Source organism: Prionailurus viverrinus, chromosome D3, assembly GCF_022837055.1.
Source record: "Prionailurus viverrinus isolate Anna chromosome D3, UM_Priviv_1.0, whole genome shotgun sequence".
In the NCBI taxonomy this organism is placed as follows: Eukaryota; Metazoa; Chordata; class Mammalia; order Carnivora; family Felidae; genus Prionailurus; species Prionailurus viverrinus.
The window spans coordinates 80864366-80936454 of record NC_062572.1 but is presented as its reverse complement, the minus strand read 5'-3'; the positions used below and the strand labels follow the sequence as shown (position 1 = coordinate 80936454).

Sequence of the window (72089 nt, the reverse complement as noted above, 5' to 3'; positions counted from 1 at the left end):
GAAAGCAGGGTTTAGGCCTCATGCTCTATTTTACTCCACTTGGGAAGAGGCCTGGAAAGCATCAGGGTTTAAGATACAGGTTTGTGCAGGACTACTGTGTAAAGACTCATCATAAAAATGGCAAACATGGGTGTCTGGGTGACGCGGACTTCAGCTCCAACTTCAGCTCAGGTCATGATCTCACGGTTTGTGGGTTCGAGCCCCGTGTCGGGCTCCGTGCTGACAGCTCAGAGCCTGGAGCCATCTTCAGGCTCTGTGTCTCCCTCTCTCTCTGCCTCTCCTCCTGCTTGTGCTCTCTCTCTAAAAAACAAACAAACATTAAAAAAATTTTTCTTTAAATGCCAAACAGACTGAGGAATGGTAGGAAGTACAGTCAAGGTCACTGTATTATTTTCTAGTGCTGCTGTGACCTATTACTGGATGGCAGAAGATATCAGGAATTTATTCTTTGATAGCTCTTGATGCCAAGAAGTCCAAAAATCAAGGTATCGGCAGGATTGGTAACTTATTGGGGGTTCAGAGAGAGTATCTGTCCATGCTTCTCTCCTAGCATCCGGTGGTTGCCTGCAAACTTGGGCTTATAGCTGCGTCTCTCTAATCTGTGTCCACTGTCACATGGCCACACTGCCTCTGTGCCTGTCCATCTTGGGATGCAGTGCTACTCTATGTCTTTAACATTTATTTATTTATTTATTTTGAGAGAGAGAGAACACACACACACACACACACACACACACATGTGCGCATGCAAGCAGGGGAGGGGCAGAGAGAGAGAGGGAGAGAGAGAGAGAGAGAGAGAGAGAGAGAGAGAGAGAGAGAGAGAATGAATATGAGTGGGAGACGGGCAGAGGAAGAGGGAGACACAGTATCTGAAGCAGGCTCCAGGCTCTGAGCTGTCAGCACAGAGCCCGAGGTGGGGCTCAAACTCAGGAATTGTGAGATCACGACCTGAGCCAAAGTCAGAGGCTTAACCGAGTGAGCCACCCAGGCATCCTGCCCTAGTTTCTCTTCTTAGAGAAGTTAACAATTTTTGTCATTGTATTAGTCAGGATAGGCTAAGTTATACTGCGCTGATAAGTAACTCCCAAATCTCAGTTGCTTAATACTACAAAAGTTGATGTCTCTGTCATAGGACAGCTCTTGTTTCTATCTCAGGCTACAAGCCAGCAGGGGGACCCTACTTAACACAGCCACTCAGAGACCTAAGCAGACAGAGGCTCCACCTTAGAGTAGACTTTAAACATCACTGTAGCTGGGTCAGGGAATGTGGCAATTCCTACATTGACTGGTAAGGCTCCCGCCCATGTTTCATTAACTCAGTGCAGTCACATGGCCAGGTCTAACCATAGAAGGTAGGGAAGCGCAGACCTACTGTGTGCTTGTAAGGAGGAGAAGTGGAATATTTGTGAACAGCCCTAACGTCCACCACATTGAGATGCAGCTTTCTTTCAGCAGTGACTACACATTGACGTCACCATGCTTATTACTTTGGAGAGGCAGAATATACTCTCCTGTGGTGTGGCACTTGGATGAAACCACTAATATGATGCTGAGCAAACTCTTAGAACACGGCCATGGGTAATAATGCCATTTATAAGCAAAGACTTAAAAACAGAAGGACAAAGGATATAGGGTCATCCCATGAATAGTCTTATGATTAGTATTCAATAATTTAGGCTCCCAAGTGTGCTAGTTAATATAGGAGATATAAAAATAACCTACTGACGTAAGCTTGCTATTTATCTCATCCATCCATTTGGGCCTTATTAGAAAACTTGGCCAAGGACAGTCAAGTAATACAATTAATGTGACCCTCATTTAGATGGTCACATTTCTCCTGTGTTGGTGTTTTTGAGCCTAGTCTATGTTTGGTGAGCGGGAGCCCATTGAGACTTCTCCTGTGCTGTGAGTTCCTATTTCTGCAAACTGAAATTTCTTTTTGTATGTGTTTTTTTCTCTTTGAGATAAAATGGGAGAGTCCTATCATTTTCTTTTCCTTCACAAGAAAGTGTTTAGACAGGAGGGCAACAGACCAATTAAAGGGACGCTAAAGGGCGATCCCTTATTTAAAAATGTTTTTATTTAGTTTTTGAGAGAGAGAGAAAGAGAGTACGTGGGGGGGGGGAGGGGGGGGACAGAGGATCCAAAGTGGGCTCTGCACTGATAGGCTGACTGACAGCAGTGAGCCTAACATGGGGCTTGAGCTCACGAACCACAAGATCATGACCTGAGCCGAAGTCGGACGCTCAACCGACTGAGCCACCCAGGCACGGCGGAAGGGTGCTCCCTAATCAAGGTCTGTTTTAATTGAGCCTCAAGTTTACCAGTGAACTCTAACAGTGAGGATGACATGGAAATGAAATGAGGAGAAATAAGCACTCAACTTCCATTTCGAGAAACAAACTCCTTTTTCCCCCCAAATAAAGGGATTGTACTAGAGCAATTTCTGCTTGTGCTGGTGTATGTCTGCAACAAATAACAGCTTTGAATAATGAACGGTCTCCACGGTGGGAAACTGCCACAGAGAGGCCCTCGATAATGGTGTACTTAATAATTAGAAATATGAGCAGGAATTGACCTTCCAAGTTGGATGTATTATTATTCACTTTACCTGTTCGCTGTCACAGTGGGTGCCGTCACTGAGACTATGACTAAAAACCCTGCTAATGACTTCTCTGCCAAGTCCCATAAATAATCTGTTTCCCCAATGTGCCTGAGGTGTACATGGCATATGCTTAGATCCATGTGGAGTCTGGATGGGGTAAGTGGCTTTGAGTTTATAGAGGATTTGTACCCAGTTTGTAGGTACGGGACATGCTGTAGATATGGCGGCATGCCAGCGTCCTCCGGAAATAGCCTCCCACTCCTTTGAGAGGAGATTAACCTGGGTCCTTGATAATGAAGTCCTAGCCAATGACATCTATTTTTAAAAAACTCTTACATCTGTAGTGAAATCACACTTTCAGGAAAGAACCCAAGACTGGAACTTCGAAAGCAGCATTGCTCAGTATTTCTCAGATGACTCACGTCAGGTGTCCTCACCTGGCTTCACCGTCCACTGTGAAGGCCAGCCTCCAACCCTCCAGGGCTCATGGTGCACAAGGGGTGTCAATAACCAATGGTAAAGAATGCGCGCAGAGCCTATTACGTGTTACAATTCCCAGAGGGGCCAATGGCCTCAGCATCCAAGGTAAACGTGCCATACACGGCTCCATCTCCTTTTCTGATTCTGGGTCTGTCTGTCCTTTGCTTATATTTCAAGGTGTGTGAAATACTTGGCATGAAAACACCTGGCACGGTATCTGCATTCAGTAGCTGCTCGATCGCCGGCTGTTTCCTGCTCCCTTCTCTTTTCCTAAAGTCTGCAGCTCATCAGCAGTGATGTCGGGCAGCCCGGAGCATGCCGATGAGGGCCTCTGTCCCCTCTTGTGCCATGAATATTCATCCTCAGGTAGCGGCCCTCATTTGAGAATCTCATCTTGCACTGACCATTACGTAGTCCAACAGTCAGAGTCCCAAGACGTCATCGGCAAACAATGAGGTTTGAGGTTGACGCGGCTAATCGTGGAGGTAAACACCAGGCTGGACAGCCGGTGTCCCTCAGGAGGCTAGTGAAGAATAGCAATTAGGGTGGCTGTCACTACATATGGGCCTGGCAGGGGAACACAGAGGACCGCAGCAGGGGCCTGGGGCGGCCGGGGTGCGGCGTGAGGCACAGACGGAAACCACGCGGCCCGCTCTTTGAAGGTGAATTTTTCTGCTTCGCGGTACAGCTCTTCCCCTACGTGGCACATATGCTCCGTGTGACAGCGGAGTGGGGGACGCCACTCAGACCATCGTCCTTTTACTGTGGTGCCTGAGGACCGGCGGGCACTTAGTGCTGTTTTCGGCCAGCAGCATGCCTCTCTCCGTTGTGTGCAACCTCGCTGCACCGCCCACGTCGGTGGGGTCACACGAATGCAAGTGTCTCTTCCGAGCCATCTGGTGATTCATTCTTCCCTACCCCCCCGCCTGGAACCGTGAGAGCTGCTCACGCACTGCCAAGTCAGCTGACGAGGGCCTCTGCTGCCCGCGGCCTGCCAGACAACGGGGGCACCCTCACAGGCCTTCGCCATACACTCAAAACACGTGCAATGGCTGGGTGGAAATCACAAACATCCCACAAAGCAAACACGCAAATTAGTTAATTAATACAGAAGCTGGTGTGTGTGTGTGTGTGTGTGTGTGTGTGTGTGTGTGTGTGTTGTAGATCCAGCCAAAATGACAGGATCCCGTAAAGGATGCATGCTTAGTTATTTTTTTTTTTACATTAAAATAGATCTTTTATTTATTTATTATGTTTTGTTAATGTTTATTTTTGAGACGGAGAGAGAGCACAAGCGGGGGAGGAGCAGAGAGAGAGGGAGACGCAGAATCCGAAGCGGGCTCCAGCCTCTGAGCTGTCAGCATGGATCCCGATATGGGGCTTGAACCCACAAACCATGAGATTGTGACCTGAGCTGAAGCCCGACACTCAACTGACTGAACCACCCAGGCACCCCCAAAATAGATCTTTTAAAATGTACTGCATGAGGCTAGTATTGGTTTTCTAGGGAAGCCAGAGCTAATTCCTACAAGCTGGGTTGTTTAAAATGGTGGGCATTTATTCTCTCACAGTTCCGGAAGCCAAGAGTGTGAAATCAAGGTGTGGGCAGTGTTGGTTCCTTCTGAAAGTTCGGAGGGAGAATTTGTCCCAAGCTTCCCTCTTAGCTTTTGGTGGTTGAAAGCAATCCTCAATGCTTCTTGGTTTATGGACACATCACTCCAACTATGCCTGTTGTCATATGGTGCTACCCTCTCTGTGTCTCTGTTTCTTTGTCCAACTTTCTCTTCCATAGAGACAGCAGTCATTGGATAAGGGCCCACTCTAATCCAGTATGACCTCATCTCAACTTGATTACATCTGTAATCAAAGACCCTCTTTCCAAATAAGGTCATACTCACAGGTACTGAGGGTTAGGGCTTGAACATATCTTGAACATTGGCAGACACAATTCAACTCACAACAAGGCTCAAACACAGTGTAGTTAAAAAAAAAAATAGCCCTTAGATAGTCCTTTAAAAATGGAGCTGGGGGTGCCTGGGTATCTCTGTTGGTTAAAGATCTGACTTTGGCTCAGGTCATGATCTCATGGGTTCGTGAGTTCGAGCCCCACGCTGCCTCTCTGCTGTCAGCACAGAGCCTGCTTTGGATCCTCTGTCCCCCTCTCTGCCCTTCTCTGGCTCACACACTCTCTCTCTCTCAAAAATAAATAAACATTTAAAAACATGGAGCTATAATAATGGGACAAATGAGCTAGAACAATTGGATATTGATATGTGAAAAAAAGAAAAAAGAGAGTTTCAATTCAAACCTGCTAAACTATAAAAATAAACTCAACATGGATCATAGACATTAAAACCAGAAACCATAAAAGTTCTAGAATAAAGCATGAAAGAAAATCTTTGTGACCTTGGGTAGGCAAAGATTTCTTAGAAATGACACCAAAGCACAATCTATAAGAGAATAATTGATGAATTGGGTTTCATTAAAATAAAAAACTCCTGTCCTTCAAAAGACATTGTTAAAGGAATGAACAGACAAGCCACAGACTGGGAGAAAATCTTTGCAAAGCATATACCCGATAAAGGACTTTATGCAGAAAATATAAGGAAATCTCAAAACTCAACAATAATGAAACAAACAACTCAATTAAAAATGGGCAAATACATCTGGATGCGCCACTAGAGAAGATAAATGGAAGCAAAAAAAAATGCAGAGAAATGTTCAGCATTATGAATCACTAAGCTGTCAGACACAAGAACCACAGTGAGATACTATAATACTTCTATTGTAATGACCAAAATGAAAAGAACTGACCATGCCAAGGGGTGATGAGGGTGTGGAAGAAATAGAGCTCTCATACACTGCTGGTGGGCATGTAAAATGATAAAAAGACTTTGGAAAACAGGTTGGCAGTTAAACAAAACAAAACATAAATTCACCCTATGATTCCAGCCATTCCATTCCTATGTTTTTATACAAGAGGAAAAAAAAATATGTCTGTACAAAGACTCATATGCAAATACTCATAGCAGCTTAACTTGTATTGGCCGAAAGCTGCAAACAACATGGATGTCCATCAACATGTGAATTGCTATGGACTGTGTTTCTCCAAAATTCATATGCTGAAGCCCCAATGCTTAATGTGACTATGCCTGGAGTAAAGAGGTAACTAAAATTGAATGAGGTCATGAGGATGGGACACTAATCTAAGAGCATTAGTGTCTTTGTGGGAAAAAAACACCAGAGAGCTCACTTGCTCTCTCTACTATGTGAGGACACCGTGAGAAAGCAGCCATTTGCAAACTAGAGAGACAGTCATCCTCAGTACCTAACCATGCTGGCACCCATGATTTTGTAATTCCAGATTCCAGAACTGTGAGAATAATTTCTGTTGTGTAAGCCACCCAGTTTACGGTATTTTGTTATGGCAGCCCAAGCAGACTGATGGATGAATGGACCAACAAGTTGTAGTCTGTCTATAATACAATACTGCTTGGCAATACAAAGCAATGGACTACTGACACACACAGTGATCTGGATGAATCTCAAACCAATGCTGAGTGAAAGAATCCAGATCTCCACCTCCACACACGAAAAAGCACACACTATATAATTTCATTTATATAAAACTCTAGAAAATGCAAGCTAGTCTATAGAAAGCACAACAGTGGTTGCTTGGAGTTGGGGGTGATAGGCAGGTGTGGAAAGGGTGTATCATAAAGGGGTGTGAGAAAACCTTTAGGGGTGATAGATATAGTTGATTGTGATTTGGCTTCATGATTGATCGTGGTAATGGCTTCATGGGTCTACATATTCGTCAAAACTTATTACATTGGGGGCATCTGTGTGGTTCAGTTGGTTAAGTGTCTGATCCTTGATTTTTGGCTCAGGTCATGATCTCATGGTCATGCTCTCAAGATTGAGACCTGTTTTGGACTCCATACTGGGCGAGGAGCCTGCTTAAGATTCTCTCTCTCTTCTCTCTCTGCCCCTTCTCCAGTTGTGTGTGTGCATGCATTTGCACACCCTGCCCCTCTCTCTCAAAAAACCCTTATTGTCTACCTTAAATATGTGTAGTTTATTGTATGTTAATTACACCTCAATAAAAATACATGCTTGTCATACATACATATATATGTGTGTGTGTGTGTGTGTGTGTATATATATATATATATATATATATATACACACACACACACACACACATGCTTGCTGGGTATTTTCCTGTTTTCTGGAAATATTAATTTACTTCTGAAAGTACTGTGTGGTAGGGATACACCTGAATTTCAGAGAATAATAATATACCCATAGGACAAGAATGTAGTCTTTGGCGAGAAGGAGGAGTGGAAGAGAGAAAGGAAATGGTGAATGGAACCAAGAATGATTCCTGGAATAGAGGGAGGAGGTAGGCAGAAAAGGGGAGAGATAATGTGGTTGATCATATTGTCCAACAATGGGCACATTGGTTCTTCTTACACTGTAGCTCTAACACTCTTCCCGTTGAGAGGTGGAATCTAGGTTTCCTCATTTTCAATATGGGGAGGCTTGTGACTACTTTGGAAGTAATGTTATGTGACTTCCGAAGTCATAAAAGATGATTCAGCTTCCTTCCGCCTTTTCTTGTGACGTTCACTCCCGGAATCTAGTTCTTGTGATGTGGGGAAGTCCAAGCAGCCACGAGGAGGCAACAAGTTGCCAGTTCTGTCAGGTCTGGATGGCCAGCACCAAGCCCAAGACATATGGAGGAGATGGATGAGTCACCCCCAGACCTTGATCACCCCAGCTAAGGTCCTGACATTGTGGAGCAGAGGGGAGGTATCCTTGATGGATTCTTCCTGAATTCCCAACCCTCAGAATCTGTAAGCATGCTAAAGTCATTGTCCTTTTACACCACTAAGTTTGGAATGTCCTTTTATGCAGCAATGGTCACAAAATAAGTTATTAGGGCGGAAGGGGAAGACATAGAAATAGTACAAGAGAGCTAGGATCCAGCTCTTCTGAAAAATTAGAAAAGTAGTTTTACTGGCTTTTGAGAGTTGCTGCTTTTTAATTTTTTTTTGTTTATTCATTTTTTTTTGAGAGACAGGGAGAGACAGAGTGTGAGAAGTGGAGGGGGAGAGACAGAGAGAGAGAGAGAGAGAGAGAGAGAGAGAGAGAGAGAGAATCTGAAATCAGCTCCAGGATCTGAGCTATCAGTGCAGAGCCCGATGTGGCGCTCAAACTCATTAGCTGTGAGATGATGACCTGAGCCAAGGTCAGCTGCTTAACCAAATGAGTCACCCAGGCACCCCAAGAGTTGATACTCTTGAGAAGTGGTCTAAGGCTTTCTGGGATGGGAAGTAGCCCTTATTATCATGGGTACCAGAAAAGTGGCCACAGTAGCACAAGTATTGGAGTGGAAGAAACTCCTTCATCATCAGCCCCCTGACAATCCTTTCAAAACCAAAAATGTGGCCAAACACATGGGGTAGGATTTGTAAGTCTCTTGTTTCTGAAATAAAGATTTAAGAAAAATTTTGTTTGGGGTTAATGTTGTAGTTAATTGCACATACTATAATTAGTACTCATGATTTTTGCACAACATGAATCACAAGAGACAGATATGTCTCATTAGTAGATCACTTTGAAATTTTTTTCTTTTTTGCATTTATTTATTTTTGAGAGTCAGAGAGAGGCAGAGCACAAGGCGGGTGGGCAGAGAGAGAGGGAGACACAGAATCCGAAGCAGGCTCCAGGCTCCAAGTTGTCAGCACAGAGCCCAATGAGGGGTTTGAACTCACCAACTGCAAGATCATGACCTGAGCCGAAGTTGAATGCCCAACCAACCGAGCCACCCAGGCACCCCATTATTGGATAATTTTAAAAAGGATTCCTTGATGTACTTTTGTCCACTCCCTAGATCAGAACCTTGACCCTTAGAATCAAGCAAAAGCCTCCCAAATCCAGGCACTTATGCATAAAAATATTTAGAGTTCTTTAGCTCCCTTACAAAGATGACAAATGGACTTGAGAATAAGTCCATCTGCAACAAGAGCTACTTGTAAAGTGTATCCTGTGTTAATGTAGTCCCATGACTATAAATAATATATTATGAATTCTGACATCAAGGTCTAGTTCTGCATCACTAGTGAACTAGTAACAACCTGTAATCAGTGTGCCTGCACTGATCTTGTCTTGTCTGAATTTTGTGTTCCGGATTTACAGATTCTTCCTTGTGTGAACCACTCCATCTTTGTCTTTGCCATCTGTTACGTTGGGATTTTCTACTGTTTTTGATTCAGAAAATTCATTGATAATTTTTATCTGCTTGGGCTCTGGATCCAGAATAATTTCAGACAGTCTTATCAATGGATTTCTACGGACGCTCCTGTTTTCCCCCAACGTGTAAATTATAGGCTAGCTCCTTTACGTTTTAACAAAGAAATGGCTGGATATTTTTACAGCTCTTTTGCCTAACCTGATCACATCCTGCATTCTGTCTGGTGGTGATAATGTTTTCTTTTCAGAGGGGCCAGCATTTGTGGCAAACTGTGGCAGTGGAGAGGGAATTTTAAAACCCATTTGGAGGGAAAATCTTTTTCAGCTTAGAGTGTGAACTGAAATGGATCTCTCATTCTGCGCTTCTCTCCCACTTCCTGTATCACACCATTAAACATCCTCCCAGGGACCAGAAGCTCCAGGAGATTGTTTAATCACTTCATGCCCAGTATCATGGGTACCACATTTGCAGGATGTGGGGCATGATAACCTCCTGTGGTTAGGAGAACAGCTGTTCTCAGTTTTTAACACATGCAATACAAAGTGAAATAGTCACACAATTATCCTCATGGCTGGTGACAGAAAGGAAAAATGATATAGGGGTTAATTTGGCCACATTCAAATAACTGGTATGTTGTAGAGCCTAGTTTGAACACAAGTTCATGCTTTCTTTCTTTGCTAACTTTGTTTATTTTTATACCATTGACCCTGATAGAGGATTATGAGAGCTTTGATGGGAAGAAGGGGTTAGTATGCTGAAGGCTGATGATGCGAATTTACTTGGTTATTAGTGTACCATATAATAGACCATAAAGCACATCCTTCTGGCTCCTGGACCCTCATCAGCCCTCTCACACATTTCTGCCAAACTGTTCTTTATACTGGAAAAAAAATTCATACCATTTTATGGATGGGTTGGCTTCCAGAGCAAGTGGGCTGATAATCTAATCTTCTTATGTTTGAGAGAGAGAGGCCATACACCATAGGTTCTGAAAGTGTGATCTCTGGACCAGCAGCATTGGTACCACCTAGAAACTTGTGAGAAATGCAAATTTCCCCAGATCAACTAAATTCCAATCTGGGGCGGGGGTGGGGGGTGCAGGGAGGAGGTAAGGCCCAACAAGCTATTGTTTAACAAGTGTTCGAGGATTCTGATACCCATTAAAATTTGATATCCATTTCTATAAACAAGATCCACAGAAAACACTTTTGTTCACAATCAACTGCGTGGCAAAGAAAGAAGAATAAAAATATGGTCCCAGCCTTCTGTGAACTCATCCAGTGTTGGTGAGCTGTACCTATCTGCACACATTAATTTGTATATGTTGGATCTACCAATAGAACAGCGGTAAAAGTAGCATAGTGGCGTGCCTCCTTGGTGGCTATGTGTAAAACCCTCTCACAAAATGAAAAATACGGGCAAAATTCACCATTGTATCATTGATGTTACCAAATCATCCTTTACTCTTCCCAGAGATGGGGGAATGAAGAGTGTTCATGAAAAGCTTAACGGTAGGAACCACAACGTTCATATGATCAGTGACTGAAAAGGGATGCATAGCGTCATACTTCTTTGCTGCTGCCTTTGCCTTATGAATCAGCTCCAGCCCCAGGAACCTGAGGCTAGGTCAAGATCACAAAGCCTCCTTTGGGCTCAGCAATTAAACAAATGTGCCATAGACTTTCCCTTCTATTTAGCTTTTATTAAAAGAAGCGCTAGGGTACTGAGATGCAGTACATCATATTTATTACCAAAATTATTAACAAATATACAAAACTTATACATGTAATTTTCTTACATCCATTTATTCTCTATAATACTGATTTTTGTTCAAGTAGGTTATCTACAGTATGTAAACATCCCTTGGATTGACCTCACACAGATTAGGAAAGCCCTCTAACCCATGCTTTTATCAGATACTTCTTTTTATTTGGCTTTCATTTGTAGCATCTAATCTTCACATTTGGCACATGGAAGAGACATCTACAGTGCAAAAGAGGCAGATTTTCTGGTTTCGTTCTGAACAATTTTGCAAGGGCACCGTTAAAGAGCCGAGAGAACAGGGCACTCTAACTTGATGGAGTTGGAGCCATCCTAATGCCAACAACTCTTGGTTCAGCCGTTAAACTTGAGCACAAAGTCAATGCCTCTTCCTTCTCCCATCCCCCACCCACCCATCATGCAAGGCCGATTCGCCTTAACCTTGTCTCAAAAGGGTTAAAAGAAATGCCATCCATCCCAGGACAAGTAGGTTAATTTCACCGAGTAACAAGTTTTCAGTGTTCCTTTGTGTGGGTTGGTTTGTGCGGTTTGATGAGCCAGCAAAACTCTTAAATGGAGAATAAAAGAAGATTTTTTTTTTTTTTAAAGGGAGGAAGAAAGACAAAGAAAAGGATAGGAGGAGCCAGACTTTCTTTCACTCGCCACCTCTGTATGTAAGACCAGAAACTCTTAGCGGTGGCCAAGGGACCAAGGCCTTGGCGAGTGGCAGAGAAAAGCCAAGCTCGCCAGAACTTAACCTTGGGCTCCACGCCCTGGCAGACAGTGTCACAAAAAATTGAAACGAAAAAAGGAAAAAGAAAAGAAAGGTAATTGGAGTTACTGCCCCCCTCTTCCTGTGTTTCCTTTTGATTACTTAACTTAAGGTAACCAAGTAAAGCTGATCCAGAGAGAGCTCTCTTCGCCGCTCACCCCCTTCTCGCTCTCCAGCACAGTATTGCTCGTGCGATTGGCGGCGCCCACGGCGAGCGTCCGCCGAGAACGTCTGGGTTTGGACGCGCGCCTGCCTCCCGGCTTCCGTCACCACAGGGGCGCGGGCCCCTCTGACGCCCCGTAGAGCTCCGCCAGCTTCCGGAAGCGGGGCCCCCAGTCCGTCAGGAAGTCGAAGCTCTGCTCCGAGTCCGACGTGGCCGACTGCAGGGAGCTCAGCGACCCGGCCACGGAGCCGTCCCCCTCGAACATGTACGTCTGGAGGGAGTCGAAGGGCGGGGCCCACAGGTCCATGTCGGCCTCGTAGAGCTTGGCCAGCACGTAGCTGTGGACCGTGCTGCTCACGGCGCACGTCTGAGGCACGTAGCGGGAGAGGCTCTCGATCTCGGGCAGCATGTCCTGCCGCGTCTTGGGGGCGCCTCCCCCCTGCGCCTCCCGCGGGTTCCACATGGCCGCGATGTCGAAGGCCTCGGTGTCTTCCTCGCCGCCGCCCTCGTCGTCGTAGCGGACGATGTTCTCGTGGATGTTCTCCTCGTCGTCGATGATGTACGGCTGTTTCCGGTGCCTCCTCATGGACAAAATGAGCAGCACCAGCACTGCCGGAAACAAAGACGACAGGATATTTACCCGGGAGACCTGGCTGTGTGTGCCGTGACTCAAAATATTCACGATTGACCACAGGTACCGGGAGAGTTCTTTGCGCTGTGAGCTCAGGGCCCGCGTTTGGATACGTTAAACCACAGGGTCGGCCTCGTTCTCACCCGTTCTGTAGGGCAGGTTGTGTAGGCACACGAAGCCTTCTATTTTTTCCAAGCGGTCCACTTAGGAGAAGTTGTGTATAAAGTCTCGTTGCATTAGCTTATTGCTTCGAAATTGTGTGGGGGTATGTGTCCAGCCAGCCACCCAAAATACAATCCCGTTAACTAAGCACAGAGCCTTGTGGCCCGCCATAGAACCTATGCCAGGGATCAGGACAGTATACATTTCTCAGATTATAACGGGGAAATCTTATTATGTAGGTGGAATACGGCTTTTTTTTTTTAATTTTTTTTTTTCAACGTTTATTTATTTTTGGGACAGAGAGAGACAGAGCATGAACGGGGGAGGGGCAGAGAGAGAGGGAGACACAGAATCGGAAACAGGCTCCAGGCTCTGAGCCATCAGCCCAGAGCCTGACGCGGGGCTCGAACTCACGGACCGCGAGATCGTGACCTGGCTGAAGTCGGACGCTTAACCGACTGCGCCACCCAGGCGCCCTTTTTTAAAAAAAAAATTTTTTTTTCAACATTTATTTATTTTTGGGACAGAGAGAGACTTTTTTTTTTTTTAACATTAGTATCTAAATAGGATCCTGCTGTGTAAATATCAAACACTAATACGTATGCATGTAGACATAGGCTAAGTATGAATCCAAGTCTTAGTCTTTTTATACCTCTTTCAAAAAACAAGTATAAGTGACGGCTGTTTTCCAGTAAACTCTGATTCTTCAGACAGCCTTCCATTAAGGCGGTGGTGGGGACTCTGGCTCCAGTGATGTTCGTGGAAGGGAGGGAATGAGCAGTGACATTTTATATAATTCATCATGTTCTCAAAGAAGCACCACGCTGTTAGATGTGCCCTTGCAGATTTGGATAAAATTTTATCCCAACAAACGTATTTTTTTCCAGGATGTGTTCCCTGGGGTTTAAAGGGGAGAGAGAGAGAGATAATCCCATTGAACTGTTTATCTCTGTGACTGAAAATGTTTTCCAGGAAGTGTGTTGAGGTTTTAGCCGTAGAACTGCTATTGATTTTTTTTTTCCCCCCGATACGCTTTGTTGCAGCTCGTGAACAGTAACAGCTTGACAACATTGCAAAATAAAACTGCAGTTTACCAAGGGGGACAAAAGTGGAATTTGGTTGTATGCCCAGTAAGATTATGAACTGACAAAAAAATTCACAGTAACGATTTAAAAAATTTGAATGTAGAAGGTGCTTTCCGTAAATTGCATTTAATAATGTTCGTACCTAACATTTTCCCAAATAGCTTGGGTGACAGAATGCACACCCAGGAAACAATGATATATTCTCGTGTGTTTTCTGTGTGTGCCGGAATATAGCTCATGGACTACTGGATTGTGTGATTTCAGAGAAGTGGACTAACAAGGCCCTAAACAAGTAGGGGCTTAAACTGGGTGTGGGAGGCTGGGGCGTGATCTGGATGGATGCAGGCTGGATAAATGGGATTCTGTGTGAACATGCTCTGTTTGTGGGGTTCAGTAAACGGTTACTAAACTCAAATATTGTTTTAGGCACTGTGCAAAGCAAAAGAGAAACAACACTGATGACTTTTGCTCTTAAAACTTGTAATCTAAGGAGGTTGTGGGCACTGATGGTTAATGCAAGTCAGGCAGTGATAAGGCCTATCAAAGGGTTCTAAGTGTTGCAAAGAGAATACGGAAGCAGGGCCAAGTAATTCTTCCTAGGGGACTGGAAAACCTTCACATAGATTACATTGGGATGCTAGTGTGGTAGTTTAGAAAATGCTAGGAAGCAAAATTAGAAAAGTCTTTGAATATCTTCTGGAAAGAATTCTGAAGATAGAGAATTAGGCAGCTTATAGACCTGGTCCATCTTGTATTTGTTGTATAGAAATCTTACATATATCTTACAAAATAAGGTAAAATATCTTATTTTTTAGGTGATCTGATTTAAATAACAAGTATTGGATAATGCCCTGAAAATCAGATTCTGGGAAACATGGTCCTATTCAACTGAAAGGCTTCCCGGACAGAAGAGAGTCCGTTCTAGGGGTGTTTTTTTCTTTAAGTATTATAAGCACAGTCCAAAGGGCCTATGAGATTTTCTAGGAAGTAGATACATACTGGAGACATGAAAAAAATCCTGTAAAGTCAAAATTATATTTATTTAATTGTCCACAAAGTGTATTTTGTTGACAGATCCACTGCAATTGAATCTTACTCAGTTTTATGAATTATATTTAATGTAGGATGTGCATTCTTAGAAATAAGAGTGCCTAAAACTGTGAGGATTGTAAATAAAGTTGCATAGCTCTGCTCAGTTTAGCTCCTGAAAGCTGTCTATTTATTCCGTACAATTCAAAAGGTAAGGCATAATGGGCTTGGGAAGCACAATGTAAATTGCTCCTTGCACACCATTTCTAGCTTGAGAGCCTCTCTGTGCCAGTCTTTTGAAATCAATCTTTCCGTAATGATGGCTTTTTCTACTCTTTGTGGGCAAGGGTGAACTTATAATGCAGACATTTTTCAAACGTAGAAGTAGGGACAGCCAGTTTGGAAATTTCTCCTAGGAGCAAGTTCCTTCAAAGGCCTCTTGTAGTTTATCCTGTTCTGCACTCAAGGACTCCCAATGCCATCTTACGGACAATCAAGGAATTGCAGGAAGGTGTTATTTGTCAATGCAGACAGGGAGCAGAAACCAAACAGTTCTCTCTGATCCAGGGATCTGAGGACTTAGAAAAGTTAGTTATTTATATTACTTCTCCCTTCATATAGCACTGAACTAAAACAACACAATCAAACCACATGTTGTATTTGTAAATGTTTTGTGAGAAGCATATTCCATAGACTGACCTAGAAATTCAAACAGGTGCTGATATTTTGCCGTAGAACCTTCTTTCTCTGGTGTGACTCAGTCTCGTGGTGTATAGGTGAACCTGGGATCAAGGGGTTATGTGGATTTCTGAATGTCTATTCTCACTTAAATCCACAGGGCTGTACTCTTTTTCCTCATAGAACGCTAGGAGTTCTTTCACGTTGAATAATATTACTCTCTTCTGTGTCTGCTTTTTTTCTAAGCAAAACATGTGTGCAATGAAGTAATTCAATCAGAAGAGTTGGGATATATGTACAGATGCTTTTGTGGTTTCCCGAGTTAGTTTAGGTGTTTTGTTGTTTGTTTTTGAGTGTTGAGTTGAAAAAGAATTGCTCCAGTCGCCTGATACGCAAGGGAGGTGGGTAGCAGCCTCACTGTATGATTTGAGAGGAGGAATAAAGGGTTCTGTCTCGCTGGTGCTCTCCCACTAGCCTGTCATTGCATCTTTGTATTTCAGCAGCAGTGGCACACCGGTCCCGTGGGCCCTGTGTAGTCTCTGCTCCCCTTAGATGGCCGTGGTGCCTCGGAGGGGTGCTAATGCCCCCAGAGAGCTTGTTCTCCCAGACGCCCATGGGGTTCACTCTGTCACTTCTTTCAGGTCTCTGCTCAAAGGTCTCCTTTACAGTGAGGCCCGCCCTGACCACCTTGTTTGAAGTTTATTTGTTTTGAGAAGGAGAGAGAGAGAGAGAGAGAGAAAGCATGTGTGTGGGGGGGAGGAGCAGAGAGAGGGAGAGAGAGAATCCCCAGCAGGCTCTGTGCTGTCAGCGCAGAACGCCGTGTGGAACTTGAACCCATGAACCATGAGATCCTGACCTGAGCTGAAATCAAGAGTCTGACGCTTAACAGACTGAGCCATCCAGGGGCCCCTGACCACCTTGTTTAAAATGACACCTACCCTTGTCTCCTGTCCCCTCAGGATACCCTGTCCCTCTTCTCTGTAACACCGCCTCCAGAAGTTGAGAATGAACATTTAGGAGAAGAGCCTTTACGGCCAAGATACAGAGATACACAGTGTAGGGTTGGGCTGCATTTCGCTTCTGGCTCTGCCTCTGATAATTGGCCTTGGGCCCGTCACTATCCTTTTGTGATTTAGCACCTATTTATTTGAAATGAAGGGGTTAGAAGAGGGGTTTCTTGTATCCCGCCCCAAATTGTCATGTTGATTTTGTGGTGTCAAAATGAGCTTGCTTTGTTCTGAAGTAAGCTTTGTGAAGACAGACATGTGTGTTTTATCAATCCCAGCACATGGAAAGGTATCCTGGCCCAGAGTAGATGCCAGAGAAACAGATGTGCTTTGATCCGGCCAAAGAGGCCACGCGTTCCTTGAAGGAAGGGACTATCTTTGGTTTCTTTCTTTTTTCCCGGCCTCCCTCTGTCACCTTTTCACCAAGCCTGGTGTAGAAGACCGGGTCTGAACAGCTGTGTTAGAGTGATGGCGAAATAGGCACTTGCGGGACCCCACAGAATAGAAGGGAGCCGCTTGCTCACCTAGGAGGACGAAGATGCAGGCCAGGATGGCGATGAGGGCGCCCCGGCTCAAACTGACCGGGAGCATGTAGGCCTCGGGGCTGCAGGACAGGACATGGCCGTCGTCGTCACAGCCGCACACCTGGATGGTCAGCGTGCCCGTGCTGCTCAGTACCGGCTGCCCGCTGTCTGCTATCAGGATGGGCAGGTAAAACACACTCTGCTCCTGCTGCCGGAAGCCAGACCTCCTGGTGAGAATCCGGGCAGTGTTATCTGAAGAAGACAGGGATTCCAGGATTGAAAAATGGGGAGAGGGATAATGGGAGGAAAGAAGAAAATGGAAGAACCGAGGAGTGAATTAACTTCTTGGGTTGAGGAAAGCAAGAGCCCAGGGACGGGATGTGGGATGGGCAGAGAGGGACGGTCGCACATTTCCTGGAGGCATTTAGCTGCACCACTCCTGGTTTGTGTGGATCAGCATTTGAATTCAGACACAGTGGATTTTTGCTTGCTTCTAGGCAAAACCCTGAGGCCTAGGAGAGAAACCCTTTTTGAGAGTGTGTTTCACCCTTTGTGACATGAAGTGCCCAGGGCGAACTGTTAGACTTCAGATCTAACTGAAATGTTCCTGTGAAAGCTTGATATAAATGAACAATCATTGGCCACTTGTGGTCCCTGTTTGTTCCCGCTCAGCAGGTTTCCAAGGCCACAGGGCTGCTTCGTGCCTCCAGGAAAAGAACGCTGACGAGCCTTCTTGGCTGTGGCAGATTGCTTATTTTTGCCATTTTGGCTGGAATTCACGTCTTCTGCTATTTTCTTTTATGTCTCTTAAACGCAGTCACCACCTCCTCCTGTGCTTTCTGAAGAACCTGCTCATTTAGCAGAAGCTTACTTGAAATCCCCTAATCACATGATTGATACACCCTGTTATCTCCCCCCTTCTTGGTGGTCTGAGTTTACACAATATGAATGTGGTGAAAATTCGTACCTGGTCAGCAATATTAGTTTTTCTCCTCCAGTTTTGAAGGGGATTAGAAAATTATTTGCTGTGTTTCCACAAAGGTGGTGTGTGTGAGTGTGTGTATTTATATTTATATTTGCCTAATGTAGTGTTTTGGGATCTTTTATTTTTTTAATCTGTGTTTTTACGTTTCCTCGAGTGGGTTTGCATCGTAAGTCATGTCTTGTTTTGCAAAGTTCAGATCATTTTCAGTAGAAGAAAAGTTTGAGAGATGTGGTAGGACATGTAGCCAGTGACTCTCAAAGCTAATATCGACGTGGATGGTCCTCTGGATGTGTTTTACATTTCACCGGGAAGAGTCTAGAACTACACAAAAACTTCTGAGAGCCTGACCAAAGTGAACATTATTAATACCAATATTTCTGGTTCTCTTTCCCTTCTTGGACATAATGAAGGATTATATTTTTCTACCCTCTTAAATTTTGGCACGTCTACAGGATTTGCTTTTGATAACGATAAATGGGCGAAAGTAATTGCTGTCACTTCCAGGCGGAAGCACGTAGCAGGTGGTATGTGTGTCTCTGTGTTCTCTTGCCTTGGCGTGGCGTTATGCAAGAACGTTTAAGGTGGAGATCCAGGCAGCCTGGGACACCGAGCTACGTGGACAGCTGTCCTCGTTGCTCACACCCACGATCCGCCTCATGTGAGCAAGAAATTAACTTTAGTTGTGTTAAGCCACTGAAAGTTTGGTGTCATTTGTTGCTGCAGCATAGGCTAGCCTATTCTGATGAACACATTATCCTTCGTTAGCTCTTTCACTTCCTCCTTGCCTTGCCTTTTCATGATAGCAGTTACGGTTTACTGAGTGCTTATGTGCAAATACTTAGTCTTTATATGCAGTATCTCATTTAATTTTCACATTTGATGAGATAGTGATAATCTGACCCTTTTACAGTGGATGGGTGAAGGCCTAGAGAGATTATATAATTTGTTCAAAGTTACTTAGTAGCAGAGCTGGGATTTGAACTCTGGTCTCTCTGACTCCACATAAACATTTCTTCTATTGTGCTGTGTAACTACTAATTTAGTTTAGTGATACTAACTCTAGAAAATTATCCAGCCAGTGGAAATCCCTTCCTGCTTTCGTACAGGCCCCTTTCCTCTTTTATTTCCTTCTCAGTGGAGGAATATAGCAACTCGTTGCCAACCTGAGGATTAATTAGTATCTCTGTCTACTCTACAGCTCCCCTACTTTTCTGTTTGTCCAGATTTTGTAGCTAAGTATTACTAATTCTTTTTCACAGTGTTAATTTTGTGTTTCCAGAAACCAAGTTTTTTTCAGACAGAATGCTGTTTTGTTTTTTATTTTTCAGTTTAATCAAGGCTAGGTTGTAAGACTTGTAGAAAGCTTGACCAGAGATGAATTTCATAAAAGTATTATATCATGCCTACTTACACAACATGTTTCTTGATCTTAGAATTATTTACAGTTAAATAAAAAAGATCAGAGCATTGTGTTGCTAAGTCTAGTCTTAGAAGGGGTCTGGCATATAGTAGCCACTTGTGAAAATTTTGTTGAACATGATAATTAGGGCTTTAGTAACCCATTTGGAAGCAATATTTGTTTCCAAGGTGACACAAAACATTTTTTTTTTTCTGAAACCGTTCCCAAATTCTAGTTCTACTCTAAATGCTTACTTACTTTATTATTTTGTTTGTAACATAATTTATTGTCAAGTTGGCTGACATATAGTGTATACAGTGTGGTCTTGGTTTTGGGGTAGATTCCCATGATTCATCGCTTACATCAACACTCGGTGCTCATCCCAACAAGGGCCCTCCTCAATGCCCAGCATCGATTTTTCCCTCTTCCCCCATCCCCCCATCAACTCTTAGTTTGTTCTCTGTATTTAAGAGTCTCTCATGGTTTACCTCCCTCTCCCTCTAACTATTTTTTCCCCTTCCCTTCCTCCATGGTCTTCTGTTAAGTTTCTCAAGTTCCACATATGAGTAAAAACATACGATTTCTGTCTTTCTCTGACTCCAGGAAAATACACTTCACACCAGTGAAATACACTTAGCCTACTCGGTTTCTAATCTTGGGCCATTTGCTTTCTTATCTGTCAAATGAGACAGTGAGAATCGGAGGGATTAGTAACTTCCTTGAAACCTTAGAAGATTATTAAAAATATCAAATAAAGCAAAGTATGGGAAAATATGTTTGAAACTGCAAATTGTTATACACACACAGTCCTCTTAATAATGCTTTGGGGATTAAAAAGGCGCTACTTGAGGTAGTGCTTGTTGTGTTTATAAAAGGATATCATGTGTAGGGCACGAGAGTTGGAGTCCTGACAGCGGATCCACCAAATCAGATGTTCAATTTTTCATGAGCCTTAGTAAAAGGTACTCATGGGATAATTGTTATGAGGAAATTAAGAGTTCGTTCTTTCTATTGAAGATGTGCTGACTTTCATTTTGGAAAACCTTCCAAGTAATGAGTCATTTCTTTTATAGTCATCATGTTCTAGTGGCTTTTCTTTTTAAAGTATTGGCTCCATGAATTGGTGTCCAAAGTCATCTTTAAGAAAGTTGCAGCATCTTGCTGCATATTGTTTCCATACTGAATCTGACAAATAGCGTGAAAGAACAGAGTGACATTTCACTGAAAATTTGGAGAAACAGTGTAATGTATCATCCTCCCAACCCCAGGGTTTCTGCTGTAAAACCAGTCCTAAGGGGGCTAAAATCACTTTTTGTAGGAAGGATTTCCCTGTGAAACAGATAAATGAATACTTCAAACTTTGATCCAATAAAAATGTTGGGATGTTTAATTGTAGTACTTCTGTTGTTACGATTTATATTACCCTTCCTTCCAGAATTGTTAGAGTGATTTTATGATAACATGTAGAAGGTTAAAGGAAAGACTTGGAGGAACATTTTCCACGTGAAAGAAAACAGGTTTAATAGTCTTAAGTTTTAATGGCAGAATATGATGGGGGGTGGAATTAATACTTTAAGTCTCAAATAATTGGTGTTTGAGACTAAGACCAGGCAGGCCTAGTCATGACTTTTTGTTACCCCTTGTTTAGATTGTTATCCAGTGACAATTACTATTTTATAATTGGAATAAAAATGAGGCTAGTAGAGCCCAGAGAAGTGACGATCTCTCTCCGCAAGGTCAGACAGAAAGTAGCAGAGTTAGTAACAGAAGGAGTTCACTTGACAGTTTAAAATTTTTTTTTCTGATCTCCTTTGAAAATCATCTGGCTGGAGAGCAGAAGCCCCTCCTTTTCCCACCTGTGCCCAATGAAGAATGTGCTAGGTTTACAAATTTCCTAGCTGATCAGAGTGCTTACTGGAAAAGAAGGGTCTAGAATTCCATTCCAGCTAAGTTGTAGTGGGGAATGGTTTCTAGAATAGGAAACCCCACCTGACTCTTTCTTTTTAAACCATTCTAAAGTAATAAAGTTGTTTCAGTGCTCAGACTACTCTTTGTGATCCTATATTTGTCCTTTGTTATCTTAGGCTTTGTCTCCCTTTTGTTCTGGGAGCTCTTTACTGTCATCCCCTTTGATGCTTGCCCAGACATGTTCCCTCAGGTTTCTCTCTTTGTCTAGTTCAATTTCTATCTTTCTCAGATTTCCCCCATAGTTATAGAACATACACACATGGCTGTTATCTGTGGGAAAGAAGGAAGGCTTTTGCCTGTGTGCCTGGCACAGTGTCTCACACAGAGGCAGCTCTCAAACATTTGTCAACTAACTGAAAGTTTCAGAATCATCAGAGGACATCTTTGATTTTTTTTTTTTTAAATTTTTTTTTAACGTTTATTTTTGAGACAGAGAGAGACAGAGCATGAACAGGGGAGGAGCAGAGAGAGAGGGAGACACAGAATCCGAAACAGGCTCCAGGCTCTGAGCTGTCAGCACAGAGCCCGACGCGGGGCTCGAACTCACGGACCGTGAGATCATGACCTGAGCCGAAGTCGGACGCTTAACCGACCAAGCCACCCAGGCGCCCCTCTTTGATGTTTTGAAACAAAACTTTAAAAGACACTGCAAATGAGCATTAATGTCTTTGCTGCTGCTAAAGAGCAGGTGACCTTTGGCGTGACACTGTTTGCACGGTAGAGTAAACAGAAGTCTCCAGCCCAACCTAGAAGAGCATTGGTGGCCACCTATCCACCTGGTTACCTTGGTTGTCCCGAATGGTGAAGTTGGGGTTGTTAGCAGCCTCGGGAGCCAAGCTGTAGTAGAAGTGCTGACCACTGTGTGGGTCATCTAGGTCCACGGCACTCACTGTCTGGATCAGCTGAGGGGGTGACATGGAATCATGTGAGTCAGAGTCAGAAGAAAAATCGTCAGGACCCCGTGAGATCCCAAGCCCTAAAATCCTATAGTGGATTGTTTTACCTAATGAGAAAGGCATCCTGAAACTTACCTGGAAACTCTCCATGGCATCACACCACTCAAGATTGAATTTTGGTCTTTATTATTGGGCCTGAGTACATATTTGGCACATGGTGAATGTTACCTGAATACTTCAGGGGTTAGGCATCAGCATAACAAATTCTCACACCAATGCCAGTGTTTTTAAGCAGTCTAAAGAGCAGACTGGATAAGAACACTGTGGGATGCCACAAGGCCCTGCTTGTTTCTGTTTTCCATTCTTCTACTTCACCTACTTAACCTCACCATTTGGGTTAATATTTCGGGGTCAAATTGCTATCTTTGAGAAGCCTCTATTGAAAAATGACCAATACCTAGAAGAGAAATAGACATGTCAACATCTACTGTGTCAGGTTAATGGAACACAGCTGGGAGGGGATGGATCACAGGGCAGTTGCTTTTGGTTGGCTGGAAGGGGAGCTAGGAAACGTGGAGAGCCCAAGATCTCGGGTGGGATATGTGGAACAGACTGGCGTCAGAAGCAGGGTTTGGGGGTGAGGAGAACAAAAGAAGGGATGGCTTTCTTTTGAGCTCTTTGGCCTAAACTTTGCCTTTTCCATAGTGCTTTTCAAAGTAGTAGGTTGCTAGGAGGGTTATAAAGGCCATGGTAAAAAAGCTACTAAAGAAAGCAGTGCAGAATATGCGATTGAAAAAGCAGCAGGCTGGGGCGCCTGGGTGGCTCAGTCGGTTGAGCGTCTGACTTCGGCTCAGGTCATGATCTCAGTCTGTGGGTTCGAGCCCCGCGTCGGGCACTGTGCTGATGGCTCAGAGCCTGGAGCCTGTTTCAGATTCTGTGTCTCCCTCTTTCTCTGACCCTCCCCTGTTCATGCTCTCTCTCTGTCTCAAAAATAAATAAACGTTAAAAAAAAAATTAAAAAAAAAAATTAAAAAAAAAAAAAAAAAAAGAAAAAGCAGCAGGCCAACTGGGAGGGATATAGAAAAAGTGTTGCATGGATGGTCACCTTCCTATGTGTTTCCTCTACCAACCAATGCCACAGATACCTCCCACCCGTCTTGGGCCTGAACCTGTAGACTTGACCTTCCTGCTGTTTAAAACTGGTTATGCTTCTCTGCCAGGGTAGAAACCAGAGCATCAAGGGTCAGTTGGCGGGCCCAGGTCGGCTTGCTTATTAGTCTATATTTCTTCCTTTGTAAATTAAGGGATGTAATGCTACCCCTCAGTATACCGAAGGTTAAATAACAAGAGAGGGAGGCTCCTAGCTGGGGGCCTTCTGGTGGACACTGCGTTGTTCAGATCCCCCTTCAGTGAAGGATTTGATGCCCCAGATTTGTCAGTCTCTTTGAGGATTGTCTCATTTGCTGAGAGTCACCTACCCACACTTACCACATCCTTCCAGGGAAGCCCACGGCAAATGACTGTTGTAGTAGTGTAAAAGCCTGACCATCCCATCTAAACTTGGGCAAACTAGTTCTAGAGCTCTTTGAAGTCATGCAAGCCTTGTTAGTGGGTCTGCATCACAGCTGGACTTCTCATTTTGCCTAGTCCTGCAAAGTCGTCCTCTTCTACAGGCATTGGTCCCAAGGGCATTCCTTAATAAACATCTTATACCAGAACTCCACTTTTGGTTACGCCTCCTGCAAACCCAACTGGCAGCTGGCCTCTTTTGAACCTAAAGGTTGAAGGAATGGAGTTGCATAAAGGAGAGAGGTTGATTGAGCACTGAGAGATGAACTTGCCCCATGGCATAGCCTAGTGTCAGTTCTGCTTACATATGAGGGCCACCCTACCACCCTATCCCTACTGAGACAAATCCTGTATTTTCCATCTTTCCCACAGTGCCAAACACATAAAGACAGAATCTCTCTCTCTCTTTTTTTTTAACAAAACGTACCTCTTACTGAATGTTATAAATGGTTGATTATATATAACTTGGCAAACATAGTTGGGTAAATCATTTCAGAATATCTGACCTGTGAAATCATAAATATATTGGTGAGATGAGGGCCCTGAGGTATAGAACTGGTTCATGATAGGGCTTTTAAAGAATGAGTGAGCAAAGACACTGCCTTGCTGGGTTAGTTTCTGGAGGCTAAATTTCTTTGGTGGCAAATTTGGTTATCTGTAGCAATTGGGAACATAGTGGCCTGCTCTCCTGCCCTCCACTATCCTGACAGGTCAGATTTCCTTCTCAGCCCCACTTGCCATGCAATATTCTGCTTAGCTGGTTTCATTCTGCCTTTAGCCAGCATCAGGCATGTTGTCTGATTTCTCTGTGGGCCTCCTTCCTGGCTGCTTGCGAGGAGGAAAGCACATATCCCGCCTCAGCGGACACACAGCTGACGACTACTCGACGCCTCTAACACAAGAAGGCCTGGTTCTTTATACGCCAGACATGCCTACCGAGCTGTGTGCTTTTGAAAAATCTTCAAAACATGTCCCAGAGCCAAAATCAAGGGGTAGGACTTTCAGTGTCTTGGGCTAAAGATGATAAATATGACAGACTTGTGGCTCATGGCCTGAACTTGAAGTCACAACTAAATTGGGTTTCAAAGGACTAACAGGCCATTAAAAGATGTATTTAGAAATGTAGAAATGGGAGATATACGTGTGTGCTCCAAAAATAAGAGAGGTAGTTGAAGTGCTATTGAGCTGTCAGAATACAACTTCTATTCTGAAGACCTTTAAGAAAGTCAGTACATCATTTCCTGGGGGAGAAGAGGTTAATTTGCTGTGCTGCTAGTCACGTTCTTTATAATAGAGATTAGTAATTAGCTTTGTCGTGTATTATACATTTGTCATGGCAAAATTTTATACAATACAATTTTATATATTATACTTCATAGGCTATATATGAAATTTTTATATTATAATATAAAAGAAATTATTTTTCTTTTCTTTTTTTTTTCAACTTTTATTTATTTTTGGGACAGAGAGAGACAGAGAGAGAGAGAGAGAGAGAGCATGAACGGGGGAGGGGCAGAGAGAGAGGGAGACACAGAATCGGAAACAGGCAGAGCCTGACGCGGGGCTCGAACTCACAGACCGTGAGATCGTGACCTGGCTGAAGTCGGACGCTTAACCGACTGTGCCACCCAGGCGCCCCTAAAAGAAATTATTAAAATCAAGGTCCAGACCTTCTCACTCAAAACTCAATTACCACAGCACAGTAACTTGCTGTTTTTGTATCCTGCCTCCATCAGTCTTTGTTCACATGTAGTCATAACTTTATATAACTGCGAGCGAGTGAGCGTATACAGGTAGTTTTGATACTTTCTCTCTTTACTTATAATAACACAGATCATTTGTTACACTGTAAAGTCAGCATTGTAACTTTTATTAGCTGTGTAATGTTTCAAGTCTTCCTAGAAATTCAATATATGTGGAAGTAAAATTATCCTAGACTTGTTGAAAAAAATTTTTAGGAGTGCTATAGACCATTACACTGAGTTTTAAGAAACAATGGATGAGATGATTTAGATCAGAATCATTATAGGGCATTTTTTTCCCTGTGGAGAATGTGAATCACTTTTGAGTGAGAATGGTGGAGATGTGTGGGCTCAATCTTTGGTGAGTACGGACGCCGATAGCAGTTTTGGTTGTACACACTCGTCAGTTTGTGCAGCAAGGTGCCACTTTCCAGGTGTAGAAGTGAAAGCAAAATCTGCTTTTCAGCCAGAAGACCTGAAGTACCAAAGCATGAGTCCTTGCCTTGTAGATATGTGCTTCATAGACTCATAAGTTTCATATTAAAACTATACTGACCCATTTGCCTCACCACCAGAACCCACAGGACCATAGAATATACTTTGGAAGAAGAAATTAGGACTATTAGGGGGTCTGTTGGGTTATAGGTAGACAAGAAAGCATCTTACGGAAGCAGGGACATGGCCTGTGCTCTGAGGTACAGAAGGGTGGGCACAGGGTGGGCAGTAGCCCATTGCACGCATGACTACATGGCTACTCCAAGCAGAGTTCTGGATGTTTCTCAGTTACACCACTTAGAATTTGATCAACCAAATTATTCATTTACATTTAAAAGCATATTTAAAAATTTTTTTTCAACGTTTATTTATTTTTGGGACAGAGAGAGACAGAGCATGAACGGGGGAGGGGCAGAGAGAGAGGGAGACACAGAATCGGAAACAGGCTCCAGGCTCTGAGCCATCAGCCCAGAGCCTGACGCGGGGCTCGAACTCACGGACCGCGAGATCGTGACCTGGCTGAAGTCGGACGCTTAACCGACTGCGCCACCCAGGCGCCCCTAAAAGCATATTTTAAAAGAAGGTACAAATATGTCTCTACAGAGTATAGAACTATGGCTGTCTCAAATTGGTAGAAACTTGTTCCTTCAGGTTCCTTTCCTCTCAAAATTTACGTGACATGAACAACATTAAGAAAATGGTGTTTTAATTGAGGGAGGAGAGAGAGTGTAGGTATTCTAGGTAACAAAGCATTCTGAGAATACGGCAGGCAGTCCCCCAACAAGGTGCCCGTTGTCAGAAGTTAAGAAAGGGAGATGGAAAGATATAAAAATAAACCTTCCCTACTGCAGATATTTTCAGCTGTTAGTGCTCAACTGAGGAAAAGAGGACTCTTCTGGTCTTCATGGTCCCTTGCTCCCAGGACCCAGAGCACATATTCCTGTAGTCGGTACTATACCGTTGAGTCACAAGATGGGTAGATAAGTTCAGGCCAGCCTGTGAATCAGGCTACCATCAAAGCATTGTTTAGGTCATAAAATGCATTGGGGGCTCCACATGCTTTTCCTAACAAACTGTTGCGGCATGATGCACAGAAGTTGGGGACTCTTGTGAACTGCTAGTTTCTGGAGTCTCAATTTCTTTGAGGGCACATTTGGTTATCTGTAATGGTTCTTTTTTTTTTTAATTTTTTTTAACATTTATTTATTTTTGAGACAGAGAGAGACAGAGCATGAACAGGGGAGGGGCAGAGAGAGAGGGAGACACAGAATCTGAAACAGGCTCCAGGCTCTGAGCAGTCAGCACAGAGCCCGACGTGGGGCTCGAACTCACGGACCGTGAGATCATGACCTGAGCCGAAGTCGGACGCTTAACCGACCGAGCCACCCAGGCGCCCCAGTAATGGTTCTTTTTATTTGTTGGAGGTTAACCAACATACACACCACACAGACTGCCTTACCTGCCCTGCTTTGGCATTTTCACATACAAAAGCTTCATAGAATCTGGGGAATTCTGGAGCATTGTCATTCACATCTAAGACTTTGATTGTGACGGAAACACTTCCAACCTGGGAAGGGTTGTCTAAAGAGAACACAAAGAAGACCAAAGGTGAGGGGTCAGCAGTCCAAGAAGGTGGCTCTTTGCTGGAATAGGTTTTCACCTTGTCAGTCCGTCTTTTTAAAGGAATGAGTAAAGAACGTGAAGATGGCAAGATAAATGCAGGGTGTGTGTGCTGCCTAGTAAGAGTGCGGTCAGAACGTAGGCGCCTGGGCAAACAAGGGGTGTGTCTGAGAGAGCGTGTGACGTCAGGAGGTTGAGGAGAAGAGTCTGACTCCGAGGGGGTGGCGGTATCGTAAAACGCGTCTTAAAAAGAGGCTCACACTTCAGGTTCTGGAATTAAGGACAGGTGAGTTCTGTATTCTGGGCTTGAAAACAGCCCATTTCTAATTGGATGTATACTCTGTGGCATTGCTTGGCTTGATTCCTGTGGAGTAATCAGTTCCTATGGAATAATAATCGAATTATATTTCAGAAGGTTTCAAGCTATTCGCGGGAGTCCAGATAACACTGCACATTTATTTCTGCTTAGGGACTAAGGAGATATTACAGGATCAAACACACACCGAATCTGTATCTTTAGCCGGGGCAGGAGAAGTTACTCACAATCACTCACGGGGGAGTGTGTCTTTTTGGTCTGTCTTTTGCTTGGCAATGGCACACAAGGACAATTTCACAGCCCCAGGAATGTCCCTGCTGTCCTTTTTTGTTTTGGCCACATCCCAGGAAGACAAAATAGAAATTATAAGACACATAAATTATTCTTCCTAAATAGTTTTATGAAATCTCAGAATGCCTTATTCTTTTTTTTTTCCTTTCTTTCCCCCAAATACCTATGCTCTGCTATATTTTCCCCTTAAGTATTTCTGTTGCCTATTTACCAAAAGTGCTGACATACTTAAATTTTTTTCCATTATAACCATGGTACTTGTTTATAGAAGGAATCATGAAAATACAAAAAAAAAAAAATCAGGGTAGATATGATCTACAACCCCACCACCGGCTGTATCCATTATATATGTAATGTTACATATGTGTCCGAAAGTGTGGAAACATACACACACATGCATAGACTGCAATTAAGCAAAATTAAAAAGTTGAATTTAGAACTTTTAGGGAAGTATTATCCTGTGTCATTGAAATATGCTTTGAAGACATGTATATTAATATCTGCTGATAATCTCATTTTACTATGTGGTTATAACAATTTACTTAGACTCGTATTATTAGACTTTTAGGTATTTCCCACTTTCCCCCTATGTTAAAATAACACTGCGGTAGACATTTGGTGCATGGGTTTTTGTTGGTATCTATGATTATTTCTTTAAGAGGGTTATTATAAGTAGAATTCTTGAGGAAAAAGACTGTGAATATTTTTGATAATCTTAATTCAAAGCGTAATTGCCCATTTGCCTCTCTGAAAGGCTATACGTAATTCTGCCAGTACCTCAGGGTCTGCATTTCCCTGAACTTTTACCATCACCAAGATGTTAATCTAGTTTTTAGTAGTTTTCCATTTTTACACTTATGTTCATAAATCTGCCTTTTATTACTTTCTTTAATGTTTATTTTTGAGAGTGAGTGAACATGAGTGGGGGAAGGGGAGAGAGAGCATGAGAGAGAGAATCCCAAGCGGGCTCCGTGCTGTTAGCGCAGAGCCTGATGCAGGAATCGAACTCATGAACTGTGAGATCATGACCTGAGCCAAGAGCAAGAGTCAGATGCCTAACTGACTGAGCCACTCAGGCGCCCCATAAATCTGCCTTTTAGTGCAAGATGTCTCAAATCTTTGTATCCATGTTTGTGTGTATGTATGTGCATAGTAAGGGTGATATGTTATAAATGCTGCCTTTCATCCAGTGATAATATTTTATACTTAAGGACAGCAACCCCCTTCCCCCCCCTACCCATGTGCCACTCTTGCATGTGGATTATTTTGAGCTGAAGGACTTGAAGCCCTGTGGGTTCAAAACAGACTTTTGTCCCTCCCTTAACCCACAGAGAAGAATCTAAATTGGGAACTTTTCTCAGAATAAGGGTTATCAACAGATTTTATTTGAGTGACCCATCTGTATGGTCGGGCTAGCCTCTGATTACTAAACATTTGCTCTTCTTATAGTCCTGTAAAGTGCATTCCTTTCCTTTGAAATTCCAAACTCCTACCCCCTTCTCCGTAGTTCAGAATGACAGGTACAGTTCATTGTGCCTGTCTTTGGCATTTTTATGTCTGTGTGGATTCCCTGTATATACACCTGTTAAATTAGATTTTCTCTTGTTAATCTGTCTCATGTCAATTTGATTCTTGGTCCAGCTGTAAGGACCCTTGAAGGGGACAGGAATTCTTGCCCCCGACCATACTATTTGTATGCATTCCAGTCTTATTAAGGATTCAAAGCCTTTTAGGTTTCTCAGGAATTGTCCCTTTCTTCATATAGAAGTCTGGCTCCTTGATTTAAGGATGCTATTTTTGGTATTGCTTTTGTGTAGTGTCTTGCTTTTTATTTTTTATTTATTTAGTTTTTAATCTCTAGCATAGGACTAGGTATATCGGAGATACTCAGTAAGTATTTGAACTAAATGCATTCACTTACTTGTATAAACCATGATTTCCGTCTCTTCCCATAAAGAATGTAATGCTTGTTCCAACAAGCTCTAGAAATGTCTACATTCTACAATGCTTATATTTTGTCACATTATGGAGATCAGTTTATTGTGTTACTTACTCATTTCCATAGCAAGGACAGTGATATTATGCCAAGAAAACTCCTCCCGATCAAGGGGTCTTGCAGTCATTAGGGCACCTGTTGTAATGTCAACATAGAAGAATCTTCCAGGGTCACTGCTTCTGTCAATGGAATATCTGCAAAAACACAGATTAAATACGTTGCTTTATTTGGATAAATATACTACAGCATATTTCATGAGAGAACTGAGTGCATACTGTGTGAAACATGGTGCAGCGAGTTCTGAGTTATGGACACTTGGAAGACTGCATTTGCTGTTTTTATCATGTCCAGATACAATCCCCCACCAACACCCCCCCCCCCAAAAAAAAACCCCATAAAAAACCAACAACAAAGTATTACTGCTTGAATTTTCTCATTCATAAGTTGAAATAAAACAGGGTACCAAGGCTTAGGGCAGTTTTAAGCCAATTAAAGATCCATTTCAGCTTTTTAAATCTTAATACTGCCCTAAGGCTTTTGGGACATTCTGAGTATCAATCTCTGCATGTCTTTGTTCAAAATGAATTTTATTTATTTAAGTTTTTGAAATGCTAGATTGGAACTGGAAAAGTTATAGTTAGTGTTTCCAGTCCCTATAATTAGTATCACCTATCGAGAAGGAAGGATTTTGCATTAGGTCCTTTGTAAACATGCTAATGACTGATCTGCTGACATACACAGTAATAGTATTTAATAGCTAGAGAGCCCTTATTCATGCAGTATTTTTAGTAGAGCGAACGAGGTTTGACTAGGTTGCATATCATGTAAATAAACTTGGAATTTATGAATTTATGGGGCACAACTTGTTAGAAAATATCATGTGAGTTATATAATTAATGGTATATACAAAGCAGATGTTCCATAACCCAAATGGTCCATTCTTGTTCAGGCAGTGCACTTCATTGCTTTTATCTTTCATGTTCAGTGTGGACCAAAATTCATCCTTACACAGGAAAAGAAGGATATTTACCTGACGGTTTCAGACCTAAGGACAGAATGCTTGCCTCATAGTTTGCTATTGTCTGTATCCTTTGAATTATTATTTACCTGGGTACTCCATAATTCCTGTTGAACCTGATTTGGCAGTCTGACCCTTTGTGTTCTTTCATGTGGTCTCCATTTTGGGAGGTTCAGTTAGTGTGGAGGGAGATTCAGACATCTGTACGTTTAAAACCCTCCATAATATGTCGCTGTGATTGAGAACCATTCTTGAGAATCTGTGTAGTCCTTGGTAATGGTGAGTAATTATAATAGCTGCCATTTGTGGAATACCAGATATTTTATAGCTTCTTTTATAATTCTTATGAAATCTCTAGGAGGTAGGTATTCTCTCAATTAGCAGAAAAGAAAACTAAGAGAAGTTAAGTCACTTTCATACAGTTAAACAGCTAATAATTTGCAAAGGTAGCACATATATGTTTATATATGTACATATAAAACTACTGTAATATATTGGGTTCAGAATTCTATTTAGAGTTCTCAGCGATTACAGTGTATATCTTAAAGTTGTGGAAACTGGGGAACTGCCATTTTGATGGGAGTGATAAGTTTCTCTGGTGCATTGTTTTTCAGACTAGCGTTGAAAGAAAATGAAATAGAACATATGCATGCCAGACTGCTATGAGGGTAAATATTGATGGTAAAACTGTTTCAAATATGTACAAGGGTGTAGATATGTATATATGCACACACACATACACATGTATGTATGTATTATGTCATGTATATGTATTATTTGGTAAAATGTTTTCTTCCAAAGACGTATTTTTTTTCTGTAGGAATTCAGAATGGCTGTTCAGAGATTATGAATTAAAGGGAAAGGTGACCACTAAGGGCTGGAGAAGTTGGAAACATTTCAGTTATAATTCTCCAAGAGTTGGGAAATTTAAGGAAGTACATGAATGCCTTTCTCTGCTTCTGACCCTATTTAATGAACACTTACTGTAGCCAGGCACTGCTTTATACACCTTACATATATTGGCTCATTTAATACTTACAGTATCCCTAAGAGGTAGGTACAGTGTCTTGATTTTATAGGTAGGGAAACTGAGGCTTGGATTGGTTAAGTCACTTGCTCAAGATTGAAATCAAACCTGGGCAGTTTGGTTTCCGGTTCCTGCTAACCACCACACCATTCCGCCTTACTGCACATGGAACGTAGGAAATTCTTTAAGGGAACACGGCCTTCTCTCTTCTTGAAGATAGATTAAGCCATGATAGCAAACTATTGGCTACTTAATAAAGAACAACAATGCCTAAAAATTTCACTTAAAATTAATTGGAGCGTTTCTTTTCTAGGTGTAATTTGTGATGTAGTTTTAAAGTTCACTATTTTAAGAGTTGAATTTGTCTTTGGAAAAAAGTACTGGTTGGCTCATGACAGTCTTTCTTCAGTCAGCCATTCAGCCCACAGAGCCATAACCCTGGTGGCGGCTCTCCAAGCGGTAGGCACAGTGCGGAGGCAGCCCCCGGCCTCTATGGTGCGCCAGCTTTCTACACTCAGACTTACAGCGCCACAGCAAATGTCACAGACAGTGTAGGAGATGGAGCGATAGAAGTAACTGACAGAACCCTGACGGTACTACTGCCTGGTGACACACTGAGCAGAAGCACCACAAGCTCGCCTCAGAGAAGCCTCCCTCAGCAGGTGGAACCCCCCTCCGATTTCCCAAAGCAGAAGCTACTGAATTGCGGCAGCAGTAGCATTCCCTGCTCTGGATGGGACGCCGGGCCAGTTTTCAGGAGGCAGGAGAACAAATTAAAGGTGTCGGTACAGATGGAAAATGGGGACATTGGGACACACTAGTGAATTATGTAGGTGGTTTTCCTTTCTCTAACCATAATATTCTCACCTATTATGGGCAGAATAGGCATAATATACACAGACAAAACAGCCTTCAGTGAACAATAACTAGTGTTTGTTGGGCTCCCTGCTTAATGGCTTGGCTGAGGGCACACTCGGAATTTGGGAGTGATTTGAAGGTAGGGCATCAATGGGCAGGCTTGCTAAATCCACACACACACACACACACACACACACACACACACAGCCCCCCCCCCCCCCCCCCCCCCCCCCCGCCCCGTAGGAGAGGACAGGAGGGTAGGCTGTTTCCATACCAGCAGAAGTCTATTTCAGTTGCCAAATGGTTCAGTTTCCTGTTTGCCAGAAGTGCCTGTAGCATTTATTAAAAAATTTAGGAGATCCTAAATTGTTTAGGAGATACTAAACATTATGTTTTTCATGTATACGTAACTAAATATTGAGATTTAGTTTTGGGATTTACTAGTAAATCACCACCAGTTTATATGCCTGAACGTGCCATAGACTTTCTAGAAAGGAGATTATAGAAGTCCTAACAATCTTCTTAAAAAATTAAATGGCCTTTTATCTATAACATTTTAACTTCAGGTGATATATTGATTTTAGGGCAATTTAATATGTTTTTTCTTTTTAGGAATATAAATCTCATTAATTTTAATAAAAATGTAGAAGATGAATTAGCCAAGGTGCATATAACATGCAAATTATTTTAAAAGAAAATAACTTCTATAGGAAAAAATAAGGATAAAATGAACAATTTGGGGAAAGATAACAGGACAGTAATTTCCAAGTGGGTTTATTAAATTATCTCCAGAGATTTGATTTTAAGTGTTTTTCCTTCTGAGAATCCAGGACCCCTGATGTTCTACTTGGGTTTAGGGACCATTCTTTACTGCTGTGAGGCTGTACAAAGAGTCAGGGACCCTAAAGCTAGCAATATGAATTCTCCTTTGCACCCAAAATGCAGAGGGAGAATTACCCCCAGTTCTGATAAGTGGAATCCCTTGCCCCCTCTGCCTGAATGCTTATCTGTTGTCTCCAGGCCTGTGGCCGTCAGGCTGTTCTTGCCAGTTTCTCTCTCAGGACCTAGAGTGCTGCCCCAGAATACGCCCAGTGGACCCTGCTCTCTGCCTCTGGCCTATTCATTCACTCGTGGATTCCTCCTGACTGGGATCTATTGGAATAGAAAGCCTCTCCATTATCTACCTTCCTGATGCTGACCCACTGATGGTTTTCTTTCTCTTTTTCTTTTCTTTTTTTTCTTTTAATGTTTATTTATTATTGAGAGACAGAGAGAGACAGAGCATGAGCAGAGGAGGGGCAGAGAGCGAAGGAGACACAGAATTTGAAACAGGCTCCAGGCTCTGAGCTGTTAGCACAGAGCCTGACACGGGGCTTGAACCCACAAACCGCGAGATCATGACCTGAGCCGAAGTCGGATGCTTAACCGACTGAGCCACACAGGCACCCCTACTGATGGTTTTCAAAGGCCAGTCATCTGAAGCAGCATTTTCTGTTAGCCAGACAGGGTTTCTTAATTGTGTATGCCTCACTGCTCCATCGCAGTAGTGGATGTAGGCCTGTTGGTATCTTGCTTTCATTCTACATATGTCTGAAGATCATGACTTCAGTCTTGAATACTGCACATACACTCTAGGGTGTGTGTTTTCTGACTCCATTCAGTCCCTTTTGCTTGTCATTTAGCAGTGTGACTTGTCTAACAGTCATATTTCCAGTGCTAACCATGTGGAAGTCCAGAGTTAGAATCCAAAAAGAAGATGCGGAAGTATCCACTGGGTCTTCTGATTGACTATTTTAGAAATGGGCTCTGATATTTTCAAGCTTGTGTTTGTTTTACTTCTCTCTTCCCCCCATAAAGTTTTATTCTCTGAAGCTTTCCTCACAGTATCTTCCCTAACGTGAGTAGGTTAACTAATTGGTTAGAAGATATATATATTATATCTATGATATATTATTTTATCTCTAATATATGATAGATATAATATATATGTGTGTTTTCTTGCCTTCTGAAAATATGAATTTACAGAATTTGTTTCATTTATGTTATGGTTATTATGTATCATTTTTGTTGGGGATAATATAGTTTCACTAACTTTTTCCATCCTATCATACATTTAAAAAGTTTAAGGTTGAAATATCACTTCTATAAAGTTGGTATAATTTATACTAGAAAGATTAGTTGGCTTCTAACAATCAGAGATCAGAATTCAAGCAAAATCATTTTAGCCATTTCTGTAATGCCTGGAAATGTGAAATGTTTACTAATTGGTTAGACAAAGCAGATTTCCCCCACTATAGTTATTCTCAGGAGAGAACTGTCCTCGTTGAACTGAAAAAGCACATTTTAAATACAAAATAGCACTAGGTGAAGGAAGTACCCATGATAGAAAAGGCATTTGATAAATTGGGTGCATTTAAAATGTGTTGTCTGCATGCACCAAAGCCCCAGATCCGTTTTACCATGTGGCTTCCACAATGAATGTGACAGATGGCCTCAAACAGCCTTGGGATCCTGATCTTTTGTGTTGAGCTTCAGAGGCTTGGCAGTTGCTCTGGAAGGTTGAGGTGTCAACCTGTCCACCAGCTGTTTGCACTTTGGTTCCAGAATTGATGGGAGGAAATGGCCATGGCTATAGGAGCTGCTCTCCTCTGCCCCTTGATGGGGAAGCATCTTGATTGGAATCTTTAAGTTCAGAACACACTTTGGAGAGACTGATCTGAAGGCTTGAAATAGAAAGCCCTGTCTGGCCATTCTACATGGGATTGAAGCCTTGGACAGGAGTAGTTTCTATGTTTTTTCTATAGTGTGTGGAAATATATATAGTATACTTTTTTTCTAATCTTTTTAAAGTAGAAAAATGTTCCTAAAAATTGAAAGAGTGTGCGATGATCACTTTTGTATTCCTCACTAAGATTTGACAATTAAAGAACTGTTTTTTAATGTTTATTTTTGAGAGAGAGAGAGAGAGAGAGAGAGAATGAGCAGGGAGGGCAAAGAGAGAGCGAGACACAGAATCTGAAACAGGCCCTAGGCTCTGAGTTGTCTGCATAGAGCCTGATGTGGGGCTCAAACTCACGAGCTGTGGGATTATGACCTGAGCTGAAGTCAGATCTTCACCAGCTGAGCCACTCAGGTGCCCTAAGATTTGACAGGTTTGTTTGTTTTTTTTAATGTTTTGGTAATCTCTGTGTCTGTCTGTGCTTTATGTGATTTGGTAGTTCTCACTGAGGATGCTTTTGACCTCCCCACCCCTTCCTCCTGGGACATTGGTAAACGTGGGGACATTTTAGGTTGTTGCAACTCAGGGGTGCTACTGGCATTTAGTGGGTAGAGGCCAGAGATGTTGCTAAACATTGTACCATGCACAGAACAGCCCATGACAACAAAGAATCCATCTCAAAATGTCACTAGGGCCATGATTGAAAACTAAGGCGTGTGTGTGTGTGCGCACACGTGTGCTTTTTGCTAAACCAATTGACAGTGAGTTGCCAACATAATACTTCTAAATAACGTGAAAAGGCCGTGTTATTTAAACAGGAAGAACTAAGGAGAGTCTTCAGAAGAAGCAAAGGGAAAAAGTGCTAGAAAATGTAGGAAAGGTGAAATCTGTGGAAAAACCTGATTGAGTTGTTGGTCACATCTGGGTCCTTGGCAGAAATGATCTGTATGGTTGTTCCAATTGCCACATCCTCAGGAACCTCCACAAAATAAAAGCCAGGTTCAAATATGGGGGGCTCATCCACATCTTCCACACTGATGTGCACTGTTGTTGTGTCCTGAAATGGGCCTAGGTTCAGAAAACGCATCTCTAGGTGAGGATTGGCTCCTTCCACTTTCAAGGTGTAACTTTTCTTGCTTTCAAAACTCAGGGGCTGAAAAGTAACAGTAACAGGAAAATTGATTAGCCGTGAGCATGTATGTCAAGGTTCTAAAGGATGGCCAAGATTGACGGCTAGGGGTGGGTTTCCATCTTCATTAAAATGGTGGGAAAGAGGCAAAGGGAAAAACAAGGGAATTTTTCCTTTGTTCTGTATTTCTTGTTCTTAAGGTCCTTTTCCACAAATCGGGTAAAGAAGGTAAGGAAGATGCTAGACACCTCAGAGAGTGAAGGCAGCCAGTGTCCTGCTCAGGACATCCACTGTACTCTGGGCAGGCTCAACTTTAATGTGCCTCCTCTTTAATCAGCCTAGTTCCCTTATCTTTAGAGATACTCCTTTGTCTGAAAAGATGTGATAATTAAGAGAGATTTTGAGGCCAGTTTCAGAGTATACATATAACTGAGGCCTAAGTCTTTTCCATTGTCTTCTTAAAAAAATTCTTAAGTACAGAGGCAATAGTGAATTCTACCCCCAAGGAACTACCATAAGCACCTTACAAGGGTTCTCCGAGCACTGTGTTAGATCAGTGTTTGTGTATTAAGTTTACCGTAGCTGTTCTCCTGTAAAAATCTCTTTTAAGAACCTAATCCGGGGCCTCTTTTTACAGTTGGAGAGACTGAGACACAGGAAGCTCAGAATACTGGGCTAAGCAGACATGGTTACGTAGTGTCAGAGTAGAAATGCTGGTCTAGATTTTTTTTGAATGTTTATTTATTTTTGAGAGAGAGAGACAGAGCACAAGTGGGGTGGGGCAGAGAGGGTGAGGGAGACACATAATCCGAAGCAGGTTCCAGGCTTTGAGCTGTCAGCACAGGGCCTGATGCGAGGCTCGAACTCATGAACCGTGAGATCATGACCTGAGATAAATTCTTGGATACTTAACACACTGAGCCACCCAGGTGCCCTGCTGGTCTAGATTTTTAAATTCCTCATTCAGAGGCCACCCACAAAACTTTAACTTCGTCTGGTAACATTCCATGTCATACATATAATTTTTTTTGATGGTTCCTTTTTTTTTAAAATCTACTCATACCATAAGAATATTTTCTGTCAAAAAAAATACAACATTTTAGGGTAGAAAGTGAACTTGAATGGTATCCCTTAAGAACGATCCATTTATTTTTACGTTAAAAAAAAGAATGACCCATTTATTTTTTTAAAAAAAATATCAAAATGTTTTGAGCAACAATTACCTCAAAACATCACCAATAATAAAAAAAAAAATCATGGCAAGTCCAACCTTTAAAATAATTACAGTGGGTAGCGAAGCAGTAACTAGAGCTTAAAAGTCACCTGTCCACTTGGCAGTGACTTAAATTTTTCTAACTAAATATTCACTGGCACTTTTTTTCATAAAATATGCTGCATGTCAGCACATTCGATGTTAGAAAGAGGCACGTGTCCATTTAATTAAGTGCTTAGCTTTTGAGAAACAGCAGAAGTGGCTTTAATTAAATTGGGTATTTTCAAATTCTAACAAAACATTGTTTTGTTGTGGTTCCCTTACTACTTGTGTTGCATTTACTTACAACCTACATTGTATTCCTTGTGTCCTGCTGTCAGCCATTCCCATTTAAACCCAGGCACCATTTCCACCAGCTTGCCTGTCTCCTTAGTTCTTAGTCAAAAGGCAAGGCTTCAGGGGTGCCTGGCTGGCTCAGTCAGTAGAGCATGCAACTCTTAATCTTGGGGTTTTGAGTTTGAGCCCCATGTTGGGTTTAGAGATAACTTAGTGAATAAGTAAATAAATAAAAAATGGTTTTAAACAAGGCAAAGTTTCATTAACAGGGAAATCTACCACTCAGATTATATGACAGGAAGGAGTAGTTTTACTTGAAGGAATAGTTTTACCAATTATTTATCTGTGTATTTAAAGTTTATTGATTTATCTTGAGAGGTACAGGGACAGCGTGACTGGGGCAGGGGCAGAGAGAGAGACCAAAAACCCCAAGCAGGCTGTGCACTGTCAGTGCAGAGCCCAACGAGGGGCTTGAATACAAGGAAGTGTGTGATCATGACCTAAGCCAGATGCTTAACTCACTGAGCCACCCAAGTGCCCTACGAATTCATTTTATTTATACTTACTCTCAAAATTTAGATATTCATCTATTCCTGTTAGATTACATTATGTTCTCTTAGAATTCTTGCTTTTTGGTAACCCAAAGTAGGCACTGTTGTTTATGGTAGGTTTGAGCTAGGTAAAGTTTGTTTTCCTTAATTTTAAGTCATTTTGTAATTTGGTATAAATTTGTATTATTATTTTTTTAATGTTTTTTTTTTTTTTTTTTTTTTTTTTTTTTTTTTCCAACGTTTATTTATTTTTGGGACAGAGAGAGACAGAGCATGAACGGGGGAGGGGCAGAGAGAGAGGGAGACACAGAATCGGAAACAGGCTCCAGGCTCCGAGCCATCAGCCCAGAGCCCGACGCGGGGCTCGAACTCACGGACCGTGAGATCGTGACCTGGCTGAAGTCGGACGCTTAACCGACTGCGCCACCCAGGCGCCCCAATGTTTATTTTTGACAGAGAGACAGTGTGAGCGGGAGAAGGGCAGAGAGGGAGACAAGAGAATCCAAAACAGGCTCCAGGCTCCAAGATGGCTGCACAGAGCCCAATGCAGGGCTCGAGCTCACAAACTGTGAGATCATGACCTGAGCTGAAGTTGGATGCTCAATTGACTGAGCCACTCAGGCACCCCATTTTGTATTTTCTTTTTTTTTTTTTTTTTTTTTAAAATTTTTTTTTTTTCAACGTTTATCTATCTTTGGGACAGAGAGAGACAGAGCATGAACGGGGGAGGGGCAGAGAGAGAGGGAGACACAGAATCGGAAGCAGGCTCCAGGCTCCGAGCCATCAGCCCAGAGCCCGACGCGGGGCTCGAACTCACGGACCGCGAGATCGTGACCTGGCTGAAGTCGGACGCTTAACCGACTGTGCCACCCAGGCGCCCCTGTATTTTCTTTTTAATTAAGGTCTAATTTATATACATTCAAATTCGTCTTTTTTTAGTATAAAGTTTTGTAAGTTTTAACACATAGTTATGTTTCCACCGTGATAAGATATGGAACAGTTCCATCACTGTCATTACTCCACCATTGCTCCTTGTCCAGTGGCTCCTTTGTGGTCAGTCCCTCCTACTGGCAACCACTGATCTACGTTCTGTCTCTATTATAAGAACGTAGTAGGGGCACCTGGGTGGTTGAGCATCCAACTTTGGCTCACGTCATGACCTTGTGGTTTACGAGTTCAAGCCCCGGGTCGCGCTCTGTGCTGTCAGCTCAGAGCCTGGAGCCTGCTTCAGATTGTGTCTCCCTCTCTCTCTGCCCCTCCCCCACTCACCATCTGTCTCTTTCTCTCTGTCTCTCACTCTCTCTCAAAAATAAAAATTAAAAAAAACATAAAAATTAAAAAATGTATAAATGGAGCTGTTCAGGAAATACCTTTTTGAATCTGTTCTTTCACTAGGCATGATGCGTTTGAAATTCATCCATGTTATTTTGTGAATGAATAGTCTGTCCCTTTTTATTACTATTTACTGTATGGATATGGGTGTAGCAGTTTATCTCTTCTCTACTCGAGGTGCATTTGGGTTGTTTCCAGTTTCTGATGGTTATGAATAAAGCTGCCATGAACATTTGCATACAGGTTTTTGTGTGAACATAGATTTTTATTTAATTTGGGTAAAAACCTAGGAGTTGGATTGTAGGATTATATGGTTAAATGTATTTTTAACTTTATAAGAAACTTCCAGACCAATTTTTATTTATATATTTTTGTAAGTTTTTTTTGTTTGTTTTTGTTTTTTTTTTTTCGTCTTTGTGAGAGAGAGTGTGAGTGGGGGAGTGGCAGAGAGAGAGAGGGAGACAGAGGATCCGAAGCACCCAGGTGGCTTTGCACTGACCACAGCAAGCCTGATGTGGGGCTCGAACCCACAAATTGTGAGATCATGACCTGAGCTGAAGTCGGATACTTAACTGACTGAGCCACCCTGGCACCCCTCCACACCAGTTTTTAAGTTTTTTTTTTTTACATTTATTTATTTTTGAGAAATAGAGTGAGAGACACAGCGTGAGCGGGGAGGGGCAGAGAGGGAAGGAGACACAGAATCTGAAGCAGGCTCCAGGCTCTGAGTAAACGGTCAGCATAGAGCCTGATGCAGGGCTCCAACCCATGAACTGTGAGATCATGACCTGAGCTGAAGTCAGACGCTCAACCGACTGAGCAACCCAGGTGCCCCTCCACACCAGTTTTTAAAGTGACTGTATCATTTTGAATTCCCTCCAGGAATGCATGAAAGTTCTAGCTGCTCAACATCCTTGTCATTACTTGATTTTATCAGTTTTTCTGATTTTAGCCATCCTAGTGGATATGAAATATCTCATTGTGGTTTTGATTTCTATTTCCCTAATGCCTAATGTTTAGCAGTTTTTTAAATCTTCTTGAAGAGTTCTTTATATACTCTGTATTCAAGTCCTTTATCTGACATGTGTTGGCAAATATTTATTCCCAACCTGTGATTAGTTGTTAACAGTGCTTTTGAAGAGAAGAAACTTTTTTTTTTTTAAGAGAGAAAGAGAGAGCATGTATGGGTGCTTGTGGAGGAGGGGCTGAGTGAGAGAAAAAGAGAATTTTAAACAGGCTCCATGACCAGCACAGAGCTCGATGTGGGGCTCAATCTCATGACCATGAGATCAAACCTGAGCCAAAATCATGAGTTGGACACTTAACTGACTGAGCCACCCAGGTGCCCTGAAGAAAAGAAACTCTTAATTTTAATAAAGTCTTGTTTATCACTTCTTTATTGGGAATTTGGTGTCATATCTAAGAAATCTTTGCCTAATAAGGGTCAGAAAGATTTTCTTCCATGTTTCCTTTTAGAAATTTTATAGTTTTAGTTTATTACGTTTAGGTAAGTATATGATCCATTTTGAATTTGTTTTTGTGAGGTAGTAAAGTGGTTTCTCTTGCATATGGATATCCAGTTGTTCCAATACTATCTGTTGAAAGGACTAAAGTGAGTTTTTAGTTATTGCTAAAATTTTTTTGGAAATAAATTACCCAGTGATGATTACATTAAGATTGTCTCCTCACTTAAATAATTTTATGATTTAAAATTGAAAGAAAGCATTGCCCCAAATACCCTAAGCTTTAATTTGCTCACAATTGATATAGGAGTTTGACTTTTGTCTTGAAAAGTTTTTGTACTTATTTTTTAACATCAAAGAATTGTTAATTTCCATAGTCATAATAGTAAATCAAAGAAGAATAATCTTAGAACCCAAGTTCCAAATTCAAGAAATTTCCTAGACTTAGAGCACATAAGAAGAGCCATTATATTCTTGAAAATTGAACCACAAAAATTGGGCACAAAATAGTAATGTACTTTCCTTCAGCAGAATTAATTATTCCTTCCTCTGTTCCTATAGTACTTTGTCATGTTTTGTGGTTCTTTTATTATGGTTCTTCTTTCTTTGTTTTACAAATGTGACCGTGTTGGTTCTTTTCACCAAACTCAAGGGCAAAGGCTAAGAATTAGATTTTTATTCCCCAGTGCCTAGCAAGGGCCTAAAACCTGAAAGGCAGCAAAAAATGTTACATTGAATAGTGCAAAAAAGTTTTTCAGTTCAAGTATTGACGAGTATTGACAAGTACCAGTTGGGTTATAATATACACAGATTTTATGTTACAATATTTCAGTGATTTTAAGGTGTGCATCTTTTCATATTTTGACATTTTGGAAATAGAGTTGTTTCTCCAATTGATGGCATCTTACAGTTGCTTTAGGCCCAGCAGGAGATAGCATGCATGTATTTCAGCTGAGTTCTGCACATTGTTGGGACTACATGTGTTGAACTTTATTACCTTCTAAAATGTCTCCAGAAAGATTATACTATGATTTGACAATGAAACAAAAATTGTTGTGTGGGCAGAATGGCCTGGAAACAACAGCAGGGAGTAACTCTGATATTAGTGAAGCACATGTATCTGTGTCAATAAGAGCTTTTTACCAAAAAAACCATAAGGAAGAAGAAAGCATTGTATCATTTGAATTGCAAGAGTTTTTTTTTTTCTTTTATAAAACAATGATGTGATTTACATTTCATGAGCACCTTAGATTTGATGAAATATGTTTTGCTTTTTGTGGCCTGCCTAAGAGGAAAATGGACTCCAAACAATTGCTTGTTGTATGCTGGCAGATAGAAGACATGCTGAAGACCGGAGTAGGGCATAACGGCATGCTCGTCTAGAATAAAGAGCAATCTGAAAAATACGTGTTTCAAGTTATCTTTCAAGCATTTGAGTTAAGAGACTGGAAATCAATTGATTGATTACTTAAAAGCCAAAAAGACCCAAGATACTGGGTAGTAATCAGTGTGGTTTTATGAAGACCCAATTCTATCAATTCAACTTAATTTTTCTTTTTGAAAAAGTATGTGCTTTTTAGACAAATAATAGGGCTTATGGAAATAAATCAAAAGCAGAACTTCTGTTTCACTTTTATATGACATTATTAATGACAAAGTAGGAAGATGGGTGTGGGTCAGGCATCTGAGTGAATGTTGTTCCAAAAGTACAGACTGAGCAGTCAATAGCCTCTAAAGTATTTATTATATTTGACTTGTCCACCTACCCAACTTATTGACCTCTTTTTTCAACGTTTATTTATTTTTGGGACAGAGAGTATTGACCTCTTTTTTAATTCTATTTTCTATCACCTCCTAAGTTCAGAAGAGAAATCCAAATGACCTTGGCAAAACTGATGCCTATTTTCATTAAATATGGATATAGTTTTAGTAATGACAGTGAAAGATAGTGGTCTATCTTCTAAGGTTTAATCTTTTCTCCACATAAGGGAGCTGGAGAAACAATATTGTGGGGTTCCCTTCAGATACAAAATTGTAATAGTTAGTATTTTTTTAAATAAATGGCCTATAATAAGGTCTAAGCCATATTCTAATAATTTAAAATACACTGATATATTATTATTTAGAATTATCTTATATATTATTTTAAGGTACAAAATGAAATTTAAAATATATGGGGAATGCCAAAAGCTCTTTTTCTGATTGTTTAATTTTTTAAAGAAAATTTTTGCATTAAAGAAACAATAATTCTCCAGATCTTTGAGCATTTACCTTGTGTACAGTTACCAGTCATGGTAGGCAGTGTATTATTAACTCTTTACTTGAGGCATACCACATCATAGGGGAGTGTTCTTAATCTTATGTCATATACCAAATTGGTATTACCATTTTTAGTCGTCTTTATAATTCTAATGTGTTATTAAGTCAAAGGATGAGAATAACATAAGAAATTGTAATATTTAAATTACATCCAGGTTTATTTGATTATTCTGAAGTTAATATCAGCACTTTACACTGTTTTGAGGTCATCGTGTGCTGGTTTATAAAGATTTCTGGTTGGTGGAATGCTGAATACATCTGTTCTTTTGCTGTATTTGTATATTGCTTATGTAAATACAGGACAAACATGTGAACTTTTCCCTTCTAAATCAGTGTTAATTCAACTCTGTGGAATAGCGTGTAGTAAAGTTGTCGTTAAAGACATTATTAACTTGTGCTCCATTCTAAGTTACGACTTTGTTGCTTTTGTCAAGGTCATCGATGATCTCCCTGTTCCTAAAGTCTGTGGTCGGCTTTCAGTGTTCTTACATGATCTTCAACAGCATTTGTCTTTCCCTTCTCCTGGAAACAGTTTTTAATACCTTCCAGGGTACCACACTCCCTGTTTCCTCCTGTTTCCCTGATCTCTCCTTCTAAGTCTCCTTGCTTATCCTTGCCCTTCTCTCTGACCTCTTCATGCTGGGGTGCTATAGGGCTCATTTCACTGTCTTCTCCGCATGTGCCCAGTCCCTTGGAATGTCATTCTGTTGGATTTGCTTTAAGCAGCATTGATATGCTTGTGACTCCCAAATGTATATTTCCAGCCCAGAACTCGTCTCTAGACTCCATATTCCTGTAACCAGTAGCTACGACACATCTCCATCTGGGTAAGATGTCCACACTTAATCCCAGTATTTGTCACCACCTGCCTGCCACCTTCTCTACCTGCAGACTCTCCCATCTCAGTTAGAGGCAGCTCTGCTCTTGTTGCTCAGTTGGTTCTTCTCTTTCTTTCTTATCCTCATTCAGTCTGTTAGGAAATCCCGTTGGCTCTACTTTCAGAATATATCCAGATTCTGACCGCATCTCACCACCTCCATTCCTACTACCCTAGGCCAAGCCACCATCATCTCCTACCTGGATTATTGCTTCCCTGTTATGGTCTTTTTTCCACACAGCCTACAGAGTAATTATCTTATAATGAAAGTCCAGTTATGTCATACATGTTTTGAAGTCCTCCAGGTGTTCCTTGCTTTACTCAGAGGAAGAAGTACTTAGAGTAGCCTGTAAGATCCTATAGGATAAGGAGTATAGGATCCTATAAAGAGTATAGGATCTCTTTACTATCCTATACTCTTTATAGGATCCTATAAGTCAGACTGTATAGGTCTGACTTTTTTCGTCTACTAGTCTTCCCCTGTACTCAGCCTTATCAACCCCTTTGTTGCTTTTGAAACAGACTAGACAGAGCCCATCTCTGGGCCTTGGCACTGGTTTTGCCTGGAACAACATTTCCATGCCCATTCCCTGTCTGCAGGGCTCTGTGTATAGTTCTCACTGAAGTCATTTGTAGGGCACCTCCCAGGGGTGTGCGTTGTCAACCTGCCCAGCTCTGTGCTGTAACTCTACCCACTTTAAATCTTTGTATAAATGTCGCTTGTCTGTGAAGCCAGTCCCAAACACCCAATTTAAATTTAAAGTCATGTTGGCTTTTCTGATCTCACTTTTGTTCTGTTTTACCCCTCCCCACCGTGGCATTTGTCACTTCCTAGTACTATATTACTTTGTTGATTTATTTGGTATTTCAACTATCTTCTTCCCCTTTTTAGAATGTAAGCACCACAAAGGCAGATATTTTCAGTTATTTTACTTACTGTCTACATCATGCGTGTAGAGTGATACCTGGCACATAGGTAGATGCTCGACAAATATTTGTTGAATAAATAAGATATCTTAGATGTATTTAAAGTAGAGGAGATGGAAGATTAAATCAATGAGTTTTTGAATTTATCACATATAGAGCTACTAGGACGATAAAATTTCAATTTTTTAAGGTTTTATTTTCCACCCAGATATATCCATATGTGCTTTATGTCACAGAAAAAATTGGTTTTCAGAAAACTGATATTCAGAAAACTTGGTAATTTGTGAAGCAAAGGAATTTCAAGTGATAATACCACTCAGTAGCTATGTTTGATAAAACTTTTCCAAGCCTAATTAGCATCTGTGGATCTTCGAGTAGCAATTAAAAAATCTCTGCATGTTATTTATTGACTCATAAATAATATTATAGCTTGCTTTATTATTTATGGTGTAAAATAGTGAAATCTGAGTGTTATTCAACTGTAAATATTGATCAAGTCATTAACATCATTAGTGAATTAAGCTACCACAGTTTTTTTAAGTGATTAAGTAATGACTTAGGAGAAATGACATAATTATATTTTTATCATCACATGGTACCCTCTCTATAAAATGATGACACAGCCAGTGTTTACATGTAAGCGAAAGGAGGTTTTTTTTTTTTTTAACAAGTGGAAAGAACATTTGTCCGAGGATTTAAAACATTACATACCTCTAGTGTAACAGCCCTTACTGATCTCATATATATTCCCAGCCTCCATTAACATGATTTGAAAAGAGGGGTTGCCTTACCTTCTTCACAGTTATGATGCCAACTTGGAAATTGGGATCTGTGTTAATGTCAAAGGCATCTGCACCGTCTCCATCCACGATGGTGTATTTCATCTCTGCATTGATTCCCTCATCCAAGTCCTTGGCAAATACTCTACCCACAGTGGAGCTAACTGGAGCTGATTCCAACACACTCATCTGATAATGTTCTGTGAAGAAAGGTCAGAACATGCATTCGTGTAATCTGTTGCTATAAAAAATGCCTCAGTAGTGTCAAATCATATCAGACATGCTGGGCAAAATGCCTTCCTCCTGGTTTAAGAATTAAAACTTGAGTTTTACAGAGGAAAAACTGAAATCCAGACAGGCTGAGCAAACATTATGAGGTCATAGTCTATACTGGATGTTTGATAAGGAGGGACCAAAATAGCTTGACCTAATCCTAAGAATAGGACAGGATGAAGGGTGCCTGGGCAGCTCAGTTGGTTGAGAGTTCAACTTCAGCTCAGGTCATGATCTCATGGTTCATGAGTTCAAGCCCCACATCAGGCTTGCTGCTGTCTGAGCAGAGCCTGCTTCAGATCCTCTGTCCCCCCCCTCTCTGTGTCCCTACCCCACTCATGCTGTCTCTTAAAAATAAATGAACATTAAAAAAAAAGAATAGGACAAGATGAAAACAAAAATATTTCTTCTCCACCCCCTTGTTAACGTTTCTATATTTTTGAGAGCGGGGGAAGGTTAGAGAGAGGGACAGAGAATCCCATGCAGGCATCACACTGTCAGTGTAGAGTCCAACACGGGGCCTGAACCCATGAACTGGGATTATGATCTGAGCCAAAATCACGAGTCAGACGCTTAACCGACCGAGCCACCCAGGTGTCCCCAAAATATTTCTTCTCTCAGTGACTCTACCTTCAGAGTGGAAGGAATTATCTTGCTTTCCAGTCTTTCGGTCCCTCCTAATGAACTATTTCCCCAAATGTTAATTCCTTCTGACAAAGGAAAAAATATGATTGCAAAGTATGTATTTATTCTGTTCACACTTGAAATGCCCACGTTTTCCTTCGTGGCCTGGCCAGCATATGGAATTTCTAGCTCTGTCCACTTGCCCATATTTAGTGGGGATCAGTGAGCTCTAAATGAGGAACAGCCACAAAGAGCAGCTCCAGCTACTCTACGACCAGCTTCCCGCTCCGTGTGTTGTCCATCAGTGCAGTGCGTCCTTGCCCTCAGCCCTGCCCACTGCAGACCTCTGTTGTGTCTTGTTCTCTTGTTCCAGGTTAGACTATCCCAAAAGTCGTCACATCTGTGAGAATCTCAGAGTTGGAAATGTTCTCCTTTTCAACTTGATATTTTGAATTCACAATTAAATTTAGTTCATTTTCATTTTCAAAGAGTTGTGTCTTCACTAACTTACCTTCTCTGGGGCTCAACTTTTTGACGTTCTTCATTATTTTGTCAATCAAAATGTGACTGACTAAATAACAAAGAAAATCACACAATCACATTTTCAGTATGTTCATGGTCTCATTCTAATATGTATTGGCAAGCTACAGGGAAGCCTGGGATGTAAGGGCTTGAGTTTCACAAAGATTTGGGGAGGTTGATAGCACCCAACCAGCTCACAGCACCCTCCCTTGTACAGGAAAAGAAATAAAGCCTGTTCTTTGCAAATATGAGCCAGGAAATTGCTAAGTTCTGTACTAAGCTGGCAGGCACTTGGATTTCATGATCTCTTTCCATTCTCTTCCCAAGTTGTTGAGGATTATTGCAGAACTTTTGGGAAAAACTAACAAGTATTTTTCCCACACCAGGAAAGCTGCATGTTCTGTGTTTAAACAAGCATATACGTAAGATTTCTACACATGATGGATTGTATTAGAAATAACTAGCCTAAGATCTTGATATTCCTTTGTATTTGGTTCAGTTAAAGGTAACTGAGCTTGCTCAATATAAAATAATAGTTGTGTCATTTGGTCAACATCCCATGATCAAATTATGGTAATATTTATAAGAAAGAAGGAAAATTGAATTTTTAAAATGAGCAGTCAAGGGGTACCTGGGTGGCTCAGTCGGGTGAGCATCCAGCTCTTGATTTCATTCCAGGTCATGATCTTGGGGTCGTGGGATCAAGCCCTATATCAGACTCCATGCTCAGTGTGGAGGGAGAGAGGGAGAGAAAATCCCAAGCAGGCCCTGTGCTGACGGTGCAGAGCCTGACACGGGGCTCAAACCCGGGAACTGTGAGATCATGACTTGAGCTGAGATCAAGAGTTGGATGCTTAACTGACTAGGCCACCCAGGCGCCCTAATGACGATTACTTTTATGTATTTACATTTCATCTTCTGTGCAACATGGTCCATGCTTTTACTCTACGCTGGATTCTCCATTATTTTGAAAAAGTGACAACTCGAAATGTTTGCTTTAGAATGGGTGTTAAGATGTTGGCTTGCGGGGCAGGACTAAAACCCTGGTTCTCGTTGTGTTGTGTGATGCCATTGTGAAGTTGGCAGGTTTGGGGTGATAGGAGTTTCCTGTGGTTTGTCCAAATTCACACACTTAGGAGCTACATAATAACGTGGTTTTTTGCCCTGTTTTCATTGGAGATACCCTCTAGTGTTAAATTTAAAAAGCCAAATAGGGTAGTTTAAGGATGTTCAAGAATCTATAATATATATATAGTATATATATAGTATAAATAGTATCTATAGTGTACATATATATATATATAGTGTATATAATCTATAGTGTGCAATATGAGCCATTCGTGAAGTAATAAAGATAGAACCCACAGAATCAGGAAAGCAGTAAGAAACCAATCCATATGGCATTTCACAAACTGTTCCACGGTGCACTGCTCTTCAGTATGGTAGAGCCAGGCAGCTTCTCAGCCTACTTGCTTGTGCCATTCGTGAAATTCTTACCTAGTGTTCTGCCTGTTTCATAAAATCTCATGGGGGTCTTTGTGTACACCAGTTGTATGTGTGTATTTGAACTTCTATCTTTCAGAGATAAAGGAGCTGGCTCACTTGGTCTGTCTGATTCAGAATATAGCTACTCAGCTACTAGTCTGGCTTGACTCTGGTTTTAGTTTAGTTTAGTTTTTTTTTTTTTTAAACCTGATTTCCCTGGTCAAGTCTTTCACCTGGAATTGTGGGTGCTTTCACCTGGAGTTCTCATTTCTCCAACGGCTCCCTTTAGGCATCTGATTCTCAAATTCCCTTCTCCATTGCTGGGCTCCATTCCACAGTTACAGCTCCGTATTTCCACCTTCCTTAAGGACATTCAATCAGATTGTCCTGCTGTCACTTCATATTCAAATCCGTATTTGTCTTCCTCCTTCCCTGCCACTGGTTCCATTATGCATCCTCTATTTCCATCAGTACTACGATTCTTCTCCGTGTCACCCAGACTTAAAACATCGTAGTCATCTTTGACTCCACCCTCTGCCATGTTTCTTCAGCCAGGAAATCAGGAGACAGAAATCCATGTTTTCTTGTTAGTCCCACTCCAGTCCTTCTGCTGTTTCTTTAAGTCCCTATTAGGTCAAATCTCGACCATTGTAAAAGCCCCCTGACAGGTTCCCCAGCTTCTAGCCTCCACTTTTGCCAACCCCTCCTGTACCTGGCTGTCAGATTAGCCTTCTTTTATGTCTCTGTCTTGCTCAAAAACTTTTCAGTGACTTCCTTTAGAAATATAACACATTTGAAACATTGAAGAGCACGTCTCCACTTTTAGGCGGTCTTTGAACATAAAATTCCGTTCCCTACTTTATTTCCAGGTCTTTCTGTTGTACATATATATACATATATATATATATATATACACACACACACACATATATATATAATGTGTATATATGTACATATATATGTATATATATGTACATTATATATATGTATAAATATATATGTATATATATTTTCCCTTACATTTCGATTCTACTTGAATGAGCTGTAGGAAAGCAGAGATTTAGTTTGTTTTGTAAACTGCCCAATGTCCCATACCTAGATGGTGCCCAAAACAAATATTTTTTTGAATGACTGAATGGCTTCCGCCTTCTGGAATGTCCTCCTTTCTTTCTATTTAAATCTTTTATATGTTTCAGTCCCCTGTTGAGGTATCATCCTTCTGTGAAGGCTTCTTAGTTCATTGTGAAAGTTTCATTCTGCACTATTCAACTGGCATGGCAAATCTACTTGTTGGTTAACTTCTGATGAGTTTAGAATATGTACTCCCCAGCTGAATTTTAAGCTTCATGGGGGCAGCAACGGGATCTCAGGTATCTTGTATCCCTCATGGCCGGTGCCATTGCAAAGCAGGTACTTGGTACTCTTGTGAGTTGACTGGTTAAGTAGTTAGGCTGCTATGTGTTCACCCACAGTTTTGGCTTAGTTTCTCTGTGTGCATTCTCAACAGGGCAGTATTGTCTCCTAGGGGACAAACATTGGTTCGGGGAAGGGGGAGATCTGAAAAAAAAAATCTTAGATGCTACAGTGGTTTGTAGCTTTCTAAAGTTCACCCCTATCCAACAAAATCTTATTCCTTATTATTTAATTTTATGGGGCAGGGTGCAGGGCATGACGATCAAGGAAAAAAAAAAGTTTAGAAGAACTCCAGAGAGAGGTGATAATGAAAAAAGTGAGAAACACTGGTATAGTGCCATGGGATGTTGGGACCTAGAAGGGAAATGTTTATGTGAGAATTGCACAATAAATGTATGAAGGGAACCCATGGATAATTGAACTTAAGGAGGAACTCAGACTGCCCTTTTTCTTTCATTTCTGTAATAGGTGCATCCCTCTGGCCTGAGATCTATACTCTCATTGGTTAGGTACTCACTCTGGGGAAAGCGGGGTGGGTTATCATTGACATCTGAGAGGGTGATGTTGACCGTTGTGGTCCCAGCTAACCCTCCAAGCTGCCCTCCCATGTCCTTGGCTTGGATAATCACTTCATAGTATTCTTTGGCTTCTCGGTCCATGTTCATGAGAGCTGTCCTAATGACACCTGCAGGGCAGAAAAGATTTTGTTTTCATTTTTATTTTTTTTTTAAAGTTTTGTTTATTTATTTTTTGAGAGAGAGAGAGAGAGCTCTTGTGCGCGTGCACACACGAGTGGGGGCGGGGGCAGAGAGAGAGAGGGAGAGAGAGAATCCTAAGCAGGCTCTGCACTGTCAACGGGAACAGGCTCAGTCCCACGAACCGAACTGTGAGATCATGACCTGAGGTGAAACCGAGTCAGATACTTAACCGACTGAGCCACCCAGTTGCCCTAAGATTTTGTTTTTAAAAATAAAACCACAAATGCAGTGTTTAAGATGGGCTTCTAGGTTTCTCCCTTGTGCATTGTTAATATCTAGAGTCGAGATGCAAATCATCTGTGTTTTATTAAACTTGAGGTCAGGAGTCTAGCTTCAAAAAAATGCTGTGCTTAATTAAACAATTGGTGAGTAGGCCCTGTTCCCTCAGGAAGAGCTCAGAGCCCATTTCCTTTGGCAGCGGTACCGGGAGAGAACAGGAGGTGGCAGCAGTGTTCTCCAACAGAGTTAGGGACTTGCAGTCTGGGCAGATTTCAAGGGTCTGTCTTACCAGAGAAAACTGGGGCTTTGCGTCTGGAAAACAAAGCCTCATATGTCTGCAAATCTGTGATTTTAGATTTTCCTCTTTCAGCTTGCTCTTTCTTCAGCCCCTAGAGCCTTTGTAGTGTGAATGACTTTTCTTTAGGCAGCTCACTCCTAGTCTGCTTTTCCCTGCCTCCCCTATACCTGTAAGCAGGTTTGGAATTCTGATACGCTTTCTTTTCTTATATATCCATTCGGTTTTGTTACATTCTGCTTACCTACCTCTGTGCTTCACTGATTTCCGTGAGCTGGGACATGAAAGATGCTCTGTTGGGTTGTTCATTTTTAACATGCGTAAGGGACGAACTTCCCCAGACAGTGAGGAGCAGCATCACATTGTGATGATACAGTGCCATTTAAGAAGAGGGGTCTAAATCAAAATCCAGTGAAATGTGTTGTTTTGATCCTGCGGAGGATGTGCTGTAATGTTTTATCTCCCTTTTAGCCCTGCTACTTAGAAAAGTTGACTTCTCTAGCACTCTAGGCAAAGATTAAAGGCTTGTTTACTGCAAGTTTACAGCATGACCCTGGGCTAAATAGACCTTTTGCATGCAAACAGAAGACATTGGGAACCACAAACCTGTCTCCAGTTTACTCCTGTAGTGTATATATTGCATTATAGTAACAACATTCTTAAGTGAAATATGCAGCATTTTCCTTTTTTAAAATGCCCAATGGGTACAGCAATAACTATCTTTTCATGTATTTTTGACCTTAACACTAAAGATACCCCCTGGGAGCTGTCAAAATAATGTAAGGTTCCTCTTAGGATATAAAGGACACATTACCCTCTTCTTCTGTATTTTTCTTCCCTGTGGGCATCTCCTCACTACCCCCCCCCCCCCCATTTGTAGAATTGTTAAAGTTACTGTTTTATAGAAGTCCCTCACTGCAACCTTTTTTCTTTCCTCCTACTAATTTATACTCCTTCACTTTCTACTTTTATGATATAATTTTCTGAATGCCTGGTTCCCCTTAGGACTTCTGGAAAAAAACATTCTATCAGGTTGCTAATGGAAATGTATTTTTTCTCTTTCAAATGGAGAGGTGACTTTGAGTGTTCACCATCTACTCTACCTCTGTGACTGTAAGTTTCTTCACTCAAGTTCCTTGTTAATTACTCTTAGGTCTTCCATTTTCTGGTATGTAAAATGGGAATAATGGCGCACTCATGTGTTTCATGAGTTCACGAGAATAATGGGAGGCTCAAATATGGTAATGTCTGTGAAAGTGTTTTAAAAGGAAGAAAGATTGGCACAAGTGCAAGATAATGATAAAACAAATTCTGTAGTCAAAACTCTCAGAACTGAAACAAAACAGAAAAACAAAACCAAACTTCTGTCTTTTCTGCCACATTCCTCCTTACCCATCCAATTCTTTATGCTGTCCCCCCCGCTAGAGCTTCCCACTCAGTACCTGCCTTTTGGGGGGCCACATCTCATGCTCTGTGCTCTTTCCCCCGCCTCAACAAAACCTGTGCGTCCCAGCATCCATTTATTCTGGCCGTGTTTTCTGCTTAGTGCTGGGTGGCTCAGTGGGAAGAACATCAAACCACGTGTCAGGGGACATATCTATAAATAGAAGTACTTTGTTAGGTCTCAGTTCTCAATTTCCTTATCTGTTAAGTGACCAGTGATGGACTGGATGATTCCCCTAAGGCTCTTCATAGTTTCAAAATCAATGATCCTAGTTCTCTAGCAAGCCCGGGTTAATGTGTCAATCCTCTCAGGTCTTTCTGGAGAGATAAAAGATATTCCCTGGGGATAAATTCAGCTGTAGGAGTTATTGAAGGCTAGTGAGGCTATACCTTTGTGTAGGCAGGCTTTCTGGCCTCTCCAGTCACATTTGGTACATTGTCTATACGTAGCCCTGCTCTTACCCACCGGGGCAGTGCTGGTTTCCTGTCTTAATCCTAAAGCTTGTAACAATCTCCTTTGTTTTATATGGTCCCTAGAGAGTCCTTGAAAAGGAGAGTTGAGTTTGCCGTAAGCAGCAGTTATAAATTAATAGGGAATAAAGCAACCACCTCCCACAACCTGCATCAGATACCTGTTTTGGAGTCCACAGAAAAATATGGCTGGCCCTGGAGAATGCTGTATACTACCCGGGCACTGTTGCCGTAGGTTGGATCATCAGCATCTGTGGCTGTCACCTGGATGACAGAGGTCCCTGAGGAAGAGAGATGATGGAAACCTGTTCAAGTTGAATTGCTAAAGGCCGGATGCAGTCCGGAATGGGCATTTGGAATTGTTACGTTTGTTTCCTTGGGAGCATCCCTTTTGAGGTCAGGTTTCCATAACTCCTATCTGGTGCCTCTCTAGTGGGACAAGAGTTATTTGTGTTTTAAATTCTTAGTAACCAGCAAGAGGAACACAGCCTTTGGGTTCTTCATTGCTCTTTTGATAATACCAAAATGTTTCTTCCTCGTGAACCAAACATGTATCCGTCTATCATCTGTCTTTTAAGAATCAGAACCAAATAACCATGCTAGGCTTATTATTACTATTATTATTATTTTTTTTCTTTTTTTTTTTTTTCTTTTTTTTTAAATTTTTTTTTTCAACGTTTATTTATTTTTGGGACAGAGAGAGACAGAGCATGAACGGGGGAGGGGCAGAGAGAGAGGGAGACACAGAATCGGAAACAGGCTCCAGGCTCTGAGCCATCAGCCCAGAGCCTGACGCGGGGCTCGAACTCCCGGACCGCGAGATCGTGACCTGGCTGAAGTCGGACGCTTAACCGACTGCGCCACCCAGGCGCCCCACTATTATTTTTTAATATGACTGATTTCAGTGTCTGTGTAGTTTCCTGCCTAAGGACTTGGTTATCATTTTTGGTACTTTGTGAGCTGTTCTGAACATTCTCTCTTTCTGGGTATAAAGAGGGCGATCTTCTGTAGAACTGCTTTTTGTGAGAATCAGTGACTCTCCACCTTACCCACTGGTGACATTTCTGGCACAGTGGCGACATAAGGTCCATCCAGGAACTTGGGCTCATTGTCATTGATGTCTTGGATTTTGATGATGAACTCAGACTCCGGCTCCATAGGCCTGCCTGTTCTCCTGTCTAGGGCTTGAGCCCTTAAAGTGTACTGGGCCCTTTCCTCTCGATCAAGCCTCTGAATGGCGTGGATGTCTCCAGTGGTATCGTCGATGGTAAACACGATGCCTGCACCTTCTCCTGAGAGGATGTATTTGATGGATCCATCCCCTCTGTCCATGTCTGAATGGAGCTGGGGAAACAAACAGAGAAACTTGAAATCTCATTATGGATATGAACAGGTGTTGGAAATAAATGGATTGTCAGTTTGGTCCAAACTTATGACCTCCTTTCAAACAGTAGTAATTTTTTTTTCACTCAAGTGTTTAAAATGTTGATCTACAGAGAATTACCATACGTTGAACATGATTGTATCAAGGAGCAAATACAGACTGATGAGTAAGTAAAGTTTTTCCATATCACATTCAGTACCCTAGACTTACCACTATATCTTTAGGTTCTTTTCCCTGAGAAGTCTAGAAAACAGGAGTTCTGGAAGTATAGGCCCCCAGCATGAGAATAGAAGCAAGTATCATAAGGAGGAACCTAGCTTTTCCACTTAAGAAAAAAATGAACAAGCCTAATATTTAAAAGTAAAGTTTTTGACATAAATTAAGTTTTTAAGTTTCAAAAACCTGCTGATGATTCAAGTTGCCTGAAAAACTGATGAACTGATTTAAAAATAGGCTGTGGCCACTGTACTGGAAATTGTAAGTGACTTCCAGGGACTCTTGAAACTCTCTGATGCTGTGGTCCTAATCCAGTAATTGCATTCGGTAGGACTATGAGTGCTTGCGTTTCAGGTGTCAACATGGGTTTACTGGAGGTTGTTATTATTTGCATGAGTGTATCTCTCTTTGGTTGGACCGTTTCCTGGGCTTGTCATTGAACCACTCAAATCTGTATGTGGATGGGGACATGCTTTTATCTGCCCATCCAACTGTGTTTTCTACTGGATTACTCTGTCTGTAATGACTGATGCACTCTTAAAAGGAGTCCGGGGGCCCTATATTCATAGTAGGCCTAGAAAGACGTTTCTTCTGCATCTGTAATTATAGATATAGTTCTATGGCAAGAATCCTGGAATTTTGTGTTATCATATAATAAGAGTTTCTCTCTAAAGGGGGCCACCACTAGGTCTGTGGTTGCCTGGGTTTTAGCACTTTGCACAGTTCAGAGATTTAGTTTATAAATCAGGCAACCCGGTGTTACGCTTAAGCTAGTGGGGCAGATAAATGGGGTCTAAAACACGAAGGCGGTTATAAATTGAGGGCCCTTGACAAAGTACTGGATGTTTGTTAGTCTCAAATTTCTGATATTATAAATGTGGAGAACATCATTAATACTTACTTTGAAGGGTTGTTGGGATCATTAGAAATTAATGGATGTAAAGCACCTGGCACACTGTCTTTCCCATAATAGGAGCGCTACAAATGGGGCCGATTATGATGATGATAGTAATGGTGATGTGCATAGAGAAAAGGGTCTTAACAGCCCCAAATCTTCTCTGCTTCTTTCAAATCTTCAAGAGTTTAGCAGAGACGGCTGAAACCACCTGTTGGCTTTTTTATTATGCACAGTCTAACAGTAAAAGCTGCAGAAGGCTGCCTGAAGCATTGCTGGGACAGTGTTACTCTGAGGATTAGGTGGCACAGATACCAGGAGAACACCTGAAAAATGTATTCACGGCATCCTAAGACAAGGGTGGGTTTGGAGGTTGTGGCTGGCTCTGAGGTGATCTCAGATTGACTCACGGCCAAATCATGCAGGCAACTGTTTTGCCGCCTAGAGGAATTCAGCTGTGTCTTATCTAGAGAAGAGAAATAGAATAAAATTGACTGAAAAAATAGCTGTTGATTTTTTTTCTACTTCAAGAATTCGATTTAGAATATGCAATTCTCACGTTTCCTCATACCATATACGGTATTATTATTTTTTGCAATCCAAATCTTCTAATAATGCAGTTAAAAAAAAAAGAGGTGGCCAGCTCTTATTGTGTAGAATAGAAAGCCATTTTGTTGGGACCTGGCCACAAAGAAATGAAAATCCATTCCATTGGGAGCTGTGTTTCCAGGCAAAGGGATGGAATTGGGCGAAGGAGGACAAGGACCTCAGGATGTTTTTTAACTTAAAAAAAGTTGCTGAGTATTTATATATGTTGTAAGACATGTAATCTTAAGGCATGTGACATAGAACATTTACTTAGAATGAGATAGGTTCATTTAGGGCATGGCAGATTATTTAGGGGGAAAAGAAAAGAATATCTGACATGAAGTACACAGGACTGTTTTGAGGTGTTTTGCGTATTATCTAAAAAGTTTTATCTTATGGTCCTTAAAAAAACTAAGCATGCTCTCTATCATTATAGGCCAAACATAAGTGTTCTGCCTGTGGGGAGAGCTTAATAAATAACAGAAGACTAACATCATTGCTGCTGCAGGGGGTTCTAGTTCCTTAGGAGCCATCCGGCTGGCTGAGGTCAGTATAATCTGGGCTGAACCTCAGATCTGTTCTCTGTTTTTGTCAGTGCTGGGAGAAGAATTTGAGGAACTCTGTATGGTAGGTTCCTTGAAGGCGGGAACCATGTGGCTTTCATCGCAGTGTGGGTTCTCACATGCAGCAAATGCTCAGTACAAGTGTATCGAATGGGGCATGTAGCGTACAGGGTTAGGTTTAAAGCATTTTGTGGGATCTTGTTCCCTTTGTCTCAGAAGAGCTAGCAAGCATCTTGCAGGTAGCTTCTGTGTGTGTGTGTGAGCCCGTGTGCAAGAGAGAGAGGAGAGAGGGAGGGAGGAAGGAACAAGAGGCATGATGAGCCTCTCGTGAACAGGAAGAGATGGGGACCAGCTATGAAAGGGACCAGAATCTGCTTACACAGAACTGTTTTCTGAGGAATATCATTGTATCAGTTCAGGATCCAGTCAGGGAACAAAACCTAAACGAGTTATGTTCACAGAGTGAATTTAATATGGAGGATTGAAAAGGCAAAAAGGGAACATGGAAGTATTGGAGAGAGAGAGAGAGAAATTCCAGGAAACAGCTAGCGTCCCTCTGGCTGGGGGAACAGAGGGCAGCAGTTGGCGCTTCTGGAATCTAGATGTTTGGAGGAGGCTGGGCCTGAGGCATCCGAGGAGGGAGCACGGCCGCCTGGGGCTGGGGCTTCAGGAGCTCAGTGGATGTGCCCCTATCACGCACTTCTCTCAGACTTCAGACTCCGATTTCTGAGAAGGGTGTACCATCCAGTCGTGCTGCTATTGTTGAGGGGGTGTGGCGAGGCTGGTGCTGTGCTGGGGGTGGGGGAAGCATCCAGGAACTGGAGCCATTTGCTGGCTTCCAGGAACAAGTCCCTTCTCCCTCTTCCTGCCTCTGGTTCTCCCTCTAGTACATTGTACCGTCAGAACCCAAGGGGGAGCTGGTCGGGAAAAGTCTGTGTCTTGACATCACCGTGTGGAGTATGGTAAGGTGAACACAGAGCCAAGAGACCCCAGCTTCCGGAGCAGCTTGGTAGTGCGCATTTAATATTAGGGTTTACCAGCCGTAGAAGACACGTTTGGTTGCGACCGTTGCAAACATGAGACGTTGACGGCTTTCCCCGAAGTCACTCAGCAGATTGGCCGTGTACTAAAAATGTGTTTTCCGTTTCACCGTATCTAATTCACCTAACACTGTCTGAGTGCCAGCTCTTCTGAAGAAGGTAAGGAGCTTCTGGAATGGAGTTGGCAGCACATGCTCATGCACATCTTGGGAGAACATTCTTCTCCCCCAAATCCAGGCAGAATAAGACAGGTGGATATCCTGCTTACCCTCGTAATGCTTCAGTTCAGCTAAAGGAGTAGTGAATGATGGGCAGTCCATGTAGATTGTGACAAATCTTGGTTGATTTAGGATTTTAAAATCAAGGGTGATTTTCACTCTGTTTTGGTCATCTTTCATAGTGCCTCGTACAATTCCAGGAATGCAGTAGTGCTTCCACTTTGTGGTCAGACAGCTGCCGTGGAGCTGTGGACCTCAGCATGCCTTGGAACCGCAGCGTCGTGCCCAGGCACAGGCTCTCTGCATCCCCCTCTTTGCATATGTCAATATAATCTAGCTTTAACTCGACACTGCCTTGTCCCTGGAAAGCCCAGTGTGGGTTTTATAAGGCCATACCAATTACAGCCGGTAATTGTTGCCATACTCCTTCTGAAATAGGCAAATACTCAGGCAGGCTCTCTAAACAGACATCTTCCAGAGCTCAAGGTGACAGACTGAATGCCCCTGGGGGGGAGAGGGAGTGAAAGTGGGTGAATTCTCTTTCATAACAAAGTGAGGGCGGAGGGAAGTGCCTGGGTCAGTGAATATAAAATGTGGAGGTCACACCCCACTTCAGTGGCTGCGCAGTGTTGGTTGAACAAGGTGGCTGAAGAGATGCACGCAGGGTGTTCTGTGTCCTGGGTTGGGGTAGTTAGGAAAGGGTGGGCACTAATCATGAATACTCGAGGGTGCTACACAGCCAAGTATTCCCAACGTCAGGAAGCAGTCAGGCTTGCTTGGATTCCTGGTGTCACCCTAACGCCATCGACTCTTGTGTGTATTTCTTAGGGCCAAATCTCAGGGCAGTGAAAAGGAAAACCCGTGGCTTCAGTGTCAGATTTCCTGTTACCTTCTTTGTAACTGGGGGCAGTAAGCATAACGTCTCTGAGCCGTGTTCGGTCGGCTGAGTATCGGAAAGTGGTGAATCATACTCGCCTCACAGCATTGTTCTGATGGTTAAGTGACCTGCTCTGTGTGACTGTGCCTGGCACGTGGTCCTGTGGAAGCCCGGTAAAACGTTAGGTGCCCTCGTCTTTCTGTAGTTTTATATGTCCAGCTCTGTGCTGGGTGCTCAGGGTTGGAGAAGCGTAGGGAAGGCTACAGATGGCATCTCAGTTTCCACCCACGGGAGAAGGGAAGGGGGCTCTAGACTGTACATGCACACAAAGCAACTACTGAATACAAATGTATTTTCCGAAACTTACTTTAGCAGTAGCCATGTATGTATAGTTGGAAGAAATATTTTACAAATAATGAGTAGCTAGAAGCCTTTGGAATTCTGAATAGATAGAAGATGTGTTCATGATGGCAGTGGCTTTTAAGCTAGGGCCCTGAGAAATCTGAACATGATTCAGCAGAGAGCTGGTGATTGTGTGTCCTGGGCAGGGAAGTAGCCTGAGTACACGTCTGAGGTAGGGACAGATGCCCTAGGTGTGTGTGTCAGGGTCAGTAAGGAGACCAGCGTGACTGGGATCGGGACTAGATTTGAGAAATCATGGGGGAGGGCCGGGTAAGGGAGAAGGACTCATTTTCTGCAAGCCCTTGAACTATATGCCAAGAGCTCTGATAAGCACTGGAGCCACAACGCTTTCTTAATCAGAGGAGTGACATGATGGAAAGGGTGCTTCAAGGAGATGAATGTCCTGAGTCCTGGGGGGAGGAATGGGAAGATCCTCTCTACAGGGAGATGGGCAGTGGCTGCTTAGTTAATCTAATCATGAGGAGCAGAGGGACCACAGTAATGACAGAGCCTGGAGAGGATGAGGTGACTCTGAGAGAAACTGGCAAGGAGATGCTGACAGGATGTGGTGACTGGTTGTGCATGAGGGATGGAGAGAAAGAAAGTCAAAGCCACAGATTTTGAGGCTAAGAGATTTGCAGCTGCACTAGGTGTATGCATCCTGAGCTACTGAGTTCCTGTGACGAAATCCCTGCCTACCGCTGTTACCACCACTATCCTTACCACTACTGCTACAGAGTCATGGTTGTGAAGATCTTACTCTGGACCAAGTACTGTGCTAAGCACTTTACATGTATTAGCTTATTTAACCCTTACTGTGCCATGAGGTATTCACTTATTAAATGTCTTTTTGAATACCTTCTATGTGACAGGTGCTGTGTTAGGCCTTGGGGATAAAATGGGAGCAATGTCCTTGCCCTTATTAGAGTCTAATCCAAAGGCTTCAGACAATGCTCCTGTCAATAAACACATGGGTGAGATATTGTGGGTTGTGATTAGAGTTCTGAAAAAAATAATGGTAGTGAGAGAGCCTGACCAAGGGGCCTACCTTAGAGAATGGTCAAGAAAGACCTAGATTCAAAATGAGCCCTAAAGAGCGAGGAGAAGCCAACCACCAAAGAAGCCAGAGGAAGAATTTTTATTATGGAACAATAAGGCAAAGCTTGGCAAGTTGTAGGAAGTACCAGGAAGCTATGTCTCTGGAACATGAGACCAAGGGAAAGAAAGAGTGGCCTGCAGTGTGGCAGGAGGCCAGGAGGCAGGCTGGGTCAGAGAGGAATAGCCATGGCAGCCATGGGGAAGAGTCTGGATGATTCAGAGTACAATGGGAGGACATTGAAGGATGGAAGAAGAGGGACATGGTCTGACTCTCATGTGGGGAGATTGGATTGGAAGAAAGTGTGGGTGGAGGTGCGGAAACTGGTTGGGAGTCTAGGCGTTTGCAAAGGTGAGAGGCGACAGGGGAAGTGGAGGGAGGAGGAATGAAGGATTTGGGGATATGTTTTGGCTAGGGGCTGACAGATTGCTGGTGGAGAGCATGTGGGGGGCAAGAGAAAGATTTTACAAACTGAGTGATGGCAGTGCGAACATAGGGAAGATGCCAGGGGTGGGCAGACTCGATTTGGGAAGAAAACCAAGAATTCCTTAGCGGATATGCCACGTTTGGGAGGGCTTTGAGCCATAAATGGAGAGCTGTCACGTGTGCAGTGGGGTTTATGAGTCTGAAGCCCAGACGAGCGGTCTGAGCCAGAGATAGAGGTTTTGGATTCGTTGGTCTAGAGGTGGTGTTGAAAATCATAGGGCGTGGCAGATCCATCCAGAGCATGAATGTGGGTAGAGAAGAGACCCCAGGCAAAGCTGACGAGATGGACCACTAATGGAGGGTGTCAGGTGAAGGGAGAAGACCAGCAAAGAGGCTGAGGAGGAAGGAAGGAAAATGGGATTGTGACGATCATGAGGCAGAGAGAGAAAAGTGAGTCAAGAAGGAAGGACTAGTGGGCAGCGTCTGAGGCTGTGTCGGGCAGTTCCATAATATGAAACCACAGGATTTGGTAGTAGGGAGGTCCTTGGGGGCACTGAAGACACAACTTTAATGCAGCAGACAGAAGTCAGATCTGAATCCACAAGTGGGTGGGAGTTGAGGAAAGAGACAACTCTTGGGAAGTAGTAGTTCTTTTATTATCCCCATTTGATGTTTGAGGAAACAGAGGCTAATGGGGCTTTGTGTCCTGTCCAGAGTCACTCCGGAAGCAGTTGGTAAAGCTGGGTTTTGAACCCACATGTGTTTGACTCTGAAGCCCACCCACATTCTTAGCCTCTGTGCTAAACAAGTGTTTAAGTTATCATTTGAATGAATTATTTATTTTCTAATTAGGTCCTTGTTTCCCCTTTTCTCTCACTTGGTTGCTTTCACAAAATGGTCTCTGATTAGCATCCAAATAAAGTAAACACAGGAGAAAGCCTGGATTAAAAATGAAATGATGATAGATAAATCAAGGGAATTCGAGTGTAAAGTTTATAAATATATTCATTGATTGTCTCCAACTATTCTAAAGCGCATGCTAGGATCTTCTGAAATGAAGAATGTTTTATTCTTTTTTTTTTTCCATTAAATTTAGGCCCCAGGCAATACCTGTGGAAATGCTTTGAAAAAAAAAAAAAAAACACCAAAACAAAGCAAAGTAAAAAAAAACCCTCCCTCCACTCCTCCCTTTTCATTTCCCAGTTTCTTCCCCATCCTGTTATTCCCCAGGCTGCTGCTGCCTCTTTTGGGACTCGAATGTTTCTCGCAGGGTCCCAGGCTTTTCCTCCAAAATCCAATTCCTTGTTTTTTCCCACTTAGAACAGACATATGAACAAGGCGAGAAATCTTTCCTTTCCTGACTGGTATCTGACAAAGCAAAAATTAGATTTCAGCTAGCTGTCAAGTAACATACCGCTAGGTAAAATTGTTCTCAGGACCCAAACATGGGCTCGGTGACCTTTTCATATTCAGTTCATATTCATACTCTCTTTCAATATTCAGAACCCTGATAATGTGTCTGTGTGGCCATTCTTACCTTGCCGACATACAAAGGGTCAGTTCCAGTGTACTCTTCCAGAACAAAAAACTGATTCCAAACCCAGCTCCTCTTTGTCCGCGAGTGTGACTGTGGCTTATCTGACAGGAGCGCTTCTAATTTGCCTGGTGGTGTTGGCGTGCCGGAGAGAACGGTGGTCGTAAGGTCCATCAGTCCCCAGAAGTACAAGGACATGCCAAGTCCCAGCCAGCTCTTTGCATTGCTCATTCTACCAGAAGTCCACATGGGATTGCCAGGTTTTCAGAAAGTAAAGTACAGGATGATGAAGCCACTGGAACTTGAGGGTTTTCCAAATAAAAAATAACTACTACAGTTTACCGGACACTTAGGCTTCTCAAATGAGATCCCGATTCAAGTCAATCTGCTTGAAGTTGACTTCCTGTCAAGTGAAGGAGAACACACTGTGATGATGTCAGTTCTTTCCTGTGGGCTTATAGCAAGTTTTCAAGAAATGTCAGTAAATATTCCGTTCTCTACTCCATGAATTAAAGAGTCATCACATGTTATTGCTTTAGAAATGTTTGAGTAACAAATAATATTTTAATAAAAAGAAGACAACCTATCTAGCTATAATCAATCGCAAGCCTTTGGATATGGATTTCAGCGGGAATAAAACTGGTGAATAAATTTCTTCTCATTGATATCATAGTTGGAGGGTTATGCTGTATTATTGATTGGCTTGAATTAATAGTGCGCTCTTTGAAATATTTATGATCAGGCAGCCTCCTAAACTCTTAAAAATAGCGTTCGCTTCCAAAATTTACAGCTAATAACTAATATTTTCATTAGCCCAACTGCTTTTCTTGGCTCATTAAAAAACCAAAAGCAAATCTAACTATCATTTTTGCCACCCACAATTATCTTGTGTCTACCCCATATTATCGATAATATTAGGAATCTTGGACTTCATTTACAGGCAGCTACAGATCCCTTTCTGACTCTAATCATTCTCTGACCTCCTGGTGGAATCTGAGTTTCACACTCTACTGCTTTGGCTCTGAAGCACTGAGAGGGGCTGCTAATGTGACCTTTCTAGGATTTGAACGGCCAGTTAATCATTATATCACTCACACCAGACTTTAAAAGTGCCATTAGTCACATGCCTCTGTGGGCATGTGAAGAGAGGCTAGCCAACACATTTTTTTCCTGATCTGAAAGAGTCATTTAGACAAAAGGATGTTGACTTCTGCCCTGGGGACACCTTTTCATCAGTCAAACTTCTTTGGTTGCTATGAAGTCAGATTAGCTGGTGACCTCACTCCTGGGCTATGACCTCATCAACCTTTTCTTCCTTGACTTTGGCTGGGTGTCATGAAATGGCATAGCCCTTCCACCACTCTGTCAGCACAACCAAAGTAACTTCTGAGGGCTTAATATTTTCACTGTTGATGTGGAGAACTGCTGTCATCATCTCAGAACAAATGTGTGTATTTGGGGATTTCCGACCCATGTAGCTAAACAATGCTCCATTTCTGCAAGTGGTTTAAAATGAACGCATTGATGCCATCTCAATTACCACCTTCTACCAGTCATCAGAACTCATTTTAGTGACCTCTCAAATACTCACTGTTGAAATGAACAAAAGAATTAAAAAGATATCTTATAATCATTTCACATAATATGCCATTTCATTTCTGTGTAAGAAATCACTTCAGAGAGAACTGGTAAAGAGGACAAGCTGGGGGAGACCAGGGAATTTCTGTAATAGAATGGGAGGCTATGCCTCAAGTTCTAGCTTGAAAGGCAGATTGACTGTTAAGTAAAAGCAAGCTAGGTGTACCTTATTTAAGGTGACGTGTTTGTTAATAAAGAACAATGGTGTGTTAGAAGGTTGCTCACCAAGTATTAGTGGTTTCCTCTTTGGACAGAGAGGCAGAAACCCAGTTCCAGGGAAGAAGGAGTCTTGTTCTGGAAGAAGGAGTCTTAACCCGAGGAGATGGATTAATGAACAAAGACTGGTGAGAAACAGCTATGCTGTTTTAGGGACTTAAAAGATGGACCGAAGGGCATGACCCCAAAAAGCTATCGCCAGAATACTGTGATGCGTCATCACGAGGGGATTATTCCATGTGTTGTGAAGCACAAACCCAAGTGTAACTTCCCCAGAGAGCATTAGATTAAGCGTCCGATACTTCAGCCCCTGGTGGTATTTTCATTACCTCTGACTTATTCACTCTGTAAACTTCCGTTCCTCCTATTAAGTAGGGAGGCATAATTGTACCTACTCCACAGGACTACCCTGAGGATCTATCAGCTGAGAGAATGTAGGCGAACGTACTCTGTAAATGGCTGGGGAGCCAGCTGACATTTGAACGACCATGTGTGTAAAAACGACGAAACTGAGCCTGAACCGTATTTCATGGGCACTTTTTGGACCATAATTTTGAAAGGACTTAATGTATATATATTATTTCAGATTTCTATATCTGGGATAAGTACTATGGGGTAGTAGATTCTGACCCAGCCTAATTCTCTAATAAACAACATTATTTTTTTTTCCATATAAGGGAGCTTAATGAAGGACCAGCTAGCTATTTGAAAATTCTGTAGAACAGAGAAAAATTCTTTTCTGGGATTGCATTTATCAAAGTTAGACTAAACTCAATACACACACACACACACACACACACATATACACACACACACACACACACACACTTTATTTAATGTATTTCCTTTGGTATCTGTGTTTCACATGTATACATTTTGCCTAAGCATTATTTTTGACGATTTTGTATTTTCTCTGGCTAGTTTTAACATCTTGCTTTTGAATTCTAAGTGCCCAAGTGCATACGCGTTTTTGTGTGGGGTTTGTAGATGCCCCCTTGCCTGCTTGGATTGGCTGAATTTTCTGGACAGAATGAGATTTGAGGAAATTTTGAGGGATTTTAAATACTGTCCCTTGTATTTTCTCATCTCTTACAGACTACGCATGCATACATTCTTGCCAGTTAACCCCCCCTGTCTTTCCCTCCGTGTGCTCTGAAGAGCTCAAGGAGAAAAAAAAAAAAGGTGTTCTTTGGAATCTTTGTGATGAATATTTTGTAGGCGGTTCAGCTGCCTCAGCTTTCATCTGTCTCTCCTGCCCACTTTGGCCTCCTACACACGAGTGCAAAGGCCTCACGTTCTTCCCTTTTGCCGAACACAGCCGAGGGTGGATGTTGAGGACCTGTGGAGCCCCTCGGTGGTCCTGTGAAAGCTCCGGTGGTCCGGGTGCCCCTCTCACGCTCCCCGTCACAGACATGAAATATCAAAGCCCGCTGTGCCTGTAAACTCTTTTGTGTTAAACAACTCGATAGCTGCAGTTGATGGAAAGCACTTTATTCCTGCTTCCTCGGGGGCAGAATACATGAAAAATACTCCCTGCCTAACTTTTCAGAAAGTACAGTCTGGGTTATACAAAAGTTCCATTATCTTTTCATAATTAGGGCTGTTTATACACGTGAAGGGAAATCGGTTCTATCAGAAATACTAACCCATTTTCACTTTTTATAAAAAATACGGTTCTCCTGTTCATGTTTTTCCTATGGGATAATAATAGCAATGACATGTTTGAAGGTGGGCTGATTTCTGTTGTTCGTATAAAGGAAGAGACTAATATATGTATATTTGTATGTATGGATTTGCTTTGGAAGACCACATATGCCACACCGAGAATACATTAGTGGAAATTGACTTCTGTGTTAAATGAGTCTTTTAAAAGTTTTTCCCCCATCCTGCCTGAAGAAAGCAAACAGCTTGGTAATGAACACAGTAGGAAGAAATTAAAGTTGTAGATAAAGTGTGCTCTTGGTGAATTGTTTATTTCATTACTTAAATTCGTTGTGATATTTAAGATGGAGGGGGAAGGGATGGTTACTGCTTTCTCCTTGAAGTGAACTGGGCTTTTATGGTCTCCCTCTGATTTCTTTCTTCATTATTCCAGTTTTCCTGAGCCTTTCATGGTTAATGGAAGTACTACTCAGTAAAGCTCAAATGACATCTCTGTAGAAGCAGAAAGTCACTTGCCTCTGCCACAGACTCTTTCTATAAAGGGAAGGTGTTTTAATTTTCTAACATAGCCTCATGCCTTTAAGAGGTAAACATAGATGATGATATTGTGGTTTTGGGGAACTAAACTTCTTAAGCTATCGCTTTTAAGGAAAGAGCCTTAAAAATGTACTTAGAAAAAAAAGAAACCTGTGAAGATCCTAAATATTACAGTGAGCTGTGACAGCGTACTATGACGTGCATCGACATTGAATCGAAATGCATCTCAGTGTCACAGTGCCATCCTGCCTCAATCAAGTGTCTCGCTTGAGAAATATGAGCAAAAATACTGTACTTTATAGGAGTCACAATTCTTCAGAATAGGATATAGAACCCAGAGAGAACAGAGCAGGTGGTTGTGAGTATAAATTGGAGTGAAAAATTCACATGACGATGATATCTTTGAATATGTACAGTTCACAAACAGCAAGATTCCCATTGTGGAATTCTGTAAAGAAATTACTTCCATTGCTTGTGTCAATGAACTTGTAGCATTCCTGAATCTGGGTGGGTGTGTGTGTGTGTGTGTGTGTGTGTGTGCTACAGACCAAAGTCTACCACTGGGGACATGTTTTGGAGAAGGTGTGTACTGTGGTTTTGTGTGCTGAAAGATGAGACACTTCTCCGACCAGAAGTCTTTTTTATTTGCTACAGACGTGCCATCTTGTTTCTTCCTGGGCTGTCATGAATGATAGAAGCTTCATCCCTCTCTTGTGGGCATCAGCATACCAGCTTCCACAAAGCTACCCATCTCCGGAGGCGATCGACCCTCAGCAGAGCCAGAAGAGGTTGTCCAGGTACTAGATTTCCTGGATTTGGGTTGTTTTCTTCTATTCTGCTACCCCATGCCTGACTTTCCTTGTGACACTGTCCCCATCCCCAAAGTTAGCATTTCTGAAACAGATACGGCTTAGTGTCAGTGTGTACATTTAATGTGGTCATATTTCCTTCCTTTACCGCTCCAAGAGGCTGTTAATAGATTGATGGTGTGTCTAGAATTGAGGAATTTTGGTAGACCTTTGTTTTTTTAATAGGCCAGAAGTAGAAAAACAAAGAATACTTTAATTTCCATGGATACTTCTTAGAGAAGGTGGTTATCACTCTTGCTTGTTCTAACTTTGCTGACGTGTATCTTGATGAATTCCCATTTCTCCAAGTTCCTCAGAAACTGGAAATCCCGAACCTAACGGTTCAGCAGTTACAGTGTTCACTCAAGCTGTTATCGCCTCTGACATCTTCCTTTTCTCACCGCTCGTTCTTTCTACTCTCATTTTCTTCCCCACAACCAGACTGGTTTATGAGAGGGAGTGCTTTTAAGAAGTTCAAAAATGGAAGCATGGGGCTGACGTGGCTGAGGGGGAGGCACAGGGTAGCTGAACCAAAGAGTTTAGGAACAGTATCTGGTTTTATATGAGGGTGTGTGTGTGTGTGTGTGTGTGTGTGTGTGTGTGTGTGTGTCCATGTGTGGGTGAGAAGAGTAGAACAAAAAATGGGAGAAAGCATGAATTATGTAATTAGAAACTGGCTTTGAAAAACCTGATGAGGCCCATAATAAATCCCGCTGTGTGCATCCCGGGTATCTGCTGATGCCCCTAGCTGTAAACTCCCTAGCTCGGGTCACAAAAAAGGCATATACACTTTAGAAGTCCTTTCACAAGAGTTCCTGCCCAATTCCTCCTTGCTTTCGTTCCCATTAGAGTCAGTTTTCCATGTGAGGTTGCCCTGTCTTTTCTTTCTGTATCTTCCAAGAATGGCAAATGGATTCTTGCGAGTTCCTTTCACGCATACTTAGTATCTAGTCCATGTTTTAATCCTAAAGGAGTCAGGAAGTTTTTGACCTACTTTACGCTTCCTCCAGTTTTCACTTTTAATCAAGCTAATGAAAGTACAGTTCAGTCCACGGGCAATTTTTTTGACTACTGTTAGACAAGAATGATCAATTTTGATTTTTCAGAGTTGTCTCACATGCTCACTAATTTGTAGCCTTATGTGGCCTTTATAATTGCTTTAATTTGTGCTTGTTCATTTTAAAGAAAGCATGTGTTTGAAATGTAATTCTTCGGCTAAAGTTCTTTGAAAGAAGTTGCAGATAATTGCTGCTTAGTATTTTCTCTTATAACTTCACCTTTGTACAGAACTTTAGGAAAACAGGACAGTTCTTTCCTGGACCACAGTCTTTCCTGAACTCTAAAGATTAATCCATAGGAAGAAGAGTTTTTGGCTGAAGTCGGTGTGCCAAAGTTAAGACTTAATTTCTCAGTTTGGTAAATATTGGAGCCTCAAACATGCTTAGTCGATAGTGGTTTGTGAAGCCAGACAGAACGGAGTTTCAGTTTTAGCCCTACTACTTCTGATCTGTGTGGTCTTGAGTAAGTGGCTTAAACTTTTTCAGTCTGTCTGTCATCTACAAACTGGAGATCATTGTAGACTCTTAACAGGGTGATTGGCAGCATTAAGCGAGAAAATACATGCGAAGCTCTTAGCACAGTATTTGGCAGATGGTCAAAGCCTTGTGTTTGAAAAACAGTAGGTGCTTAATAAATGTTCTTTTTCCCTCCTTCAAGGAGTTTACAGTTTAGTAGGGGAGATACTGCCGTTAATGCTGGTGGTAGAAATAGTGGTAGGAGTGGGCATAGGCGTAGGCGTGACAGCATCGCTAGTGACAGGGATGACAGTGTTGTAGCAGCAGGAATAACAGAAGCAGGAACAGCAGAAGTATTAGCGTGGAGTGTTCACTTTATGCCAGCCTGTGTTAAGTCCTTTACCTTTACTTTACCATTTGGTCTTTGCGAGAATTCCACGAAAAGGTATTCTTTTCCTGTTTTACACAGAGACAGAGCATTGTGCTGGGATGGCTCGTAGGCTCCCACCTGCTCTCACAAGAGCTGGTTTGCACATCCCTTTGCAGCTCCTTAAACTGGTCACGGCGAGAGTGTTGACACCGCAGCTCTTGGCAAGTGCGACGGAGAGTGTGAGCGGATGCACCTGGGTTCTTCTCAGGAGCGGCTGTCGCACGCGCTTTGTGCATGACTGACTGTGACACAGATCTGTTTGTGAGAAGGCCCGCCAGAGCCCTGGAAACAGCTCTAGGCCAGGTCAGGGGAGGGGGAAATGATGTGCGTCAGTGAGGAAAAGTTTAAGGTAGCACGTGAACTAGACCTTGAAGGAAAGAGAGGAGGGCATTCCAAGTGAAAGAAAATGCAAGTGGCAAGGTGTAGACGCAGGGTGCGGAGGCCCGGCAGGAGAAGAACACTTGAATTTGCGTGGAGAATGGGGCCCATTCAAGAGCTGATGAGAGATGGCAGGAGAGACAGGCAGAAACCAGTAGCTAGGAGCTGTGGACATTGCTGGGCCGAAGTGTTTTGAGTATCTGTAGTTGTTCACAGTGAGCAATGAAAGGTTTCTGAGTGTGCAGGCGGGCCACTCCGGTCACTGTTTAGTGGGGTCACTGGAGCGTAGGGGGTCCCGTGGGCCAGGCGGTTGAGAGTCCAGGGAAACCTGCGAGGAGAACTTCAACCAGGAATCCCGGGTCAGAAAAGGATTGGTGAGGAGTCCAAACCATTGAGGAGGCAGAGTCTCCATCGCTTGTACACTGAATGGATGTGAAGGAATGTGGGTATGGGGATGGGGAACGGGGCGGGGAGGGGGTCTGAACCAGTGGCAGGAAACTTCTGTGCTTCGGCTACAGCTGGAAGTTGGGAGGAGGCATTCGTTAGAGGCAAGGTAATAAAATCGGTTTTAGATTTAGGGATAAAAAATTCATCCTTCTATGCCTAGTTATTTAAAGAGGAAGAACTTTCCTTCTCTTTTTAGTCCAAAACTTCAGAGCAGCTTTGGGCATAAAGAACATGAGCTCCTTCCTCTCCTTTAGAGCGCTTCTCGCTGCTTCCAGAGCTCACCCTGCATCCAGGCCCCCTGCTCATGACCCGGGTTGAGGCCTGCTCCAAGTGGCTTCCTGTGGCCGGCTTGGTGAAACTGATATGAAGCTTCATCTCAGCTAGGGACTTTTTGACCTGTCAGCTCCCAGACATTGTTCCCTTTACGTAATATCCACTGTCACATTGGAGTCGTGTGTATTGTATCTTTCATTTCTCCAGTGTGGAAGGAATGTATGCAAAAAGGCCAACTGGCTACTCTGCTCAAGGGAAGGAGAAACTTACAGAACAAAAGAAAACAAAATCTCACTGATGTTTATTATTTATTCTGTTAAAGGAAAAGAGAAACTTCTAATACAAAACCTCCCTCTCTTTTGGAAAATGATGCATAATTTGGACTCTCTGGACATCTTGGCTAAAGACTCTTTCTAGCTCAGC

The 72089-nt window shown here is 42.2% G+C and overlaps 1 protein-coding gene and 1 non-coding gene across 2 annotated transcripts; one reads left to right on the top strand and one right to left on the bottom strand.

Moving 5' to 3' along the window:
* Positions 1–12143: 12143 nt before the first annotated feature.
* CDH20 (cadherin 20) lies at positions 12144–63972 on the bottom strand. Its single transcript, XM_047827879.1, has 11 exons — positions 63727–63972; positions 55534–55828; positions 54646–54765; positions 51816–51983; positions 46994–47181; positions 36955–37208; positions 30491–30627; positions 27670–27791; positions 22293–22410; positions 17157–17408; positions 12144–12649 (listed from the first exon to the last, which is right to left on the bottom strand). The coding sequence occupies exons 1-11, from the start codon at positions 63970–63972 to the stop codon at positions 12144–12146; spliced, it is 2406 nt and encodes an 801-aa protein (XP_047683835.1).
* On the top strand, positions 23217–23299 carry TRNAR-UCG (transfer RNA arginine (anticodon UCG)). The gene has a single exon. It is a non-coding gene; the product is annotated as a tRNA-Arg (tRNA).
* Positions 63973–72089: the final 8117 nt, after the last annotated feature.

Coding starts and splice junctions, on each gene's coding strand:
- CDH20 (XM_047827879.1), bottom strand. CDS start 63,972: ATGTGGACTTCTGGTAGAATGAGCAATGCAAAGAGCTGGCTGGGACTT. Junction 55,829..63,726: donor ACCCTTTGTATGTCGGCAAG/GTAAGAATGGCC, acceptor TTGTTTCCCCAG/CTCCATTCAGACATGGACAG. Junction 54,766..55,533: donor GCCAGAAATGTCACCAGTGG/GTAAGGTGGAGA, acceptor TCTCTTCCTCAG/GGACCTCTGTCATCCAGGTG.